Here is a 57,504-nt window from a genome sequence, read left to right as displayed (position 1 = left end):
TCTCACAAATTCTCCTCCGATAAAATTATTATTATTTTATTATTATTTTCTCACTTGCGAAGCATTTTATCCTAAACTACTCCTTTCGTCTTTTATCACTTCTAAACATTTTAATTGACCTCAATTTGCATTCGATCAACTTTATTTATCACCATATCAAAGTATGGGGTATTTCATGGGTGGCTGAAGATTTGACAAATCATAAAAATGAAGAAACAAATATTTCAATTGCAAGATTTTAGATCGTCTTATTCTCTTTTCGAGTTTCTTACTTCATCACTATAAAAGGGGTTCTTGTGATAGGAAGAGAAAGTGTTGCAAACAAGTGAAAAGATGCGTCGTCGGCAAAGAGGAAGATTGGAGCATTTCCTGAAGTACTGAGTGTCGTGGCAAGTGAAAAAGAATAAGAATAGAATTAGAGAGAAGCTCTAAAGGAGAATGTATTAGGTTTAAGGGTGAGAGAGAGCCCCTCTAAATGAATTGTGAGGCTCTATATATAGTGCTAAAAGTGATAATTACTCAAGAATAGGCTCTGATGCGCCTAATGAATGACATTATTATGAAAAACTTTAATGTGAGTAATCGTTACTGTAATTAGATATAATAAGACATGTTCTCGAGTAAAAGGTAATAGAGAAGAGGTATACGTGAAAAGGTATAAGAGAAGAAGCTATATGAGCATAGGTACAAGAGAAGAAGTTGTACATGAATAGGTACAAGAAAAGAAGGTGTATGTGAGCAGATATACGAGAATAAGGTAGAAGGGTGAAACACTTGTACTTTAGAAAAAGGTTAAGAGGAAGACCTCTTAACTACCTCTATATCTAAGCCACCAAGTCAAACTCTCCAAAACATCCTAAGATGAAAATAACCCATGAACTCTGCCACTTATTATGAGTTGCTTTTTCTGTCATCCGTGTGAAATAGTTATTCTACTTATATTTGTTGTTTCTCATGGAGTAGTGCTTCATTTATTCTAGTTGTTTTGTATGAAGTAGAACTTCACTTGCTCTAATTGTTCTACATGAAGTAACGTTTCACTTGCTCTAGTTGTTCTGTGTACAATAATATGTTGTAAAAATAATTCTTTAGAGAATAGGTATTAAACAAAATCAAGTATCTACAATCACAAGTCTTTTTTATTTAATTGGCTCTTGATTATGATATTTAGAGTAAGGTATGTAATATTTAAACTTATAAATGTTTATAATTAATTTGAAAATTATATGAAAAATTACAAATATTAATCTTATGAGATTTGACTGTTTTTTTGATTAAATGCTTATTTTATTTTTTAGTTACATTATATTTTTAATTTTTTAATTATTTTCATATTTGAGCATGTGGTCAAATCTTAACAGTTTCTACGTTTGAAAGCAATAGTGGATAAAAGAATTTTATGTTTAGAGAAAAAGTTTTCAATTCGTAAAACTTAGCCAAAGGAGAATTAGCAAGATTTTTGTTATATTTGCTTTTGCTTTGAAGATATTGATGGAATGAAATCAATATTTGAAGTCTGCATTGGAATTGTTAAAAAAAAATATTTTTAACTGAGTAGCATTTAAAGCACGTTACTTTTTCAAAGTTGCATTTTTTTAACAGTACTCAAAGTTACATTTTGTTTTATTTTTTTTGTCTAAGACTTGTTGTTTTAGTAAAAAAATAGAGGTAATGGAAAAGAAAGAATTTTGATTTAAAAATTTTTATAATCCTTAGGTTGATCCAAGCAATTGCCTTTAGTTTTGTTCTAGTTTTAAGAGGTTTAGGAAAGAAGTAGAGAACTTTGAATCTAATTGTATTTCTTTTCTGTATAAAATACTCAATTGATTTGTTGGGTAAAAATGATTTTTATTTTTTACTGTTAAAAGAAAAAAAAATTTTAGTGCACATGATCATCAATTTTTTTTCTCCTTTTTGTTATATATTTTTCCTAATCTCAAGTAAGCGTGTGGAAAAGGTTTAAAGTTCAAATGCAAAAAATTAAATAAGGCTTTAGATACAAGAGTTTCCTTGTCTTTTTAGTCAAAATTACAAAGATTTTATTGTCTTTTGTGTAAAATTTTAACATCGTTATCCCTTATGGGAATAGTGACAAAATACAAGATTTTATGTGAAAAACAAAAATCTCAAAGTGCTATGTGAGAAAATGACCTACCATATTAACTCTTAAAATTGATATCAACAACGACCAAAATAATGTTCTTCAAGAATATTCTAAAACCCTTATGCTTAAGTTTTGGTTTATCAAGCTTTCATAGTAAATTAAAGCATAAAAATATATTCCACCAATGATATACAAATGCTAGCTACTTTATGATAATTTTTATTTCACATGTGTATTTTAAGACACTGGTATTTGAGTATTTGACTCATAGGTTTATTATTGATTCCTTATCCAAAGAGTCAAGTCAATTCTCTAAATTAAAAAAAATTAAGGTTAAAAGCTCGTTATAAAAAAATTGAGTTTTAATCACACTTTTTTAATTGACATATTTTTTGGTATAGTAAAATTTTAAAAAGTGCAACTATTTAAATTTTTAACTTCACTTTTTTCACATTTAGTAGCAATATAAAAAAGTGCAACTTTTGTTAGTGTATGTAATTTCTATCATTACATTTTATTCATAATATATCTAAAAATTTATATAGTAAAGTTAGATCTATAAAAATGTTCTAAAAAACATAAAAAAAGTGTTATTAAAAAATTTTTTGTAGCACATTTTAAAAATGTGCTATCTTAATTCAAATTTGTTGTAGTGGCTATAAAAACATCTTTCAAAAAAATAATATAAAGACTAATCAACGATAAAACCACTTTAATATACTAGTAAGCCAGAGTTGTACTCGAGAATTTTTTTTATTTTGTAAAAGGGAAATTCAATTAATCAAACATTAACTTACACCATTTTAGTCCGTTATATGCCTAGTTTATCTGCTAATAAAATAGAGGAAATATTTGGAGGTGGAACATTAAAGATGTGTAAACCTATCTCCAAGTTTTCATAGTTTGTAGCCATCCAATCGGCTCCTCGGTTGGCCTCATGATATATGTGAGTAATAGTGCAGTCCCAATCTTGCTGTAACAGCTCCTTAATCTGCCTTAGTAAATTTGCACAGGGATCCAGTGAAGAGTTCGAGTTTGAGATCTTCTGAATAGCCACCATTGAATCCGTTTCTACTTACACCTTGTTAAAACCTTTCTCCCAACATAATTTAAGGCCTTGAAGAATGGCCTAAAGTTCTACGACAAGTGGGTATGTTACACCCACCTCATGAACAAAACCAAAAAGCCAATTCCCTTCATCATCTCTTACCAATCCCCCTACAGTAGATTCTCCAAAAGTACCTTCTGAGCCGCCATCCACATTAAGCTTTACATGTGAGCGATTTGGTCTTGTCCAAGATATTGGAGTTGCTATTTTGGATTTATGCTCTGCTTTCCCCAAAATATCCCAAGCTTCTTTGGCCTTACACCATATATACTGTGCCGCATTATCTGGCCAACGAAAAGAACAATCAAACATATTTTTATTTCTCCAATGCCACAACATCCATATTGCATGAGAGAAGATGATTCCCCATGGAACTCCATCCCAAAGCTTTGATACAGATATGTTCTCTTAGATCCATTGTTGTAAGTCCATACTAAAGAAAGTATTTGAGCTCAAATCAGGTCACATATTAAGCCACATATTTCTTGAGCAGCTGCAGTCTCTTAAAGCATGTATTAAACTCTCAATAGCATTATCGCATCTAAAATACAGACTCGAAGAAACCGTATTCCTTTTAAGCAACCAGTCCGCTGTAGGTAAGGATTCATGTAAAGCTCTCCAAAGAAAAACTTTAACTTTCCTAGGACTTGTAATCTTCCAAATCTTCTCCCAATGTATAGGTGTCAATAATGAAACATCACTTTGACAGTCATATCTTGACTTTACAGAGAAGACACCATTATTTGTCAAGGTCCAATACCCTTCATCAGTTGCATTACTATTGGGATCAACAAATATAGCTGTTATCATCCCTATTATCCGAGCAGGAAGTAGGTGTTGTAATGAATAAAAGTCCCAATTTCCATATTCATCACAATAGCTTGCCACAGGTAGAGCGCTTTCCACTATAGAAATTTCTCTATTGGCAAATTTCAATATAGGTCCACAGGCTAGCTAGGAGTCCGTCCAGAATAAAGTAGAGTGTCCATTATTTGGGATCATACCCAGGTCTTTAACCAAAATTTCTCTACTCTTCAGTATGCTTTGCCAAGTATAGGAGTCTGTAGTCTTAGCTTTAACTGATAAAAAGTCTTATTTTTTAAATATTTGCTTTTCAGAATATCAACCCAAAGGGAGTCCTTATTTATCCATAACTGCCACCCTAACTTAGCTAGTAAAGCCAAATTAAACTTCTTAGTCTCCCTTATCTGTAGCCCAGCTAGTTCCTTTGAAAGACAAATTATTTTCCAACTGAGTGCATGGAGCTTCTGCATCCCACCCAAATGACCCCAAATAAAGTCCTTATTAAGTTTATCAATTTCCAATGCTACATTATCTGGGATGAGAGTAGTTTGCATTATATATGATATCATTGAACTAGTGACAGATTGAACTAAAGAAATCTTTCTCGCCATCAACAGATGTTTATTGCTCCAGCTCTCTAATTTTTTTTTTTAATTCTGCTGCATAGCTCCTGATAAGTGGCTTTTGACACTCTTCCATGAATCATCGGAGTCCTTAAGTACTTCCCAAAATCCTTAACTAAAGGAACTTTAGCTAACTGGCTCAAAACTTTCGACTTTGTGGAGTTAATATTAGCAGAAACTAACATGGAGGATTTTTCTAAGCTTACCTTTTGACCAGATGCTTGGCAAAATTTATCAAGAGTCCTTAACATCACTTTAACTTGGTGTGAAGCTGCCACTCCAAACAACATGAGGTCATCTACAAAACAGACATGTGATATGTTGGGTCCCTTTCTTGTGAAAGAAAGTGGCTTCCAATTTCCTTGTCTAACTTCTTGATTAATTAAGTGAGACAGCTTTTCTAGGCATAATACAAATAGATAGGGTGATAGAGGGTCTCCGTGTCTGATACCTCTTGATGGAGAGAAAGATGTTGACGAATTTCCATTCCAAATAATGGCGAAAGTAGGGGATTGCACAATGTTCATAATTAAGGAAATCCAATTAAAAGGAATTCCTATTTCCATCATTACTTCACGAATAAAACTCCACTTAACTTGATCATAGGCTTTCTCCAAATCCACTTTAAGCGCCAAGGCTCCTTCTCTTCGTTTCATGGTCCTCATTGTATGAATAGCCTCCTGCACTACAATAACATTGTCTATAGCTTGCCTTCCCGGAATAAAGCTACTTTGTGATATTCCAATTAATGCCTCAAGCATTGGTCTCAACCGATCAACTAATATTTTACTAATCAATTTAAGAGGAACAGAACACAAGCTAATAGGCCTAAATTGAGTGATTATCTCTGGACTTTCAACTTTGGGGATAAGGGTAATTAATTTATGATTCAAAGCTGGTGGAACCGAACCTGTAGCATAAGCCATCTGGACAAAATTAACCAAATCAACATTGATATATTGCCAGTTCTGTTGAAAAAAGCTCGCTGGGAAACCATCATAGCCCGAACTTTTCCTTGGGTTCATGTCAAATAAAGCATGTTGGATTTCTTCATTAGATAATGCCTTTGCAAAATCTGAAATTTGATCCTCATTTAACCTTCAATTTAGCGATACCGGTAATGGGACCCGAACCCCATCATCCTTATACAAATTTTGATAAAAGTTGACAACCATCTGCTCTAGTTCTTTAGGATCCGTACACCATGATCCATCATCTGTATGAAGTGCAGTTATCTTCTTCTTCCTTTGTCTGCTTTTCACAAAAGCATGATAAAACTTTGAGTTGCTATCCCCATACCTGAGCCAGTCCAAACTAACCTTTTGTTGCCAAATCAACTCTTCCTGATAGAGAGCAACATTATACTCCTCAATCAAAGTAATTTCTAAATGTTGAAGGTAATCATTAGGTTCCGCATCAAGTTTCTTTTGTATTCCCTTGAGGCGCGCTAATAACCTCGTTTTTTTTTTATATATATATCTCCAAATGTCTCTAAGCTCCATTGCTACAAATTTTCAGCTAATCCTCTCAAAGTAATAGACATGTCTTTTTCTGCAAAGCTCCATTTTGTTTTGAGAAAATCAATAAAATTTGGGTGAGTCATCCATGCTTCTTCAAATCTGAACTTCTTTGTAGCTTGTACTAAAAGTGAGAAATCCGCACACCGTACAAGGATCAGATGATGGTCAGAATATGTTCTTGGCAAAACAAAGGCTTCAGCATGAGGGTAAATTCTTCTCCATTCCTCATTAGCTAATCCTCGATCCAAATGGACCCTGGTGCAATCAAAGCCATGTCTTTTCTTCCACCATCTGTATTTGGGACCCCCAGTTTCTAATTCTGATAAATTGCAATAACTCATGCAATCTAGCATAAGATTACAATGAGCTAAGTTAACTCCAGTCCCTTTTTTTTATTGTTAAAAGAAAAAAAATTTCAACGCACATGATCATCGATTTTTTTTCTCCTTTCTGTTATATATTTTTCCTAATCTCAAGTAAGTGTGTGGAGAAGGTTTAAAGTTCAAATGCAAAAAATTAAATATGGCTTTAAATATAAGAGTTTCCTTATCTTTTTACTCAAAATTACAAAGATTTTATTATCTTTTTTGTAAAATTTTAACATCGTTATCCCTTGTGGGAATAGTGACAAAATACAAGATTTTATGTGAAAAACAAAAATCTCAAAATGCTATGTGAGAAAATGACCTACCATATTAACTCTTAAAATTGATATTAACAACGATCAAAATAATGTTCGTATGGTTCAAATCTCATTTCTCTAAATTCAAAAAAAAAATATATATATATATATATTAATAAACTTATCCTACCATAGTTGTCAATCACAATAGTAAAATCAAAATAGAATTTTTATAAATGAAAATGTCACATGATAATTAAGTCATACTAATACAGATTAATTAACTTACCCTAAAAATGCACCGGAAAGAAGAAAGATTGACGAAAGTAGCCCAAGAATTAACCACACAACAAATTTACACGGTAAAATCAGTGGACACCAAAGGCGGAGACGTGAAACGCTGATTCCCTCAACATTTCTACACAAACAAAAGCAAGATCGAATATTGAAATTGGTTTGCCTATCGTTGCACCACAAACCATTTTTTTAGCGCAACCCAGAATAGCAAGGAAATCTGGTTTACAATCACAGCAACTCCCCGCCTTATTTAAGTTTCTTTCTCCCCTTCCTCCTCAACACTCTAAAACCTGTCCTGATCAGGTTTCCTTTCTCCCAAACAACTTCTGGTCTATTCTTGATTTGGATCTTGTTCAACTTGGATTCAGGTAAGAAAAAATAATACTCAACTGAAAATCAGAATAATTTTCATGATAAAAGGATTGACCTGAGAAATGGATAGAGCTATTAGTCTAGATTAATACTTCTACACCTATGGTTCGATTTAAAGATTTGCTTATAAATCCCATCTCATTGATCGATAACATGGATTTTGATGCCGGGTGTCTTTGATCATTTCTTTATAAGTATTCGATGTGATATTGGTATATTCTTCTTCCATTGATATTTAGAGTGGCATGGAAATCTTCCAAAAAGCAACTTCTGTTCGTCTACGTAGCCACCATGACAAATACCTACTGGCAGAAGATGATCAGGAAACTGTTTGCCAAGAAAGAGATGGCACGGTTAGGAATGCAAAATGGACGGTGGAGATTTTGGAATCAAATGCAAGTTGTATACGTCTCAAAAGTTGTTACGGAAAATACCTGACAGCTTCCAACATGCCATTCCTTCTAGGAATGACAGGGAAAAAAGTGCTGCAAACTCTACCAAGAAGATTGGATTCTTCTCTAGAATGGGAGCCTATTAGAGATGGTGTTCAGGTTAGGCTCAGGACTCGTTATGGACAATATCTGCGTGCAAATGGAGGATTACCACCTTGGAGGAATCACATTACACATGATGTTCCTCATAGAACCGCAACGCAAGATTGGATTCTTTGGAATGTTGATGTTGTAGCATTTCGAAAACAAGCTCCACCTCCTCTTCCTGCTCCTCGTGTACCACCATCTCAGCCTGCAGTTAATCCAATTGATAGTGCACCTTCTGCTCCCGCTTCACCTACAGAAATTTCACTTAAGGGCCCTAGAATGTCTAGACTTGAGGTATGGCATATAAGACTTTTGTTTGAGAAATGAAATTATGTTTATGGTACGACAATTAATCTTGAGGTTGGTTTCTGATGGTTTGACTTTTTTTTTTTTTTTAATGCAGTCTGATGACTCATTTCATGGTTCACCAGTGGTATTTGAAGGAAGGGTTATCAATTATGAGGTATTTGATGATAATGGGAATGTTGATAAGGCAATTGGAGAACGTACCTTCACTTTTAAGGGTAGTGGGGTTGAGGAATTGAAGCAAATGTTGAAGGAAGAGGCAGGGGTCAGTGAGGACGTTTGCATTTGTTCTCGTAATCCTTTAAATGGCAAGCTTTATCGCCTTCGGCTGCATCTTCCTCCTAACAATACAGCCATGCATGTCATTGTGGTTCCTCTATCATCTAAAGGTTATTTCTACTATGTAACTGGATTCATTGAGTTTGATTTTGAGTTTTGATCTTCGTGTTGAGCGCTTGAACGCTCAAGAATTTCACCAACATGGAAATGCTATCCAAGAAGGAATTGAAGAAAGTCTTACAGTCATATATATATCCTTCTATTTTTGGTTCTAGCATTTGGAACATTATTTTTTGTTTCATTGATTGGTTTATCTGTTACTAGATTCATAATGCTATGAACAATCAATCATATTCTCTTTATCTTTTTTTTTTCAAAAAAATTTTCATGTTAATTTATATGATCTATATTATATTCATGGTTTCCATTTCTTCACTGTTTTTGCTCAAAAGAAATTTTGAAACTGTAAAAGTGCTTTGCCATTTGTTTCGACATTTTCTATCCCTGATTACTCTGTCCAGCAAAATGAATTATCAGGATTAGGAAGGAAGAGAATTGAAGAAGATATAACAGTCAGCTCTTTGTTCTAATAATCTTCTTTTAATACTATGTGGATTTTGGAGTTCTGTTATTATAAAGACAATTTAAGAGTGGCCTAATTGACCAGTTAGGAAAGCTTAGATCATGGAATGTTTACTTAAATTCTGGACTTGCAGTTTTATTAACCTTGTAGAGATGATTTTGTCCATATAGGATGGAGGTGAACAAAGAGAATGAAGCATTAATTGCTTTGTGCAAACTCATATTTTGGACAAATAGCTTATTAGGAGTTCAGTCACAAATAATCTGCTCTTTTCTCCCCATCTCACACATAGTTTGTTGAAGTACATGTTATGACAGAATCTTAATTGAACTTAAAACGTTTTTCATTCAAGTTGACAATTACAAATTGCAACTGTTAGACAAAGGAAAGAACTGCAGTTTAATCACAATTGTACTTTAGACTGTCATAGGTACCTTAGACCCTGTCTGTATGCTTTCTTGTCTTTTGTTTTCCCCTTTTTTTTTGCATGCTTAGATTTTGATTACATGTCCAAAAATAATAAAACATGCTCAAGAAAGGGAACAATGAAACAGATTTTCTGATAAAATATTTCTTCAGTTTTTATTAGCAATTATTTGCTGTCTGTTGCTTCCTATTGCTACCTCAAGTGTGCATATAGGCATGCTTGTGTTGAACCATGCATATAGTTCATACTTCTGACACACTGAAAGTTTCTGTTTTTCTGGAAATTTTACCAGTCGCACGAGATCTTGAGATTCATTGAACCCCAATGCCAATTTAATCCGACTGCACCACATTGAATCAAATGAAGCACCTAATTTTAATGTACATTCTACTCCAACCCTGGTACAGACTGCTAATAGCATTGGAATGAGACAAGCCAAATTTTGTCACGCACAAGAAAGCTAAAGGAGTGTTCTTGTATTAGCTCTGGCACTTAATCATCTGCTGAACTCAACAACAAAAGATATATCTTTATACAGTTAGCAGATGTATGGTAATCGGAATGCTTGGAAGTTGAATTCTTTTTGCCCTTTTGCTGTGAGATTTCATATGAAGGAAATCAACTTGCTGGCAATGGCTTTCTTGCAGAATTATATCTCTTCCTCCATGGGAAATAAAAAACAGTTAAAAGTATTCCTTTTCCTTTTTTTCTTTGACAGCAGAGATTTTCACAAATGCAGCACAAATCAGACAAACTAACGTGATGGTTGCATAAACAATGTAAAAATCTGTCACAGTGTTGAATGTAAGTTCAATAAGAGCATGAATATACTTATTTATCTATCCAATTGCCAATGAGCACCGTGGTTGTATGGTTGGTAGAGTGAAGAATGAGACAATGAATGCAAGTTCTTACCGATTATTTCTTAACAGGCAATAAAAGCAACTTCTACAAGCAACTGTGCTCAATTTGCAACACTATTTGGCTGGTGACTAACATAAGCACTTGCAGGATTTGGTATTTTCTTAATACAAGAATCTTGAGGAGCAATAATTAAGGTCTACTTACAATAACAAATACAGTAAAAATCTGTAAATCTCGGACTACAATGAAATTACAGTGGTCCTACATACAGGCTTCATTCTACTATTCCTAGTATAAAATCTATAAATATATCATGTCCAAAATCTACAAGGCAAACTATTAGGAAGCATTCTAAACCTATTCTGGTTAAGGGTTTAAGAGCAGCCTAATTAAACTAATCCTATACATAAATATTTACATCCTTTTGTTTACATGTTCTTAAAGTAATCTTTCTAATAATAATTGGAAAGCATTATCTTCTCTAGTTATTGGAATACAGTTTTCTACTATATTCTCCTTGCATAATCTATGTTTAACACAAAGATTCCTTTCTTATATATTTTACAGTTGGTGCATTTGGAATATTCTAATTAATTTTTCTACATCTCTTATTATTATTTCTCTAAAATTCTCCTTATTCTATTTTTTTTTTTTGAACGGGATTCTCCTTATTCTACTTAGCCTGAAGATATCATTGCTACCATTGTCATAACTAAATTGAGATCGAGATAAGCTTTTAAAAATTTATGCCATCTTGTGAACTCTAATTACCTTTGAGTCTTTTACATTTCAACTTAAGTTGCTATCTGTCAACACTTACTCCTCTAAAGAGACATACTGAGATACAAGACTTGGGTGATAATCAGATTCTCTAAGACCTTAACTGATTTTTGTTTCCTTGACAACAAAAAAATTCCAAAGATTTAGCTATTTCTTTTCTCTAGGGACTTAAATGAAAAGCCTAGAATCATTTTGGGCTATAATGTAATTCCATTAAACTAAGTGCAAATGAGGAGTCCGTGTAGGCTTCTCCTTTTTATAAAGTTCTATCTTTCACTTCGGTTTAAGCCAAGTCCAAATCACTGAAAGCATCCTGATTAACTGAAGGCAATATGCAAATGTGGTCTCAATCTGTTGGAGTTTGAGTGTTTGACTTTACATTTTATGTCTCCTACTCTCTTTTCTCATTCAAGTGTATCCATGATCAAATCAAACCCCACTTATTATATGTTTCTGGTTTTTATTATACAATATTCTAAGGTCAACTTGATTTTCTGTTCCCATTTCCTTCTTCCCATTCCACTGATTTCAACATTTTAGATTCAAGCAAACAAGGAAAGTCAACCATGACAGACAGAAAATAATCAGATGCTGCATTGCTATAATATAATATAATAAGAATGTTGAAATTGATTGGCAGAGAGAGACAGAAATATTAATCTTTAATAAGCCTTCCACTGTGTTTGAACTGAGTAGAGGGTTGTTCTTGAGTTTATATAAAGTTAGAACACCCTAAGAAAAGTATTTGTAGTATTCAGTATCATTTTGAGGAAGATCAGAAGCTTATGATTGTTCAAAGTCGCTTTGTGGTTCTTCTCAGTTACTCTCTAAGAGATGGCTGGTGTTCTTACTGTAATCTTCATCTTTTCTTGCCAGCTTCTTCTTACCCATCATTCTTCTCCACATCCATTATGTACAAACCTCAGTAGGTTTCTTTCTCTCTGTTATAGTGATCCACTTTCTGCATGCTCTATTTGATTTCTGATAGCCACAGAAAGTATACATGAATTGAAAGTTGTTTTGGACTGAAATATCTGTTCCATTGTATTGGTTCTGCGCAACTATATTGAAATTTGATCAATTTTTATTGAAACAGGAGCACCAATTACCTCTAAGACCCCTCTATCCTTTTGTCAGTACAATGGAAGTGTTTGTTGCAACTCCACCGAGGATCTGCAATTGAGAAATCAGTTCAAGTCAATGAATGTATCTGATTCTGGTTGCGCTTCTCTCCTTAAATCAATACTCTGTTCGGTAAGAGTGCCAATTAAGTCTTAGCAATACAATGTTACCTCTGAAGTTTTATTGCTTAAATTAACATGAACCGGCTGAAAGACGGATTGGATTATGGGTATGAAATAAACTGTTTGGTCAGATTCATCAACATGTCTGCAAATTGTCATATTGCTCGGAAGAACTTTGATTTTTATGCCTAAACATTTTTCAAACTCATGAAAATAACACCCTTATTTTCCTGTTAGCAAAGGCTCAAAAAGATGCAGAAATTGTCAAGTTTTATTTGCACTAGGTATTATAGATTTTCGTTCATTTGCCAACAGGTTAAAATGATCTAAAGATTATGTGATTGCAGAGATGTGACCAATTTTCAGCGGAGCTCTATCAATTTGAATCAATACCTAGACCAGTTCCTGTTCTTTGCAACTCTTCCCTTTCAACAAACTCAAGCCTGTCCCAACTTGCCACAATTGACTTCTGTTCAAAAGTTTGGGATGAATGCCATAATGTATCCATCACAAGTTCGCCTTTTGCATTGCAAGGTAAAGGTGGCATTCTGATTAATTCCACTTCCAAGCTGACTGATCTATGGCAATCTACGGGTGCTTTCTGTGATGAATTTGGTGGAGCTTCTTATGATGGTGCAACATGTTTTGCTGGAGGTCCAGTTATGCTAAACAGTTCTGAAAGTCCTACTCCTCCTAGTGGTATTTGCCTTGAAAAAATTGGGAATGCACCCTACCTTAATATGGTGGCTCATCCTGATGGTTCAAGCCGAGTCATTTTATCCAACCAAGAAGGAAAAATTTGGTTGGCAACTGTTCCTGAGGAGGGATCAGGAGAAATATTGGGCATTGTTGAATCAAATCCTTTACTAGATTTGACTGATGAAGTACATTCTGACTCTGAGCTTGGATTCATGGGAATGGCATTTCATCCAAACTTCCAAAAAAATGGCCGCCTCTTTGGTTCATTTAACTGTGACAAGGTTCAATGGGCAGGGTGTTTAGGAAGATGTTCATGTAACACTGATGTGGGATGTGATCCTTCAAAATTAAGTTCTGACAATGGGGCTCAACCATGCCAATATCATAGCGTCATAGCAGAGTTCACAACTAATGGTACCACATCAGATATTTCCTCGGTAAAAATTTGAATATACTCTGCTTGTAACACTTATTTATCATGATTCACTCAAGTTTCGTTCTCATCCAATCTGACTTGAATTTTAGGTTACTAGAATTAGACCAGTAGAAGTCAGAAGAATTCTTACTATAGGACTGCCATTCACCTCCCATCATGGTGGTCAGATTCTCTTTGGACCTGAAGATGGATATTTATATTTTATGATGGGAGATGGAGGAGGTATAGGCGATCCTTACAGCTTTTCACAAAACAAGAGATCCTTGCTTGGAAAGATTTTGAGGCTTGACATAGATAGCATACCAAGTAAGTATTGGCGTCGAGTTCTTCTTAGAATCTGAATTAAGTGTTGTCTGATGTTCTAACTCTTTCAACTTAGCAGGTGCAAAAGCTACCAGGGACCTTGGTCTATGGGGAAATTATTCTATTCCTAAAGATAATCCATTTTCTGAAGATAAGGAATTGCTGCCAGAAATTTGGGCCTTGGGATTTAGAAATCCTTGGCGATGTAGTTTTGACTCTGAGAGGCCTTCCTACTTCCTATGTGCAGATGTTGGTCAGGTTAAGATTACTTTTTTGGCTATATGCTATCGTCAATTAATCTAGGGGTTTTTGTTAAATGCAGTTCAAATGCATCTGTTCATTGAATATTTAGACTACTAAATTATTGTTAATTAAAGAAAGTGAGTGAATATTAGACATTCTTGTATATTTCTGTCTATCAGCACTTACACAACCTTGCTACTGATAAATAGATCTTTGATCTTATAGGATCAATATGAGGAAGTAGATATAGTCACCAAAGGAGGAAACTATGGCTGGCGATTTTATGAGGGCCCATTCTTATACAATTCCTCAAACTCTTCTGTGGCTAATAAATCTGCCAGCCCCATAAATGCAATCTTCCCAGTAATGGGATACAAGCATTCTGATGTAAACCAAGTTGAAGGATCTGCATCAATTACAGGCGGCTATTTTTATCGATCCAGGACTGATCCATGCTTGTATGGAAGGTGCGAACTTGAATCTGCCTTCCCTTCTGACAGGGAAGCCCTTAACAGTGTAACAAAGATCCTTATAGAACAAGAACTTAGTTTCTAGTACTATATATTTTGTTTCAAGTTTCAAAACATAATCGGATTGAAAGTAGCTTATTAGCAGGGCATATTCAATCTTGATGGAGTTCTTTAGTTACAAACTACCGACTTTGAGGTGCTTATTTCTCATAAACAATTCCAATTACCATGATCTAATCACTTCTGAATCATGGTTGCAGATACCTCTATGCAGATTTGTATGCCGATGCCATATGGGCAGGTACAGAAAGCCCAAAAGGCAGTGGGAACTTCACTACCTCTGAGCTTCCTATCAAATGCGCTCATGACTCTCCTATACCGTGTACCACTCAGCCAGATTCAACAACTCCTGCATTGGGGTTTGTGTTCTCCTTTGGCCAGGATAATAGGAAAGACATCTTCATTTTAGCCAGCAGCGGTGTATATAGAATAGTTCGTCCTAGTCGCTGCAACTACACTTGTTCCAGGGAAAATGTTACAGATCTTTCTGGTCCTGAAACTGTTGTGCCTCCTTCCACTTCCCCTTCAACTGGGAGCAAATTGACTAATCCTCTAAGGTTGCTGCAAGTCTTTCCTTGTGCTTCGTTGTTTCTTTTGTTAAGCTTTTTCTTGTAGTCTAAACTAGGGAGTAGGGAGTTGCTGTTGAAGAAAAAGAGAATGTCGGCTGTCATATATAATCTCTTTTCCCACTCATTTCCATTCCATGATTTCTTATTCTTACTTATTTCTCAATATAGTCAAAGATGATACAAATAGACTACATTTAAGCTTACATCATTTTTTTCTTGATTAATTTTTTTGAATAGGGGGAATGAGATTCGAATCTTACTTTTTAAATAGGAGTTCATGCATTAACCAATGAGTCAAATATTCTAATGTTATTTTTTTCTTAACTAATTGATCTCAATATAGTCATATAAAATGTTTTATACTCCTCTTATTTACTTCGACATTTTTTTTATTTCAACTTTGACTATATATATATATATGTTATATGTCATTATCTAAGTTTAGATTATTAATATAAAAATTCTTTTATTTTTATGAATTCTTATCATTATCATTACTATATATAATTTATATGCACGAACTTCAAAACAAAAAAAGTGAACATATACACTTGATAATTATTAAATCAACTATTTTATCCTTAATTAATGATTTTTTATTAATTCAAAATATTGACTAAATTTTATTTATTTTCTTATTTAGGTATAATGTATATGATATATGTAGACAAGGAGTTGTTACCTAACTGATCTAGGAGTTATATAAGATACAATTGGTAAGCTAAGTTACCTACCTAATTAGTTTCATTATGGCTTGTTAAGTCACTCAAGGTCATGGTGAGATGAAAAGGGTCCTAGCTCAATAAGAAGTTTAAAAGTTAAATTTCTCGAAATATTAAAAGAGGGCTATTATTTTGATAAAATATTGAGAATGATCATATAAGATTCTAAAACCTTATCCTTATGATCACATAATTTGTGTTAATGACTAAGCTTTATATATGTTGGTTTATAAATGATATAAATCGACAATGGCGAACAGTTTGTCACTTAAAAGCATACTTGTTGCAAACAAGTTGACAGACCCAAATTTCATTAACTAGTTTCGAAATATCAAGATTATGTTGAAACTAGAGAAAAAGGCTTATGTCTTAGATGATTCTGTTCATGAGGAACCTAGCAATGATGCTAAAAATAAGGAAAATAAGGCTTATAAAGCTTATATGGATCATCTCAATCAAGCCACATGTGTGATATTGGCTAGTATGGCTCTAAATCTTCAAAAGCAACATGAAGCTATGAATGCCATAGATATTATCCTAAACCTTAGAGAAATGTTCGATAAGAAAAGTCGCACAGAGAGATTCGACATTTCAAGGGAATTGTTTCGATATAAGATGTCTGAAAAAAGCCCAGTAAGGCCTCATGTGCTTAAGATGATAGGATATATCACTCGACTTGAGCAATTAGATTGGGTCATGGATCATGAATTGAGTATAGACCTAGTACTTTATTCGCTGCCAAAGAGCTATTCATAGTTTGTGTTGAACTTCAACGTGAAAAAGATTGAGGTAACCCTATCAGGTTTATTGAATATGCTTACACAAGTTGAGAAAACTACTACGAAAGAGAAGCCTTTAGTTCATCTTGTCTCTTTTAAGAAAAATAAAAATAAGAAAAGAAATTTTTTAAGAAAGATAAAGGTGAAAAGGCATCAACTTCGAAAGGTATAAAGGCTATTAGAAGAGTGAAGAAGGAAAAAGACAATGACAAATGCCATTTCTGCGGCGAACTAAGGCATAAGAAGCGTAATTGCAAGGATTATCTTAATCCATCAAAAAGAACAAACAAAAAGAAACTTCCACTTCAGGTATGAATCATATGATGATTTATTTTTCACTGCTTAGTATATGATACCTTACTCTTTATTAATGTTCTGATAGGCATGACATATTGTAAGACCTAATGACAAGGAGTAGTGAAGAATAAGACCATGAAAACAACAACCTCAATTGATGGTGATCAAGCTTATCAGTCTAGATTAGATTGAGGAACAATAAATAATTTTAAAACATTGAATGTTTTTATGGCATGATTGCCAAGATGAGATGTTTTGATTTTAGGCTTTTGGCCGAATATTTTATTTTATGTTTGGGAAACATAGATTTATATTTTGCTAGCACGAGATGCTTAGCTTATATATTTATATTTACATTACATCTCATTTTATTTTGAAATTGTTCTAAATTATTTATCCTTAAGTATAGCCATGCATACATGATAATCAATACTAAGTCCTAACATCTTTTTTTCTTTATTATAAATCAAAAGGAAATTAATGAGATGACTTAAATAACATTGAGTCCTAACTCAATGAATTCATAATAGGATTATGAAAACATTTAGTTAAGGAGCATTCTTATTGAGATAAAAGATCTAAATTAAGATTGCTTAGAACTAAATAACAATTGAGTATCATATTGAATTCATAAGAGATGAATCACAAAGCATTGCAAACTCAATTAATCGCATAAACTAACCTTTGAGAGGATTTTATCTCATAATCAATGATGAACGACTTATGATATGTAAGTATACATAAAAGTTATGGTTAAAACGCATGAAAGGAAAGTAAATAAGTTTACTTGGTAAGATTTCTACACATGATAGAAATAGTGGGAGCCAATGACACTTTAAAGATCAAGGGTCATGAAATTATGAAATCCAATAGATAAGATTTATATATAAAGATTGATTTAATGGGATGTATAAAGATGCTAAATTCATCCGTTAGATACAAACCATTAGTAGGATGCATATTGATGCCCTACTCATATAAAATGAGTCTACTAAATGATCAAACATGAATGATTGGATAACAATCTCTATTCAATGGAATAAAGTTAAAGTAATTGAATACATTATATAAGATAAACATATTTTGTACACATCATAAGGTTAGTAGGAGTAAGATAAATTACTCATTAAAAATGTATAAGATACATTTGCTAGGTTAAAAAAATAAAATAAAATAAGACTAAACAGTTAAAGCCTAAAAAGGGACTCAACAAAAGAATTTAGGATGACATATTAAAGGAGTTTAACATAAAAAGAATCCTAAGTGTTAAAAGTGATATAATGTCATGATTGGGCAGTTGTATTGGAATGATTCCAAAACAAAGGCTAACTGTACAATTATGTCTATAATCGGATACAAATCTTTTTGTATAGACTGCAAAAGGAGAGAGTTTTGGATCTTTGGTTAACAAACCAATAAATGATTCTAAGTTGTTAAAGTAACAATAAGAGTTATAATAAAGGAATTAAGGTCTTGTTATGATCTAAATGAGTACTTTGATTATGACAATGGAGATTGTCAAGCATATAAATTAACATATTCCCAAATTTGCAATTTGAGTTGTCATAGTAGAAATATAGTCACTAAGCGAAAGACTTTGATATTGGATATGTTAGCAATTGACTTAAGTGCAAGTGTGAGATTGTTGGTATATGCCCTTAAGCCAATTGGATTGATCAAGGAATATATGCTGCCATTTAATGCATACTTAATCACATAACTATATGTGACAAAGGTTTTCCTTCATGTTAGTGTAATAATAAGGAGTTATTAAGTACTGATTAGATGGAGCCATGGAACATAAAGGCCTTGCAAGAGAATTATAAAGTTGTTGCAATTATGAGATCATTATGCATCAAAGCCATGTTCCTAAAATTGTTCCTGGTCATTGTATTGTCAAGACAGGGCATTGACAATACTTAAAGACTGCTACATTATAAGTCGCCTTACTTGAGAAGTAAGCAATCGAACTCATAGATTGAAGTATATGAGATACTTGAGGATGGCAGATGGGTGCTTGTTAGAGAACAAGTTCACTGAACATGACCCATTATGAGAACTCCACTTGGTATTTCACTTAAGTGTCTATGGAATATGTTTTCATGTGATAGTCGTACAACTAGTTCTTGAACTTGAGACACCAGGTCATCTTATATAGGGAATGACATATTTTGATTTCACCTCTTATGGGTCTGGAGGCAACCAGATGCCTAAATATGGTGTTTTTTGGTATGACATGAAGCATACAAAGGTGGATGAGTGGTTAAGAGAGAATTCGTCACCCCAAGCGATATAAAGGTATGTATCTCATTTGTTCTTAATTTTAAATTAACTTATATAAAGTATTTGGCCAAAGCATGATGAATTTAAGAAAAGTTAGTTTCATAAATATATAAGGTTAGTCACGAATTGTGAGAACTAATATAGAATGTTATAAGTAGGCACTGAGCCATGCTTTATGACATATCCAGGATAATTGATGAAAGGACTGTGTTGCATTAAGAAGCTTATTATTGAAGGGTTTTGTCAAATTCTTTAATTGACTCTTTAACGTTTATGTGGTCATAATATGTTGCTAGATACTGCTCATAATCTATAAATATAAATCAATTATCAATTGATATTTGATTATCCTTTATATATATTATCAACATGTTAGAAGCCTAATGGATCACGCATATTAAGAGACGTGATTGAGATTAAATAAGAATAATCAATTAAGTTGAACTTAATTGAAATAAACCTAAATAAAGTTATAAAATTAATTAAGTTCACAAGGATTTAATTCAATAAAAATACAAATATTGTATCTAGGGTTACAATTTAGTTTGGCTATATAAATATGTTATGTTAGCCAACTAAAAATCTAAGCCTTCAACCACTTTTTAGTTGTTTCATAAAAATAAGAAAAGAAAAATAGTTTTCTTTGTCTGATAAAAATAAGATTCAGCAAGAACTTTTGGTCTTTTTGTTTTCGAAACAAAACTTTCTAGCATAAGTAAAATCCTATATTTGAGAAGGTCTTATTTAGTCATTGTATGGATTATTGTTAAAGTCCAAACACTTAGGTGGTTGAAATTTTGACGAATCCTAAAGGTGAAAAAATAAAGATTTTAGCTGCAGGATTTCCAACTAACTTATTCTATTTTGGGTTTCTTGCTTCATTTCAAACCCTTTTAGATTTAATTGGCTTTTGATTATGCTATCTAGAGCAAGGTATGTAATATTTAAACTTATGAATGTTCATAATTAATTTGACAATTATATGAAAAACATAAACATTGGTCATTTGGGATTCGACTATTTCTTTGATTAAATGCATATTTTATTTTTTTTCGTTGCGTTATGTTTTCTAATTTCGTGATTAATTTCATACTTGAGTATGAGGTCAAATCTCAGTAGACGTGCCATTTGGATAATGTCACTATCACGTGACAGATGATGTGACATTAAAAATTATTACCTAAAAATTATGTATTTACTTTTTTACCCCACCACGTGTCATAAAATTATTTTATTTTTTTTAATTGGGAGAGGGGGGATTTGAACCCTACTCTTGAGGCAGGAGGTTTATGTACCAACTAATGAGTCAAATGCTTGGATGTAATTATTTGGTTAATGATTATAAAAATTAAAAAAAATCAAACTAATTACTTTATTCCTTTAGCCATTCCAAAAAAATGGCTATTCCCTAAAAACTCTATATACCATTACCTTCCACCCTAGTATTAAGTATTCCATTCTCAGTGGAATAGGTATCAAAAAGTAAAAGACTAAAATACCCTTGTCTATTTTAAAAAATTACTAACCTAGACATTTAAATATTTTCTTTTTATGTCATTTTTCTCTTTTCTTTCTCTTTCTTCTTGATCTACCTTTCTCATTCTCTTTCTAAATTTCCTTCACCAACAAAGAGAGGTGGAAACGATGATAGCGCAACCAGATTTGGCTATGGAAAGCGTGATTTGACACTTCTCAACTAGATCTGATTGAGAAGTACTAATCAAGCGCTCCTTAACTAGAACCCTACAATCAAATTTTGGCAACTCATGATTAGATCCAATCACAGAAAGCACTGATCTGGTGTCCTAATAGCCAGATCTTGCCACAAGGAGTGCCAGATTAGTGTTCCATTACATTGGCCACATCTCTAGTGACTAACCAACAAAGAAGAAAGAAAAAGGAAAAACAAAAGAAAACCAAAAATGAATTTAAAATAAAAAAGTTTAAAATTTTAATTATAAATTATAAAAATTAATATTTTAAATTTAAAAATTAAATTAAAATTTTATTAAATTATAAATTATTAATCTTTTAAATAACTATAAATTATTTATATTTTAAAAAATAAAATAAATAAATAAATAATCATGTTAAAGTTTCAAATAAAATATTTTTAATATTATACATTATAAAAAATAATTTTTTAAATTAAAAAAAAATTATACCATATCTGTGTTGTGCCATGTCAACATTTGTCCTACATCAACACGACTATGTCACATCAACATATAGTTAATGCCATGTCAACGTACTTGACAGTATTAAAGTTAAGGATTGTAATTATCAAATTCACGAAATATAAAAATTTAATTTACATAAATTATTACATAAAAACTAAATTTATTCCTCTTGTAAAATATGGAGATTAATTGTATAATTTAATATTTTTAAAACAATTCATCTGTTACGGTGGATTGCACGAGAAGATAAAACATGTTTTGTTTGAAATATTTCATAAGTGGGGCATAAGTGGGGCATAATATTAACATGTCCGAACCTTAAACGCAAGTCTAAGCCCACCTAAAAGACAAGTTGGGTTTCGGAAGACTTGGCCTATACAGCCAAAAAATTCAAGAGAAAATTGTGGAAAATGACATTTCTTGATAAAAATATTTTAAAAGTAACTATCAAAATAAATTTAACTGTTTTTAGTCATATTTAATCATGACTTGATAGAAATACCCTTTAAACTATTTCAAATAAATTAAACCATTCATCACAATTTCTCCCAATTTCTCCCCATTTGTGCTTCGTATTTCTCTCTCACCATCCAAGTCTCTCAAATTTTATCGATTTTTTTGTTCGACATTCGTCTGCTATGCTTTCGATTTCTCTCTCTCACGTTTTCAAATTTCTCTTTCTTATGCTTTCAAAACACCAAACAATGATTTTGACATGCTTGGATGAGTGGCTGTTTGGAAAATTCGATTTTTAGGTATTTTGGATAAAACTAAAACGGTAAAAATAATCACAAATGCATGAAATAGCTTTTAATTGAATCAATTCATGACCCAGATATCAATAAACTCAAAATTTTGAAATTTATAAATCTAGGTTTTCAAAAGATTTTTTTTTTAGTCAAAGTGGGTGCTTTAGATAAAAAAAATATTTGTATTTTGATTTATAAAAACATGTTAGAAACACTTTAATTTATGCCAAATTGTCAAAAAAAAGAACAAAAAAAAAAAGAAAAAAGTTGAGAAGATTTGAAGTTTCACAGGTTTTTGTACATGGCTTGTCATAGGCTTTTGTATATGACGTATCACACGCTAACCATGACTTGTCACAGGCTTTTGTACATGGCGTGTAACACGCTAACCATGGCTTGTCGCAGGCTTTTGTACATGGTGTGTCACACGCTAACCATGACTTATCACAGATTTTCGTACATGATGTGTCACATGTTTTTGTACATGAGTGTCACACGTTAACTATGACTTGTCACAGATTTTTATACATGACGTGTCATATGTTTTTGTACATGGCGTGTCATATGTTTTTATACATAGCGAGTCACACGCTAACCATAGCTTGTCACATGTTTTTGTACATGAAGTGTCAAAGATTTTTGTACATGACGTGTTACACGCTAACTATGACTTGTTACAGATTTTTGTACATGACGTGTAACATCATAGCGTGTAACTTCATTAAAAGTAATTTTGTCTAACTTAATTAAAAATAATTAAAATTATAAAAATAATTATTTTTAAAAATATCTTTTCTTTAAGTACTACTTTTTAAAATGTTCCAAAATTCAAACCTTTTTAACCGTCTAACCCATCACTGATCCAAAAATCCTCCTCTCACTCTTCAGACGATGATTTCATCTTTCTCTCCCATGCAAACAGAAACCGTAACTTTTGCATCTTCTTCCTTTTGTTTTTCCTTTCTACCCCTCCTCAAACATCAAATTTACACTACCACACCCTTCACAACAAAAGGCAGAAACCATCTCACCCTCCAGGCACTTTCTTCTTCTTCTTCTTCTCCAACCAAAGACATATGGAGACGATCCAAGACGGCACCGTTTTACCGCCCAAAACCCTCCCAAAACTCCACTTTTTTAGACCACAGCATCGACATGGAAGAGCTTTTCGCTTCAATATCCAAAACCCAAAACGGAAAAGACCTTTTTACCCTTCTATCCCCATACAAGACCCGCCAACTCTCAATCCGTTTCATGGTATCCCTCCTTTCCCGCGAAACAGACTGGCAAAGATCGTTAGCTTTGCTCGACTGGGTCAACGAAGAAGCCCGTTACTCGCCTTCACTCTTCGCTTACAACGTTGTTATTCGAAACGTGGTGAAAGCCAAACAATGGGCCATTGCCCATGGCCTGTTTGAAGAAATGCGTGAAAAAGGGTTAACACCCGACAGGTTTACTTATTCGACATTGATAACGTATTTTGGGAAAGAGGGCATGTTTGATTCGGCTTTGTCTTGGCTTCAAAAGATGGAAAATGATGGTGTTTCGGGCGATCTTGTTCTTTTTAGCAATTTGATTGAGTTATCGAGGAAGCTACGAGATTATTCCAAAGCTATTTCAATTTTTAATAAGTTGAAGAGGTCAGGAATCGTGCCTGATCTTGTTTGTTATAATTCGATGATTAATGTGTTTGGGAAGGCTAAGTTGTTTAGAGAAGCAAGGCTGTTGGTTAAGGAAATGAGGGATGTTGGGGTCATGCCGGATACAGTTAGTTATTCAACAGTTTTAAATATGTATGTGGAGAATCACAAGTTTGTTGAGGCATTATCGGTGTTTGCTGAGATGAACGAAGTGAAGTGTCCACTTGATCTTACCACTTGTAATATTATGATTGATGTTTATGGTCAGCTTGATATGGCGAAGGAGGCGGATAGGTTGTTTTGGGGTATGAGGAAGATGGGGATTGAGCCGAATGTTGTTAGCTATAATACCCTTTTAAAGGTTTATGGTGAGGCTGAGCTTTACGGGGAAGCAATTCATCTTTTTAGGTTGATGCATAGGAAGGATATTGAGCAGAATGTTGTTACATATAATACGATGATTAAGATTTATGGGAAGTCTCTTGAGCATGAAAAGGCGTATAATCTTGTGCAAGAAATGCAAAATAGGGGGATTGAACCTAACGCCATTACATATTCAACCATAATATCTATATGGGGTAAGGCAGGGAAGTTGGATAGGGCTGCAATGTTATTTCAGAAGTTGAGGAGCTCTGGGGTTGAGATTGATCAGGTGCTTTATCAAACAATGATTGTGGCTTATGAAAGAGCTGGTTTGGTTGCTCATGCTAAGCGCTTGCTTCATGAGCTTAAGCAACCGGATAATCTCCCTAGGGATACAGCGATTATGATTCTTGCCCGTGCTGGTCGGATTGAAGAGGCTACGTGGGTTTTTCGACAGGCATGTGATGCTGGTGAGGTGAAGGATATATCTGTGTTTGGATTGATGATTGATCTTTTCTCACGGAATAAGAAGCATGCAAATGTCATTGAGGTGTTTGAGAAGATGAGGAGTGCTGGATATTTTCCTGATTCTAATGTGATTGCCCTGGTGCTGAATGCCTACGGGAAGTTGCGAGAGTTTGAGAAAGCAGATGCTGTATATAAGGAGATGCAGGAAGAAGGATGTGTTTTTCCTGATGAAGTTCACTTCCAAATGCTGAGTCTTTGTGGTGCTAGAAAAGACTTTAAGATGGTAGAATCACTGTTTGAAAAGCTTGATTCTGATCCTAACATCAATAAAAAGGAGCTGCATCTTGTTGTTGCCAGCATTTATGAAAGAGGAAACAGACTAAATGACGCCTCGCAAATCATGAACAGAATGAGTGAAAGAGGAATTTTGAAGTCGTGATCGTTTCTTAATCAACTCATAGTTAACAAATCTCTCTACTGGTGTAAATGGAATTTTATTGTTCTCTTGGTATTGTTGTAAATCACATTCTCCTGAGCTGATTATGCTGTGCACGTATTGTATTCTCCCTCCTTTCTAATGCATACCTATAATTCTAGCAAATTATAATTTTGTTTTCTTGGGTTAATACCAAGCGCCTTTTGCTTATTCTATTTCATTTGCAGCACGCTCTTCAACTTTAAGGGTGTGTTTGGTATAAGAGATGTAAAGTTATATTCTCTGTAATGTGTTCAAGTAAATTACATTACAGTATTTATTTTGTAACAGATTACTGTAATATAAGATTGTAATGCAATCACATTATATTGCACTATCTTTAAAGATATTTTTATCCATCATCTTTTAAAAAAATTACTCACAATTCAAAGTAAACAAAATTCATCGTCATTTTTGGGGTTTAGGGTCTACTACTTCTTCTCCATTTGCTAAAGTTGCTCCTCCTTCTTCTAGTTCTGTTTTTTCATCATCTGAAATTATGAGTTAAAATCTCTCATTTTTCTTTTTCTTTCTCTTTTTTTTTATCTTCTTTTGGTATTTTTTAATCTGATTTTTTTTTATTAATTTAGGTTTTCTTTATATTTATATTTTAAGATTTATAAGTGAAACAATTTTGTCCTTCATCAATAAGAGAGGTTGGTTTTTGGGGCTAATCTTCAAGAGGCACAGGTAATTTCTAACTTCAACTCTGCAATCATTCTTTGAAGAAAGATTAGAGAAATGGAGAAAAATGTTTTCGTGATATTGAAAACTAATGGCACACACACAGACACAGAGCCCACCCCACACTACTGTTAGTCTGTTTCTCAAACTCTCTTTATCAAATGACGGAAACAAAGGGGCTTACCCTTTTGACCCACGTACTCTGCATTCATTTTCAATAAAAACATTCCCTGCCTTCACAAGCTACTGCAGCCATGCTGTTTCCCTCCTGCTTTGCTTATTAATTAATACTTCTGCTACTTAGATGGATATGTGTGGATGAAAAATCAAAAATCAGTATTCTTTTTGACAAGAAAGTGGGGTTACAAAGCAATTTCGTGTCGCAAAGAAAGGGCAGTCAAGAAAAGTGGTGGGAAATTGGCAGTGCAGGGGCAACGACAACCGCGCGCAACACGAACAGGGAAAGAGGAAAAATACTTTTGAAGCAAAAAAAGGCGTGTTCATGACCAAAGCCATGGCCAAACACTCGTTGACTGTAATATTTTTTAAATATATTTTTAGTGATATTATGCTTGATATTTTGTTTTATCTTGATAACAAGTTATTTTGAATTTATGATATTTAAAAAAAAATTAATTGGAGATTGAAAATTATGGATATTTTATTGTCAATTTGTTATTGGTTACAAGAGAGGAAGCTATCACATTAATGTATACATATAAAACGTATTAAGAAATAAAAATAAAATATTATCTTTTAAAAAAAAATTAAAATAAAATATATAATATAAGAAATTATATTAAAAATAAAAAATAAAATATATACTTGTAATAAGAAATGAAAAATAAAATATATTTAATTAAAAATATATTTAAAAAATGACATTATATAAAAATTAACAATAAAAAATACATGTTAAACTTGTATTTTAATATATAAAGGTAGTTTTGGAAATTAACATTACATAACTTGTAAAGTACATATAAAACAAACACTGTAATGTTATCTTCTTTGTATTTTAATCATTACATTACTTATATACCAAACACTGTAATGTTATCTTTCCTACAATTATATTGCTTGTAATCACATTATTTGCAATCACATTATATTGTAAAGTATCAAACGCTATTTAAAAGTGAGCAGAGATCATGCAATGAGACAAGGAAATTAACATATATTGTAAGAGTTTTTTTTTTTTTTTACAAAAAAAAAATGCACAAAGAAAGAAAAAGAACAGGCAAGATTATCTCCTCAAGTAATTTATTTTAATTTTTGGTTAGCTTGATATTTTTGTAATGATTTTCACGTTACATACCAAAGAAATAAAAAAAGAATTCTCTATTGCATTCTTTTGAATAGAGTGTTTTATGGTTATAAAAAAAAATAACAAATTGTTAACTCTATGTTGATTTTAATGATAACGAAATATTCCAAATTTGATATTTAATATGCGTGTTTAAGTGTACAAGTGTTGAATTAATAAAAATCTTTCTTTAAGAATAGAGCAAGTTGAAGATGATATAAGTAAAGGCTGAAGACATATTTGTTGATGGATTGCCTAAACAGGATAGTTGATTAACATGGCAAAGCTTGGATCTAGACAACAGCCGTACAAAGGTTATTGGACTATAACAAAAATTGAACCTTGTTATTAACCAAGATTGGGAGATTACAAGGAGGGAAATATGGTTACTTAACTATTTTTGGAACCTACGAAGTTCAAATTCTTCATTTTTTTTAGTAGGGCCAGCCACCTCCGCATCAACAGCAAACTGATTCATTTGCCATTTACTCATCAGCCCATACTTTATACTTAAAATGTAGAAAAAAAAGAAGTAAATTATGTATTAATTTTGGATAAGAGCAGGCCAATTTGGTTTGGTAGGTTTATTAGTTTCAAGTTAAAAAGTCACTCTGTCTCAATCAATGAGAATATGAATTTCACTGGTGACAAACTCAGTTAGGTCAACAGGCTTTTTAGTTTCTTCATGCCATGCCATTCTTTCTCTGGTCAATTATCCTTTGGTCCCCTCAAAGGGAAATGGTTATGAATCCCAATTTCCAAGTATATGGTTAAATTAGTTGAAGTAATCTTTGACACTTTAATCAAATTATTCCTCAAACATCTCACCAAATTATGACTGATGTACATTTAATAAATTTGCATTTTGCATAAACTACTTCATTACAACAATTACGAAGGATCTGATTTAAATGGGTTCCAAGTCAAACAAGGAAAAAACGAGTATTTAACTTCTTTAATTACTCTCATTAAGAGTTTCACTCTGACCTGTTAAGAACCAAATGACATAAATTGTTTTGTCCTTTAACTTATTTTTCTCTTCCCCTTAATTTCTGGATTAACTTTACCTAATCAAAATTCGTAAAACTTTTATTTTTGTATATATAAATTGAGAAAAAAAAAATTCAAAGAATGAATACGTGCTGTGCTAAGATCATAACTTTGATGATAATTCAAATTGATTCTCTCGTATATTTCCAGCGTTGCTGTTGCTTATGCCATTTGTTCTATCATTTGTCCTTTACTTTCAACTAAAATCATCAATGTCTCCAATAAAATGTATAATTTCAATTGGAATTTTCTCATGACTTGACTTGTAGAGGAGTAATTCATCATTTATTTCTCAGCTTGTTTAGGTCTCTCCAAAGTCAACCGACTTATTGGAGAAATGCCTAATAGAAAGACCATCTTTATCATCTTTTCTGGTTTAGCATTAACATAATTTTATAAAGAAAATTTTGCATATATGTGAAATTATGGCCTAGAACAAAACATTAATTCATTGCACAATTAATTTAGTGATAGCTTTATCTTATTCTNTTAGTTAAGTAAGAGAGAGAGAGAGAGAGAGAGAGAGAATAAAAAAAAAAACACTTTACCCTTGGTCTTGATAATACTATTATTATTATTATTATTATTATTATTATTGATTTAAAATTGTAGGACATGAATTTATTAAAAGGGGGGAAAAAAGATCCATAGGACTTTAATTTATTCATTTATTTATTTTATACATGTGTGGGGTTATCGATCACTTCAAAAAATCTAATTAAAAATTGTAAACCAAAAATCTACTAATTAATTAACAATTGAGAATGTGGGTTGCCTTGCCTCTTTAGTAAGATCTTTGACATAAATGCCTAACTTTGAAATGAAATTAGTTGTATATTTAAGTATGTCTTAAATAATAAAAAATATTATAACAAAATTTAAATTATTTGGAACATTTGAGTTTTGATTGTGGAAATCTTCATTCTTGACATAGCTGGCCTCTGAACTCAATCATATAAATCGAGATTCAAAATAAAGGCTGTTAACTTAATTGTCACATATAGTTAAGATTTAGAGAGGTTTTAAGTTTAACTGATAGCCAAAAAAAACTATTCATTAATAGTTAAGCAATAAGATTTTGATTTTGAAGTTTAGAAACCCTTTTTTTATTTATTTCTTGGACTAATAAAATTTAATTTTTTTATTTTAAGAAAAATAATTCCAACATTAATTTTTTAACAAAAATATCATACACCAATCATTAAGAAAAATACAAATTCTTAATATTATATTATTGCTAGTACAGTAAAAGCTCGATAAATTAATACTCGATAAATTAATAATCTTGATTAAATAGTATTTTTGACTGATCTCGATTTGACAACAACATGGTAAATTAATAATTGATTAAATTTATAAAATAATACAGTTAAAAAAAACATAGATCTCACTTGATATATAAATTAATAATCTTCTTATATATCAAAATTATACATATGCATGATTTAATTAGAAAATCTTTGTAAAATATGACTCAAATGCTACTTATTCCCTCTTGAAACTGTTGTCTCCTTGAATCTCATTTCTAACTTTTCTTAATACTTTAAGAAGTTTTGGTGTAGTATTGTCATATTAGAAAAGAAAATTATGCAATGTGAATGTCATTTTGAGTGTATTTTTGTGGGAGATAGGTTCTAATACAGAATTATTCTCTTCAATTTCATCTTCTTTGTCATTGAATGTAATTTTAATTTGTTATAAAAATAGATAGATTCATGATTTCTGTTTAATGAAACTAATTACATTCATGAACTTGTTTTAGTTAAATAAATATATTGAATAACAATAATTCATAATTCGGTAATTAGGTAATATTCTTATAATCACAATATACAATATATGTATTAACTTCAATATTTGGAAAAAAAATAAAGAATACATTGATAAATTAATTTTTTTATTAATTAATGTATAAATTATTAATTTATCAATTAAATAATATTTTGATTAATTAATAAATTTTTACAATCCCAAGGACAATAATTTATAAAAATTTTAATGTACATTCTTACAAGATCATATAATTACTTAGCATTTTTCCAATTTTTTTAAGCTCTCTCTCATATATATATATATATATATTGAATTACAAAAAATAAAATTGTTAGTTCCATTAAAATATTATCGATCTAAATTGAAGGCATCTCTTTATAATAAAATATATGTAATTATTCTTCTTTATACTAATATTTATTATGATAATTAGACCTAAAAATTTTAAAAAACAAAGAAGAAATAAAACGAGTCAAGATATTTTATTTGTAAAAGTCATCATGGTTCCCCACATTAAGTCCTAATTAATCCAAAAATGAAGCCTTAATTAATCTCTCCTAAACTCCCCCACATTCACGGCGAAATACTTTCCTTCGCCGTATCTAACACGTACCAGAAAAAGAAAGCTCAAAAGATAAGTTAAATTCACTCCCAAAGCAGCAAATTTAACTCTCTCGGATCAGCTCACAACCTTTCTCCCTCTCCTTTTCTCTCCCAAGCTTTCCAATCTGAGCAAGGGGAAAACGAGAGACAACAAAAAAAGAACAAGAAATGAAGAGATTAAAATCCTATTACATGCAAATTCGTCACAATAATAATCAAGCAATGGAGCGCAGATGGATCTTCCCTTTAGCTGTTGGCTCCATTGTTTCCTTATTTTTACTCTTTTTAACAACCTTAACCTCTTTTGACGGCTCCCCATTTCTTTTCTTCTACCGTTCCTCCACCGTAATCGGCGGCTCCTCCACTTTCGTGGAGAACCAGCTAAAACCCATCCCCATCTCCACCCTCCCTCCCCCTCCCCGCTTTGCATACCTCGTTTCCGGCTCAGCCGGCGACGGTCGCATGCTGAAAAGGACCCTCTTAGCCCTTTACCATCCCTTAAACCAATACGTAGTCCATCTTGACAGGGAAGCTAGCTCTGAAGAGAGACTCGATCTGGAGAAGTTTGTGAAAAATCATCAAGTGTTTAATAAAGTTGGGAATGTTAGGATGATTGTGAAAGCTAATTTGGTTACTTATAGGGGACCTACTATGGTTGCTAATACGCTTCATGCTGCTGCAATTTTGTTGAAAGAAGGAGGAGATTGGGATTGGTTTATTAATCTTAGTGCTTCTGATTATCCCCTTGTTACCCAAGATGGTGAGTTGGATCTTCCAAAAAGATGATTTTTTCCTTTTTTTTTATTTTGCGTGAAAGTCCATTCTTTTTCTTTGATTTTTGGAATTGGGTATTGGAAAAAACCGTTTCCTTTGTGTTTTTAGCTTTGTTTTTTTGGACATTTGACTTTGGTTTTCGATATGCGATTTTGGGTTTTTTTCAGATCTGTTGCACACATTTTCATACTTGCCAAGGGATCTGAATTTCATTGATCATACAAGCAATATTGGGTGGAAAGAGTGAGTACTTCTTTTAATGCTTTTAATTGTTACTTTTCTTTAGAGTTTCCTTTTTTGGTTATCTTTATATTTCTGGAAACTGAGTGATCATTGGGTTTTGCTGTTGTAATTGGCAGGTTTCAGCGGGCTAAGCCAATTATTATAGATCCAGGGTTGTATAGTGTGAAAAAAGCTGATGTTTTTTGGGTGACACAGAGGAGAAGTGTTCCAACTGCATTCAAACTCTTTACAGGTAAAGATGCTGAAAGCCTCAATATTTTTTCAAGTGTATTTAGTTGTGGGAATTTTGGTGGTGCTGTTATTTGCCAATTTTAGATTAGTTCTGTTTAGAGATACAGTCTATATAGTCTTTTCTGTGCATCGGTTGAATCTGTTTCATTTTTTTGGCATAGTTGGTAGTCATATAATGATTTCCGGGAGATCTGAAAAATTCTTTTAGATAATATTTTCACTGAATAAATTTGGTTATATTGTTAGGATAGTGAAATTGAGGTTGAAATAGGAATCTAGTTTTCAATTGATGATCTTTCATAAGCAAATTAAAGGTCAAAAGTTAAGACTTTTGAAATCTGAACGTAATGTTCTCTGGTTCTGGGTTTTCAGAGAACAACAGATTTAATTGAACTAAAATTTGGATTGAGGTCAATTGGGTGGACTGTGGAGAACATGCAACTTCCCCTTTCATGTTCTCTTCTGCTTTCTGATTGCGTGAAAGCAGCTTATTCATGCAACTATCTAGAAGATAATGATTTTGTTTTTAATGCCTCTCATAGCATTACAAGATTTTGGAATTTCTGATCCAAAGGAAGTGGACAAATATGTAGAACTTGTAGAATGGCATGTCTACACTGCTTCACTCATTTAAATGACTAGTTGCAGTGTCATATTAATGCACTGTTGCACACTAAGAATGCTTTGCTGCTGGGCACAAGGGATTGTTGGTGATAAACATTCAGGAAAATTGGTGCAAGGCAGAAATATCTTGTTAATAAACTAAATTTTTTTACTTATATCTTCTCTTTGTTCCTCAGTAGCCATGGAAACGTTTTGAATTGATCTGGGAGTTTTTGATAATGCCCCTGTCAATTATGCAGTGAATTCATGGTTATAAATTCACTCTCTCACTTACCCTTAAAACATTGAAATTGAAAGGTTTTTCAAGAGAGATATGCGTCTTGTGCATTCGCATATTCATTTACTATTGGTTTTATAATATTGCCAAAGCGTTTATGGAAACTTGGATGTGCTAGAAAGATAATTTTATCTGTACTTGTCAGCATTCATTTTCCCCTGTGTTCCCTTTTTCTAGAGAAGAAGTTAAAAGTCCTGAGATCACTCAAGTTTCCTTTGAACCCTGCCTAGTTCCTCTCTGACATTACCTATCCTTAGTATAGCCTATTATTTTTTAGTGTTTTTTTTAAAACAAAATTAAATGTTACATTGGATGGTTAATTGGATGACACAAAGTGCAGCAGGTCCTTGAATTTTGTAATCTCTTCGATGAGAACACAGAAGTCAAAACTGCTTCTTAGTATAAAATAAACCTTACATAACTCTCATATCTAAGGCTTTATAGGATGATGAAGTTATTGCCATAAGGAAATGCTTATTTTAAGCAATAACAGGGACTTAATTAACCAAATATAGCCTTATTCTTGTTCTATTCTGTGTTGCTAGGAGTGATGTGATCATTTAGTTTTGGCTTCCAAGTTCAGCTGACAACATTTCTTTATTTCTTTTCTTTTTTTTTTCCCAATCTTTCTGAATTCATTTTCTGATTTAAGTCAGTGTGATTCTGCATTGCTACATGCCAATTAATTAACCAAATATAGCCTTATTTTTGTTCCGTTCTGTGTTGCTGGGACTGATGTGATCATTTAGATTTGGCTTCCAAGTTTAGCTGACATCATTTCTTTATTACTTTTCTTTTTGTTTTTCTTTTATTTTCTACCTTTCCAAATTCATTTTCTGATTTAAGTCAGTGTGATTCTGCATTGCTACATACCATGTCATTTGATTTCCTTTATGTGTAGGATTGTTATATATTTGATATATGTGGATGAAGGTAACTAAAGTAAAATGAAGGCTCAAAATAGTTCTGTTCTTTAAAACTTCATAAATTAACAATTTAAGGCAAAACAGTATAGATTTAGTGTTCCAATTAACTCAGATATCTAAATGATGAACCATATGCATGTATGTTATGTTAAGTTTGTAACTTGTAAGTTTGTAATTTCATTGAAATTTCATGATAACTGTGAGTCTGTGACTACTTGTGCTTTTGCATAAGTTTCATGATTATGCATTGAATAATCTAATCTTGTGATCAATTATTTGTTTTTACTGAGTCTCATTAGAGAAAATATATTCTAATTTAGTGTACTTAATGAGAAGAAACATTAGTATGCTACTGGAACATTCTCATGAAGTAGTATGCTTTTAAGTCCGGATATTGGAAGCTCCTCACGAAGTGGTTGATTACATCTGGAATTGGCTGTTGTATCATGTATGCTACTCTGATTGGAAAATATGATCATTTGTTCCTTGGCAAAATGTTCTTTGAACTACCTTGTTGGAAGAATCTATTAGACAGCCATGTATATGTGTAGTATTATCTGCATTAGGCATCACTAACAAGTACATCTTTTTATGTAATAGGTTCTGCGTGGATGGCACTTTCTCGGCCTTTTATTGATTATTGCATCTGGGGATGGGACAACCTACCTCGAACAGTCCTCATGTACTATGCAAACTTTTTATCTTCTCCAGAAGGTTACTTCCACACAGTCGTTTGTAATGCTCAAGAGTTCCGTAACACTACTGTAAACAGTGATCTCCATTTTATATCATGGGATAACCCTCCTAAGCAGCATCCGCATCACCTCAAGCTTGATGACATGCAACGAATGATAAACAGCAATGCTCCTTTTGGGAGAAAGTTCCCTCAGGAAGACCCAGTGCTTGACAAAATTGACTCTGAGCTGTTGTCTCGGGGTCCAGGAATGTTAACTCCTGGTGGTTGGTGTGTAGGAAGTGTGAAAAATGGGACTGATCCTTGTTCTGTTGTTGGTAATACAACAGTCCTCAGGCCTGGCCCTGGAGCGAAAAGGTTGGAAACTTTGATCAGCTCTCTTCTATCCAATGACAATTTTAGGCCGCGGCAATGCAAATAATAACAATGGAAACTGGCTAAGGGAGGCACTCATTCCAATGGGTTGGGTTATGCTCATATCAGAAGATGGAGATGATGCAATGCGGTAGTAACTGATCCTTCTGGTAAGGGGTAAAAGGAATGATAGAAGTATACATGATCTCTCTGGTTTATATAGTACCTCGATTAAGATGGATATCAATTATAGAGCCGTGATCGGAGATGGATTTACAGTGGTGGAAATGGGGGCAGTTGCCCCCACTGAAATCTTAAAATCTTTTTTGTAGTGTTATGTAACTATCACAATTGTTGAAGAAAAAATTTAATTTTACTAGTCACCATTGAAATATAATATTGTCCCATTTTAAATATGACTAGTTACTTGTTCATGCCCTGGATTACAGGGTTTTATTTCAAATTAAATCGATTATAAAATATACATCATTTATGAAAATACGACCGTTGTTTTTTTGTAAAAAGGTGAATTTTATTAGCATAAACCCGATATGTCATTGTTAATTTCAAGCTGAAGCTGTCAGAGACTCCAAATAAGTCCAGATTATTTATGAAACCAATACTAATGACTTGGGAACCAGTGACGGATTTACTATTATTATTATGCGTAATGAATTACTTTTACAGTTAATGATATTTTCTTATATAATATAGATTTTGTGTTTTGAGTGAGAATAAAACCTAGTAGAAAATTTTTTGTTAAAGTTTTAACTATTAGAATGAGACTGAATTTGGATTCATAAATTGGATCAACTTATTCAAATGGACTCTAGATTGGTTTTAATCTTTAATGACTATCTGATTCATATGTAAACTAATGTAATAGTATTAAGAAATTACTCAACCTAAAAATTAGCCAAAAATCAAAGTAATTGAGAGAGAATAATTAAAAAGTCTACTTTTTGTTTTTGAAGGAAAAAAATTGTTTGGGCGGATGTAAGTAAAAAGTAGAAGAATTTTGTATGGAATTAATGATTTTTTTCTTTTACAAAGTGAAAAAAAGGCAGTCAGCCAATTGCTACAGATGATCTCCATTACACTAATCAGGCTTAGCATCAATAAAAAACTCGTGGCTTTGCAACTGCAGTCTTTGATGCTGAACCGCGTGAGCCAAAAGGAAAAACCTTCTTCTGCTTTCACAATTTCGTCTGCTCTGTTTTCTCCTGTAAATACTGCAAAATTGATGGCTTGATTTGGGGTGTTAAACCCCGTTTTCAGTTGCCAACTTACCGTCTGAATGAACCCCTTTTCCTGCTCCTTTTGTTAGTCTTGCAATGGACATATTCCTTCCTTTTGGCGGATATTTGGTTTAACGTCTGTAACGAGTTAGAGAAAATAGAGTATAGCAGACCAATTAATGAGTTTCTTCCGATAAATGAAGAGTAAATTACCACAACATTCTCTTCTGATTAGTAGTTTATCTATCCTCATGAAAATCGTGGTTTCCTTGTTCGTTATCCATTACATTTAGGCACCAATATTATCTCCAATTTGCAAGTACATGAGTCCTTTCTCATTGCATGCAACAAGAATGTGTAACAACCGAAAGCATTTAGCCAATTAGTGGAAGAGGAGCTGAGCTGAGACGGGCAAAATCCGACCCATTTTCAATTTCACAATATGTAAGATCTGATGCATATAGATATATATATATATCTTACGGGATATATAAGCAATTAGAAGTAGTACGATCTGATATACACTTCACCTGGCTGGTAAAATAAACAGAAAGGAGGTGCTCACCTCTGTTCAAGTTCGAAGTATTGTGAGTAACTAGGTATAAAATATACACATTTGGAAGAAATTGAAAGGGGCTTCAGTCGAGGAGAGATGAAGCTTACTGCTCAAATTGAAAAGGGTTGCATGCCTCTTATATGGCAGAAGGCGTCATCCCTCCTGCGACAGGAGTCCCTCTTCATCTCTTGCTGTAACATCTTGGTTTTCTGCACCGCTCCTTATCTTCTGCAGCTTCTCGAGTAATATATACGTAGTTCCCTGTTTCTTCTGATATCCAGGACTAGTAGGAATATGTATGGCTAGTAGCAATCGAACGGCTGATTCTTGGTTTTTGGATTCTCATTTTTGACAGAGTTGTTATGTTATCGTGCGTGGTTTTTGTTCAATTGTTTTAGGAATTCATCAAAACATCCAAGTTTAAACTAAAAAGGATGTGCCTCTCTATCTTTTTTCCTAAAAGAAAGACACCCATCAAATGATTATAAGAAGATGGCTCCAGGGTAAGGAAGCAAAAGAAAACTCATAGGACAGATATAAAGTAATAAACTACAATAAAAGCCTGCAAATCCAGGACAAATATTGTAGTATTAATGATTGGTTTATCCATTGTCAACGAACCATGATTACAGTAATCAAATCAGCTTAATTATCTCATAAAGTGATGTCATGTTGGATGATAAAGATATCAATTAGTTTTGATGTTGTACACAAGTCTAGCAGGTGAAGCATCAATTCTGTAATCCCTCCTTGCTATCGTATCCAATAAATAACTTGGAAAATGGACCATATTTTAATACTACTAGCTAAGATATATGATGCCACTGTTTTTAATTCGCTTCTTTTAACTATGCATTCCTTTGACAAAGTCACAAGATGATAAAAGGGTATAGACAAAATGTAGTATCTAATCCTAGGATAGATGAAATTCTAGCCCCCACAACCCGACCCCGCAAACAAAAAGTAAAACAACTGCAAACCCTAGAGCATATATATGCATGCCTAGATGATCATAAAGAGAGTGATGAGAAGCCATTTGCGCAAAATAAGGGAGAATCTTGCCATGCACAGGCCGCCGGCGCTTGCTGCCTTGCTGCAGTACTCTTCAGTCTTCCACACCCCAGCAGCCGGCAGCGCCTATAATTTACAGCAGCCTCTCCATTTTTCTTCCCATAAAAAATTAGTTCCCGAGATGAAGAAAATTTTTATCACAGACAGTAGTAGTGCTTTGCAAGAGTGAGAAATCATCTTGCAGGAGACTGCATGTTCAACGATGTTGAATGGCTGTTTTCTAATTAAGAAACATTGTCATTTTCTACTAATCAGTTTGCAAGTGGTTGATTAAACAAATACCAAAACAGGACCACCTAGCTTATGCTAAATCATATGCTTCACCGCCTAATCCTAGTCCAAATAATGTTGGAGAAAGAATTAATTAATTACTTATTAAATTACTTAATTAGCTGGAGAAGGATTAATGGGGGGGTTGGGATGCCAGAACAAACAATTAGCTGGGTGCTTGTTTGAGCCCCATCCATGGTTGAGCTTTAAAAATTTTTTATCCCATGTTGTCTAAATATATACTATGTTTGAGCCCACACTTAGTAGCTTTTTTCATTTACTTAATTGATAAATTTGAACGCTTTATATAACATAATTAATGAAGATTTGGCCAAACCGTACTCCAAATTATGCAGCTGTAGCTCGGCCTCCCCACAGGGGATATCAGGCAGAAAATGTAAACAAAACTGACAAAACAGGCTTTCTCTTAAACGAAGCCAAGACTCACAAGAAGGCACGATGGAGATTAGATTTTCAAGTACTTTCCACTTGTAATTAAATGGATGAAGGTTTTTCAGAGAACGAAGACTGCAAAAGAATGCTCTGTTCAGGGAATAAGCAGTAGAGAGAGAGAGAAAGAATGAACTTTCAGAATTTCTCAACTTTTTGGACTTTTTGAAATGATCGTTTGCTCTTTTTCCTTGCAAAATGACATCTTTTTATAGGTATTTATAGTGCCTTGCGATTTTTGCTCGTTTGAGTAAGTTAAGAGTCAAAATTTTGACCGTTGGGACCACTTGAATTGCATCATTCGTTCTTCAAGGATCGATCCTTTATAGTCTAGGATCGACACTTACTTCAGTCTGGAGCTTTTGGGGATTGACCTGCAGATGTGTGAGGGGTCAATCCTTTTTGTCTGATTTTCATTCAGAACCATTTTGTTCTGTTGAGAATTGACCTTTGCTTCTTGAGGTGATGAATCTTCTTGTCCCATTCCAAAGTCAGGAGCTTTTTGTTTTCCTGAGGATCGACACTTACTTCTTCAGGGGTCAATCCTATTTCCACGTTAGGTGCCAAAATTGAATTTCAAACTTGTTTTGGGACGCTTCAACCTTATCATTTACACCATGGCTTCCTTTTCCCCCTAGTCTTGATTTTTTTTTTTCTTTTTGCAGCTTCAAGGATCGACACTTGATGTTTGAGGGGTCGATCCAAATCCTCAGATTTGTTCTCTTTGGTTCTTCACTTGTTTGGATTCAACCTTGCTTCTTTGGGGGGTCCATTTTCTCATTCAGAGTATGCTTCTGTGTACCCTTTGCGATCCTAGAATTGACACTTGCTTCACCTGGTGTCAATTTTTGTTCTTCTAAAGGTTTTTTAGAATGCTTTTGTTTGCTCTAGAATCCACTTTTCCTTTTCAAGGGTCGATTCTTTCTACTCTAGAAGGGAAATCTTGCTTTTTATTTTACTCAGAATCGATCCTTCACTTTCAAAGTGTTAATCCTAGTAGTTGGAACTTGAGAGATTAATTGATTTAAAGCTTTCTCTTTGCACAACCAACTTCAAAATTCTTTTAGGATTGTTCGTCAAGTTCAAAAACATTTTCATTTAGTTTCAAAGTATATATTTAGATCATTTAATTTTGTCATATCAAAACTAGGGTCAATTTTAAAACTAACAGTCTCTCCCTTTTTGATATGACAAATTAAAAGCTAAATTTGCTCATGAGGAACTCCCCTTGAATTTATGCTCACCTTTCAAATTATTTGAAATAATTTAAAAGCATTTTCAGAACATATCCAGCCACGGAATTCAAGGAAAGCTAGCAAATTTACTCTATATATTCTCCCCCTTTTTGTTATATAAAAAAGAAGTGGAAAACAGAGTATAAAGACAATTTTGAAGCTCAAGGAAACATAAGAAGATTAATAGCACAAGTGGATAAACAAAATAAGAACTTCATTAAATAGTAAAGAATGATGTAAAAAGATTCATAACTGCAAAAACATAAATACAAAATGTGATGAAAATGTATGAAAATGTTATGCTTGTGGTGATTGGAGGTGTGCTAGTCAATCTGAGTTAGAGCTTTCGGTCTCAATGTTGATGGTTGATGTAGAACGTTGTTTGGTTAGCTTGTCATTCAAGATCTTTTCGTTTTCAGAAAGCTACCTTTGATTCTCTGCAAGCTTTAACATTCCTTCTTGAAGCTTGAGTATAGTGGCATTCATTTTGTTGATGGAGTAGCAACAATGATCAAACATGTTTTGATACTTGCAAGCATATGCAGCCACTACTTCCTCAATTGTTTTCTCAACTGTAGTGAAATGTTCATCAAACAACCTTTCCTGATTGTCCATCCGAGTACATAAAAATTAATATGCACCTTCTGGCATATACATTATGAAAGGCAATCCAAATGGCCCTGGACCAGTTGGTAGAGGTGGAACATATGCTGCTGGAGGATTGACTGATGGCGAAGCAGGCATGTTGGATGCATAAGGAGGTGGAGCTGCTGCCTATGGAGGTAGATCACCTTTCTTGATGTACCCATTGGTTGCAACATCATACTCAAATCCCATCCTACTAAGGGTGCCTTTATTTAAAAAGTTAACCTTATTGGACATAACTGGTTTATCAATTGAGCTATTGACCTTTTAGTTATCCAGCATTTCAGAGATTGCCATTCCATATACCAAGTTGTTTCTCGCACCTTTAGCCAAAGACTCCATGTTTCTGTATATGAAGTGTGCCAGGTCAATAGATGTCCTCCTCTTGGTGTGTACATGAACCACATACCCTCTATTGAAACAGTTGAGTGCTTAGAGCCAAAAGGTCTGAGTGTGTGGCTTACAATCAGGTGCAGGATTTTATCATTCAAACTAAGTCTTGAAGCACTATTTAGAAACTTTGGTGCAGTGATAGGACCAACCAAGAACTCAACATAAGTAAAATAATTACATTATGCATTTTATAAATTTTACCTAACAAATAAGTAAAATAAATACATCATGTATTTTATAAATTTTACCTAACAAATAAGTAAAATAATTACGTAGCATTTTACAACATATGTAAAATAATTGCATTAACAAACATTTGCTTAATTCATATATATGTTTTAGAAGAAAAATAATTTCTAATATACAACATATATATAAAAAAAATTAGATAATTAACATATTAATTAATTATATTTATAACACATGTGGATTTAATAAAATAGTAACATGCTAAAAGTATAAATAATGTTATTGAAATTTTTTTTGGGCATTTTGTAAAAACAAAAACTTGTGGGGTAAAAATGCAATTATGAAAAAATATATCCTTTGGTGCTATGTGGTTGCCACATCAAGCCCTTTATGGCAATGTCTAGATCCTTTTGGTCTTTATTATTTGCCACACTCTTATCTTAAGGATGCTTCCTTGGTGCAGTTGTTGAAGGATATTTTTAAAGTCTTAATGACCTTCTTAATGTAGGTTCGAATCTTGCTAGTTGCATTTTCTTTTCTCTTTTTTTTTTCGTTGCCATCCATAAGGCACAATGTGGCCTTAGACCAATGCACCTTTTTGCACTAGATTAAAGTCTTACCTTTTCAACAATTTCAAAAACAATCAGTATCAATAATCATAATCAAAATATACACAAAATTAAAAGGAAGAAAGCAAGCCAAAACCTGCTCTGATACCACTGTAGGGATGTGGGCTTACCTTTTGAACAAAATATACCACTCCCTTTCTGATTGAAGAAGCTTGCCTTACAAATCCTCCTTCGTGTACACAATAATTTCTATACTCTCGTTGTTATGGAGTGGTTACTAGAGTCCTCCGTAAGGAACTACACATTCCAAAACCCTCTAGCCTTTAATGGTGCGTCAAGAATGAAGAGAAAGAAAAAGGGAGAAAAGAGCTTTTTGGTTTTTTTGATTTACAGAAGAACTCACGTTCACTCTTTTTGCTGTATCTTGAAACCAATACGTCTATTCACTATTTATAGATATATTAAGAATATAGAGATAAGATATTTTAAATTTAAACAAATTAAATTTAAAAAATAAATAATCTTTATTTAAATTAAATTTAAATACAATGAATAGATAATTTAAATTTAAATAAATTAAATTTAAATTTATCTTATCTCAAATATTTATTATTAATTATTTAATTAAAATATATCAAAATAATATCTAATATTAATTAATTATTTATAAATAATTAATGATATTATATGCCATGTGGATGCACCACATTTAAATGCAATAAAAAAAATCCCTGTTTAAGGTACAAATTAGCCTGTACACTTCATTATTTCTGTAATTAAAAAATATGTCCCATCGCCCATTTGAGGCCCCACTCTAGAAAAATTTCTCTGAATCCTTGACCCTACTTGGAAAGAATAGATTTTGTCAAAGTGACGATACCACATATAGGCAAAAATTTCGCTTTCCAAGTTGTGAGTCTTTGCTCAAAACTTTTAAGCACGAACTTCCAAAATCATAAGGAATTTGAATTGGCCTCAAGAGGAAGGCCCGTATAGGTAATAGGTAGCTCCCATGCGTTGCACATCTATCTAGCCCATGCCACATCTTGTTCCTCTACTGTGCCCCCGTATACTTCTTTTTGGAAAATTGATCTTCAAACTAGGGATTACTTGAAAGTATTTGAGAATTCTCTTAATATTATAGAGTCAAAATTTGACTGATTCAAGATCATGGTGTTGTCAACGTAATGGATATACGAAATGCTGAACCCGTTCCTCCCAAACCCATAACCATTAATCAACCCATTGCAGACTACTCAATCATTGAGATGTAACAATGGGATTTAGGCAAGACTCAGCCGTGAATAATCCCTTGGCAGCACCGCTTGACTCGGCGAAAGCTCTTCTAACCTTGCATTACCCATTAAATTGCTATACAAATTATATATATATATATATATAATTTTCATTGAAGCAAATTTCATACCTGAACTATTTGATTTTCATAAGTTTAAATTCAAATTGTCAATTGTAAATAATTTAAATCTTAAACAAGAATCATCAATTACATTTCTATCGAATTTGAGATGGGTTATCACAATATTAATCAATGACATTTTATATATTTCTTGTATGCTTGTGCATATTTGCACACAAATCATGGAAAATGATGTATGTTTTTCACACTACAGAGGTCAATTTATTTTGTGCATTGAAACGATGCATCTGGCCCAATTCACTTTTGAAGATACACTAAATGATTAATGTGTTTTTCAAACTTTCATTATATGGTCGGTTATAATTAATGGGAAATATGATGATCATTAGTGCATGCATCTCTTGTCTGCCCGATTTTTAGTTTTAGGAGACAAGAGAGTAAACATTCATGATATATATATATATATATATNATATATATATATATATATATATATATATATATATATATATATGTGAACACGAGAAGCACACTAATGTTTGAAATGTCATCATGTTTGAATTCGACGCATAACATTGTTATGCGTGAGTTTAGTTTAACTTTTTATTTTTGTTCTATGAAACAATGAGAAATTACTTAGGCATTTCTAATTCATGTCATGTTATATATATGGCTTTGGTGCATCGAATGTTACTTTGTATTCGATAAAAAAAATAAATATAGTAATTGAGTATTTGATTTAATGATATATATATATATATTAAAATGTGGGTTTGTTTTTTTTCAAAATAAAAAAAAGTGGTGGATGCATCAAATGTAACAATAAGAAGAAAGCACAGGTTTAAGATTTTTAGGTAAAAATTGCTCGACAATAGCATGTCAACGTTGCTTGAAATGATTTAGTGGAGTGGGGAAAAATTCAGTCATCCAGCTCTTTTGAAAGTTACCGTAGTTAAGATGCCAAATTCGAATTGGGTAGGCTATAAATCAGATTCTTGAACACACAAATATATATATCTCATTTATGAAATCCATTTCAGTCACTTGGCCAGGTGAGGTGGTCATATTAGCTGAGAACAATCGTTTTGGCCCTTTTTTTTTCAATTAGTTGATTAATATTAGAGCTAAGCTTGATGGGTTAGGATAATGTTCATATTCTTATCTTACAAATATGTCTAAGATACCCATAAATTATAAAGGTTGTTCGAGGCCAGGACAAATTTAAGAATATTTATCGTCATTAATTAATTAATTGGTTAATAAACGAGATATAAGTACTCCTCTTTCTCTATCTATGTCTATTTGGAGTCTAGGTCTCTTTGCACATCCCCGGACATGAGCTGTCACCTTACAACCCATCAAAGACCGTTGACAGAAGATTGTCCATTAATTCTTTCTTGGAAATTTCCATATTCCAAACTTTTTTGGTAGAAAAATGAATTGTTTGGCAGAACATCAAAAACTATTTGCCAAAGGTCTGTCATATCAAAAAATAGAAAAAATATCGTGCGCATGTGGTAGAATAGAAGGCCGGTATCACAACTTCAGCCTATTAGCATCTCAGTTTTTATGTTCTTGCTCTTCCTTTGAATAGTTATATTTTTCTTTGATCTCTTCAAGTATTCTATTTGAAAATCCAGGCTTAAAGTCCAACCTCTCTAACTCTGAACATATAATTAAATAAACATATGTATACAAATTTGTGCTTGTTCAAATTAATGTAGTCCACTAGCTAGATTAGCTCAATAGGGAGGCTACTAATTTAGGTATTTTGCAATTCCAAGGTTTTATCCTCCATTCATCGTAGAAAAAAAAAAGAAATTATGAACGCACCAAATTTATTATGTCTTGTTTACATAAGAGTCGATGCAGATATGGCTGGAGAGAATTTTTATTTGATCTATTGTATATTATAGTTTTCTGAATTCTGAGTTATGATACCTTTTTCACAGGTTAAGTTGGAAGAGAAATTAGTTTCTAATATATAGCTAATAGCTAATTAGATCATTTTCATTTCATTTGCAGTCTGAGATACCCATGCATATATTGAAAATGAAAAGTGGAAAAAGAAGGTAAGAGTTTGAGGACTAAGTGATATATATGTAACAAAGTTACATCATAAGCTACATACCTTCATGCACGAAGAAGAAAATTTAGGTAGCAAAGAAGTTGCAAGGTTTCGTGTCGCTAAAGGGTGACACTGGGCTTTAATTAAATTACCAAGAGACAAGGGAAAAAGCCAGTGTCAACCCTCCTGCGACAAGAGACCTCCAGCTCCTCTTATCTTATCTCTCTTGTTCTGCTCTTCTCCATCTCCATGATTTGCATTAATCTAATTGCGCTCCCCCCACATCTATATATAGTGCAAAACACTTGACTTGTTTGCTTTCTAGCTAGTATTTTAGTACTTTACTCCATATGCATATGGCCGGTTAATTCCGACAGTTTAAAGTAGAGTATAACTAGTTTCCATGAAAAATCTAAGAAGGTGCTGTGTGATGGGAAAAAAACCTAAACGTTCCATCCTCAACTATTCAACAAATTTGAGCATCTCACTCCCCATAGGAAGCTTGCAAGTAACTTACATGCATAACTGTCCCATTTTGACTAAATTTGCTTGTAACATAAATCTTATCACGACTAGCTAGCTACAAATTTTGTGGTTCATTTCATAAAAGCAAACAAGAAAAATGAAAACGAAAGAATCGGTTTTCTATCTTTTGCACCATTTCTTTGGAAATTAGGAGCCCTTAGTCAAGAGAATGGAAATTTGAACCAATAATTATTAATAGGAGGGATCGTGTTAAGTGGTGGGATATTAACTAATTCAATCACGTGGGCGTCTATGCACAATTATTACCTTGCAAAATCTAGATAGTTTGTTTTCATAGATTATAAATATTAGGTTAGGTCAAACTTATGGTTAATAAATTGTTGCTATAAGGTATAATTAACCATACCTCTTTCATTTAGTATGAGCAACGAATATGAAGTGATTAATGTTATTGTGTTTGACCAAAAGCTTAAAAAATAAACATCATCTCCATTGATGGTTTTTTGTTTTTTTATTGGCTTGCCTTTTAACAAAAGCGGCATCGTTTTTGTACTCCATCTTGACAAATAGACGTGGCTGGGTTCCTAAATTAAGAAAAAAAGAAAGAAAGCAGGGATGGATGGGGAGAGAGAAAATTAGGTGAATGAGTGAAATTTGAGAAGAATCGGGGAGGGAGGGGAAAAAATGGAAAAAAAGGAGGTTTTGAAGAAAAAATCCTAAAGAATGAGCGAGAAGGAAAGACCTGGCCAAAACATTAATTTTGAAATATTGAGGAAAGAGCAAGGAACAAGAGATAAGTTTTGAAAAAAAAATTCTAAAGAATGAGAGGAGAGATACGGTCAAAAAAGTGTTGGGAAAAGCCATGCAACTCAATATACATGCATAACGAAAATTTAAAATTTTTTTTGAAGTCATACGTCGTCTATAGACGTCAAGACTTCGAGTTTGAGATAGGAAATCACGTGTTTTTTAGAGTTTCACTAGCTAAGGAAGTACAAGATTCAACAAGAAGGGCAAGTTGAACTCAATGTATATTGGACCGTTTGAGATCCATGAGAGAGTTGGCGTAGTGGCATACTAGTTAGCACTTCCACCGGATCTCTCTAGTGTGCATCCAGTGTTTCATGTTTTCGTACTTTTGAAGTACAACCTCGATCCATCTAACGTGATCTAGCACAACGCCTTACAGTTGATAGATGACTTGAGCTACAAGGATGAATTGATAGCCATATTGGATAGGCAAGTGAAGAAATTACACTCCAAGTAGGTAGCCTTGGTTAAAGTAGAATGGTGAAATCCTTCAAGCAATGAGGTGACATGGGAAGCTAAGGATAACATGAGAGCGAAATACCCACCTATTCAGTAATGAAGGTTAGTACGATTATTAAAAAAATTCGAGGACGGATTTTCTTAAGGGAGAAGAATGTGAAACCCCTCACTTTAGATGAAGGATAGGAAAGTAAATCTTACTTGGTGAGCATTTAAAATGTGCTTCTAGTTCAAAGATTTTGAAAACTTTCTTTAGAAAAGCCTAAATTTTCAAGTTACTAAGTGAATATGTTTATAGGAAGAGATATGGGCTAAATGGATGTGTTTTCAAATGAAATTTTACATTCTGGAACAAAAATATCAATACTTGAAAAGAAGTATTGACAATTGCTGCCCAGAAAGCTTTTAAAAAGGATTTGAAGATCGAGTATCGATACTTGATGAACAAGTATCGATACTTGAAACCCTGAAACACAAATATCGATACCCTAAACACAAAAATAAAAAGCAAAACAATATTTTCTCACCTAAAAATTTCCTATTTAGGTATTTTTCTCTTTTTCCTCAACTTTGATCGCCTCTCCCTCTCTTTTCTCTCAACTTCCAACAACTCTTTTACTCTCTCTGTCTCTCACTAAACGACCCCATTTTTTAAGATTTCAAGCTTGTTTTGAGTTTTGAACCAACTAAGGTAATGTTTTTCAACTTTTAAACTCTTAAATCCTTGATTTTCAGCACAAATTTTAATCCTTTCAACATATTTCATTTTGTTTCAAAGAAGCTAAGGTTTTTCTCACTACTAGCTCACCAAGGTAAGGGAGAAATAAAGATTTAAATGCTTATATCATTAATTAGTTGAAGAAAAATGGATTTTAAGCTAGAAAATTAGTATTAGACAAACTCGAGTAAGTTAATAAGCTTAGTTGAGTACTACGAGATTTTATAGCTTAAGTAACAATTATGATGATTATTGAATGCTTAACATGCTGTTGAAACTCCAAGGAATTCCTTGGAATGAAATGCTAATTGGTTTACATGTTGGTAAAGGTTGAGTTTTCAAGGTGAATGGATACACCATTTTAAGTATTTTAATATGTAAAGTTAAGCATGGTTTCTATGAACTTTGTTTGGCTTGCATGATTTAAATGTTATCCTTATAATAGTAAATCCTTTTTATCTAAATTCGATGTTTTACAAAGAGGTTTACGAATCAATAAATGTATGTAAATATCTCTACTATATATTAGTTTTTAACAAGAGGAGACAAGTCTTTTTAAATAGTTTCCTTCAAAATGATTCCAAGATATAATGTTGAGTATGAAATGAATGTATGTTTGGATAAGATTGCCTAGGTGGATGTATGTATTCCCACTTGTATGATTATGAATGATTATGTGATATCTACATGAAAATGTCAAGAATGTATGTCAAGAATACTTATGAATTTGGTATGTGAAGTAGTACCACATGCAAGATGAGATAGTTCGATCATGAACATGAGCTATAGTGAAATGTGATTATGAGTTTTATGTTGCTACAAGTTATGAAAATGTCAAATTCTATATGATTATGAGAGTCTTAATGTGGGACATATACCACACATACAGTTATACATAGCCATGAGTTGAGGCAGAATACCACTCAAAGAATGTCCTAGATATTTGGGACTGAACAATTATCCTCAGTGGTTCTAAATAGCAGGGATTGTACCACTATCCCTGGTTATCCTCGACAATAGGAACCGTACATTGTCTTTGGTAGGTTTTAGAATTAGATTACTATGAATAGTTTTAGCTTTGAAATTGACCCAAGTTTTGGAATGACAAAATTCAGTGTTCTAAATATGTGTTGGAACTAAATGCAAATGATTTTCAAATGGAAGAATTTTTTTCCCTAAGTGTTTTAAAGTTGTTTCTAAAAAGAAAGATTCATTTGAATGCTTTAAAAACAAAGTTCTAGCAATAAGAATTAACTTTTGAAAGTGAAGCATCGACTCTTGCAAAACAGAAAGCAATATATCTTCTTTGTAACAGGAAGGAATCGACTTACCAACAGAGGAATAATTGATTCTAAAGAAACAGAAAGCCACTAGATTGCTAGCATAAGTTTTTGAAGGAGACACAGATTGATTCCTACGAAGGCAAAAGCAAAATGAAGAGCTATCGGACAGAGAGGATCAACTTCTTAAGTTACCAATGATCAATTCCTAAGCAACGATGAAGAAAATTGGGAAACTTATTGAAGAAGCAAAGGAAGAGAAAAGGAGAAGATTTGAGCAGGAAAATCAAATTTTGAGATTTCAACTTGCCACCCAAAAAAGAAGAAAAATCAATCTCTAGAGAGAGCATAAACTGATTCCTACGAAACAAAGTACCCTAGACTTGATATGAGAAGAAAAGATTCCACTATTCAAAAGCTCAATAATTAATTTTTCATAAACAAAGAGCATTAGGCTCAAAATTGAGACAAGAGGAATTAACACCTAAAAAGTAGAAAGATTGATTCTATAGAAACAGAATGTCGTAGACTGCAAAAGAATCAACTTCTCAGAAGATCACAAATTGATTCCTAAAGGATGGCTGACACGATTCAAATGCGCTTAACTTTGAAATTTGAATATTTTTTTCTCTCTAGTGGGTAGAATTCTAGGGTGACAATAAATACCCTCCAAGAACTTCATTTTAAGAGAGAGAAGAACACCAAGAAAGAAAAGAGAGAAAATCTTCATTGCAAGAGGAGAAAAAGCTTTCATTCTTAAGTTTACATCTTTTTCACTCTATATATCTCCACAAAACAAATCAGTCATTCTTGAGCTTACATTCTTTGATTCAGTTCCATTCTCTTGTATTTACACTTTGTTGATTAGCCTATCTAGAGGCAACAAATCATGTAATCCTCTGGTGAAAGGTTATACCTCCTTGAAAAGGTAGAAAAGTTATACTTGAGCTAGTGAAAAAGTAGTTTGGTTATAACTACATTAAAAGGTATAGAGGTTATGCTTAAACCTTGAAAAGGTAGTGACTTTGTGATAGGTTGTACTTGATCTTTAAAAGGTAGTTGGTTATGAAGGTTATGCATAAACCTAGTTGAAAAAGACAACTAATAGTGGATTCAAACTCCTTGTGATGTCAAAGGAGAAGATGTAGGCTTTATGAGGCTGAACCTTTAAAAAAATCATAGCTGTGCTTTTATTCTCTTTCCTTTCACTTTACCAATTACATATCTTACTTATTTGTGCTTATATTGTTCGATCTTCAACATTTGTGCTTAAAGTTTTTGGCTCCATTAGTTTTTGATGATAATAAAATATTCCCATTCATTTGTGTCTAATATCTTTACTGGAGTGTGCATGACAAAAATTGTATGCAAATAATTAATAAATCATTCAAATGCACATATCAAAGAGAAAAAGAATAAGGAAGTCACAATTGATCAACAAGACAGAAGCCCCTTAGTCGATTAATGAGGAGTTAGTCAACTAAAATTCAAATCAGAAGTTGACGGGCTGAAGAGTATTGAGAGACAGAACCAACTTAGTCTACCAAGAAGTAAGTTAGTCGACTAAGTGCACACTGCTAGAAATTAGGATCGGAAGACAGAGATGACTTAATCAACTAAGATATCGGTTAGTCAACTAAAGAGCATTCTGCTAGAAAATTTGAATTGTGCACTAGAAGACAGATTAACTGCCAGAATTGCAACAAAACTATTTTCAACGGTCAAAAACTGTCTAACTCACTTCAGAGCTGATATTCATAGTATAAAAAAGGGTTCTAATGGCTAGAAATGCATTGAAGCCTTCTAAGAACACAAGAAAACTCAAAAAACCCAACAAATACTCTTTGCTCATTTACTGCACTCAACTCATATCTTTGTAATTGTGATCTGCACTTCACTTTGTACCACTTAGATCAACCATGTGATGATAGGTACACTCTTATCACTTCTCTTCTTGTATTCTTAGAGTGAGCGAGTCACTCTAAGGGATTGATTCAAGCTAGGATTGCTTGATTGAGGATAGGTTCTAACTTAGCCTTAAAAAGTTAGGTGTTGGGTTTTAGTTGATCCCAGTAAAAACTATTATGAAAGGTTTTAGCTGAGCATGGTAAAAGCCATTGTAAAAGCTTGATGAAAGCTAGTGAATTGCATTGTTCATAGTGGATTAGTTTGAAAATCCTTGGTTGAATAATCAAGGTAGTGGATATAGGTCTTGGACCGAACCACTCTAAATTCCTGCGTATTGTCTACTCTGTTTATTTTTATTGCTTTTCATATTAGTTCCTCATCTTGCCAAGAGCCAAAAAGTGCTATTCACCCCCCCTCTAGCACATTTACTTGGGACCAACAAAAGTTTTAATCTTTAACTAGTTCTTCATAGAAGGTGAAATTTTTATTTAAAAACCAATTCACCCTTTTCTTGGTTTATACCTCAAAGCTTTTTCAACTAACAAATAGAATGTAGATTTATGAAAAGGTTAAGTTCTTGATGTGAATGTGAGTTATGTATTAAGTAGTTGAGAAAATGATGTTATATGGCTGAGTCCAAGTTAGAATCTTAGGCTACATAATTGTCCTTAAGTATAAGAAGTGAAGTAGAAATGGAAAGACAGAAAAGTACCTTGAAATCTAGGTTTTATAAGTACAGTATCAATACCTAACAAACAGAATGCCCCAAGAAGCATTCTTTGTAAAAAGTATCGATACTTTTTGGGAAAGTATCGACACTTATAGTCCCGAAAGCATTTTGGAGTAAAAGTATCAATACCTCACAAAGAAGTATTGATACCGTAGGTACAGAACAATTTTTTCACTTCTTTTTCACAAGGTTTTCAATTTCCATTTAACTCCAAATTTTTATGCAACTTCATATTTGACTAGAATCTCATGAAAAGACTTTGAACAACATTATTTCAAGGATTTGAAAGAAACCTATGAAATTCATAATTATCATGATTATGCAAAAGCTCTTCACATTGACTTGTCCCCTTCCCGTATTTACTCATGGAGTCTTTGTAACTCCCTTGTCAGTTGCCTTTTTTTTTTTGTAGATTAATGATTAGCTTGCTACCTTTGTCATGGAGATGAGCTCCTGATCTTTCTTTGGTAAGTGTTTTAACAATTCATTTGAAGCCTAAAGGTTTGGTTCATGTTCCGTTGACGAGTTAGTCTTTATGTTTATGTTTAAATGCTATTGGATGTTTTCATGGTTATGTAGCCACTAGATGGCATTATGTTCTACATGTTTTTAATAGATGAATGGTTATGATGGCTCAAGAGCCTAGTTAAGCACCTAGAGTGACCATGCATGTTATGATAAGATATTACAAGAGTAAAGCTATAGATACATTGATTTATATAGTTTATAGCGTTCCCACATGTTATGATGTAGAATTCCATTGTGTTGTGATGGCGCACAAGAAAGCATGAATAAATTATTATATGATTATGTGAATGTGTGATACGAATGAATAAGGTATGTATGATAAGTGTTAATAATGTTAGCTCAAAGAATAAAGGCCAAGAATATCCAAAAGGGGTTGAATTAGATTTTAAAAATTGTTTTGAACTTGAGATGGTAGAAAGTACTTGTTGTATTCGACTATGATTGTGAAGAACTCATTTTAAAGCAATTTGAAAACCTTGTAGTTGACTATATAGTTAATTACAAGGGTCGACAATATAGTCACCCTTGACCAAAAAATCATTTTCAAAATATGGGAAATAATTTTTAAAGAGGGTTTTGATGCATATGTAAATCTTTTTGCAAAACTACTCAATCAAGCACAAGCAAGTGATTACCTTTGAATTACTTCAAATATTTTTTAAGTGAAATTTAACAAGTGTAACTCAAGAAGAACATTTCAAGAAGTCTCTTTAATAAAAATTAGGCAAGAGTGATGCTTGAAAAAGATTTAGCCAAGAAACAAATCAATATGTGAAGAGCATAAATCGAAACATATGAAACTTATGAAATGAGTTTTCTTGAAATGTAATGCAATTAGTTAAAGTAAACAATAAAAATGAAGACACAGGAATGTTATAGTGGTTCGGCTTTCTCAAGTGCCTACATCCACTCCCTTGGAACACCAAGGAATTTCAAATGCACACAAGGAAATGTACTTTTTACGTGATCAAGCATTAAACCCTCATAACAACTTTTCACATGATCAACCAACAACCTTTACAAATGCCTTTTAATGAGAGCAAGCACAACACATGGTTTTTAACAAGCTCCACTACAAACTTTACAAATGCCTTTTAACAAGAACAAGCACAACCCTTATAATGCCTTTTACTAAGAGCAAGCACAACCTATGGTTTTTAACGGGCTCAACCGCAAACCCACACTCACTTTTCAAGGATGAGTTAGAACCTTTACAAGGAATAGCAAGAATGCTTTTAAGAAATGGATTTTGCTAGTTTTGTACAAAGGAGGAAGAATGTCTAACAATGGTTATAAATATTGGATATAAATATAAGAGTGTAAACACAAAAAAGGTTTAGCTCAAGTAGGTTTGGTTTTTCTCATTTTCTTTCAAGGCTTTGATCTTCAAGAGTTTGGCCGTTTTCTTTCATCTTCCTCACATTGAAATGCTTTCAAATGGTCCTTTTTATAGTTAAAGAAATCGTGGAGCCTGGACGTGATTAAAGCAAGAATTTAGTCATTTTCCTTTTAAATTTTATGTCTAACGGTCATCTTTAGTCAAGTATAAAAGTTCTCTAGTTGATCCACTTCCAGAAAGCTTGTATTTTTTACATCAGAGCTTGGAAGGTAGACTATAACTTTGTCAAGGTCGACTATGGCTTCATTTCTTCATGATTTTTCATTAGTCTTTCCATAAGGTCAACCATAGAATTTATGGGGTCGACTATGGCTGTGTATTTTTCAAGTTTCCTTGTCTGTTTTACCATAGGATCGACTTGCCTTGCTCTAGGTTCGATTCAAGCTTTGTATTTTCAAGATTCCTTGACATTTTAGCATGTAACTTTGGCTATATCTTCCTCGTGATCCAATGTTGAGTGATGATTGAGTTTCTTGACTTGAAGCAAGCTTGGGGTAGTGTAAATTGATGATCTTTGAATGCTTTGATATAAACTCCAACAATTGTGAACCAAACTTGCAATTTTAAAATCTCAAGGATAAATGCTAGAAGGATCATAAACTCATACAACTACATCATACAAGTTTATTGATATAGTTCAATATCTTCAAGAGTCAAGCTTGTAATTATGTAAGAACAAATGTATGAAAGTTAAATCATTTCAAAATCTTGTCAAGAATCAATCAAATAACGTTCAAGCAAATTTAATCATTTTGTCATAATCAAAGCTATAATCATTTTAAAGCTAACAATCTCCCCCTTTTTGATGTGACAAAACAATGAGCATAATTTTTATTTGAAATGATTCAAGATTAAATTCTCACCCTCAACTTATGCATCAAATTTGCTTATAAGCCTTCTCTTCTTTTTCGTTATATCAAAAAGGTTAAGAAGTGTGAGCATTAAACATGTAAGCTCAAGAACTAATAGTTAACGAAAATCATAAAAAATATAGACATTAAGACCAAGGATATGTAACCATTAAGCCACCAAGTAATCATATATATGCACTTAATATCCTCAACCAAATCATCAAAAGATGCATAAAGTCATTTAAGTATTCATTATGACCAAGTATTGAGACATTAAAAAATATGCCACATATATATAAATGTGTGAGGTCAAAATGTGAGCATACCATTCACGAAGTTCAAGAAAATAAGCATAAAGATATCCAATAAACACATAGATTATCATGTCACAGAGGTTCAACTTTAATACCAAATGTTTAAAGATCAATATAAAGCTAAAAAATACCAATTGATAGATATAAGTAAAATTTCCCCCTTTCTAAAAGCAAATAAGCATAAAAACAATTTCAATGGATAAAATCTTTTAAAGCTCATTGTATCAATTAGTAAAACTCTGGTAAAGGCTCCCCATTTTGAAAAGATATCAAGTATTTCAAGTATATTTTTAAAAAATACAATCAATTTAAAGTTCAAGTAAGAAAAGGCAATATAAGTCTTGATGGAACTTAAAGCTAGATGCAAATTGAGTTTCAAGATTTTTCGGTTACTACCAAACAATTGGATTTAATCACAGTGAATAAATGGCCTTAAATTTTAAAGCAATCATTCCATACTAACACCAATTTGATGAACTTTCAAAGTATTATTAGTTCATCAAATGTAAAAGCTTTTTAGATGGGAAACAAGAACTATTTATATACAGATTAACAAGTTTATTTAAGGAAAAATTAATTGTCAGAATATTTCTAGGTTACTGTCAAACATGATGATCTAATCACAATAAAAAGACTATCCTAAATTTTAAATAGATCATTCCATACCAACACCACCTTGATGAATTTTCAAAATCTTATAAGGTCATCAAATTTAAAGGAACATTTGGTTAGGGGCAATGGTGATGCAAGCCAAGTTGCTGATAAAAGATTAGAGAATTGTAAAAAATAGTAAAGACAAGTGCAAGGGAAATAAGAAGGATATTTCAGGATGGTGCTTAACTAAAAGGTGACAAAAGCCACTCAACAGCACTAATCATGGATGCTAGTCAATGCGACCAAGCCTCCTCTTCATTTGTAAGAGGAATTACTCATCTTCAAGCAAGAACACTTACAATTCAAGTTTTTATATTTTTTTTTCAAGTCAGCCTTTGTCATTTCATAGATCACATATATATGATCTCATGGTCAAAATTATTTTGATGGGAAAGACATTTTCCAAGAATCTAAGGTGATTTCCCAAAAGTTTCTATAAATCATAATTTTATTAATTACCTCAATAATTTAACTTCTAAAAGGCTTCTTTAATATTGACTATAAATAACTAGTTTGATTGATGGTTAACTATGCTTCTACATCATTCTCCCCAACTTGGTAAGAAACTAAGTCACTCTAAAGAGCGTCGTCAAGCTGTTTGAGTTCATCAGTTGAAATCCAAGTATCTTCACTACTAGGTTTTCCTTCTTAATGGACTAAATATTGAGTGTAAGTTCCTTTTCTTGTTGTAATGCTACAAATATCCAAGACATCAATCTTCACTCGATTAAGACATGTAGAATTAGTCTCTAGTTCATTGAGTTATGGAGTACCTCAGTCTTCACTCTTATAGAATAGGTACAACTCGATACTAACATTGAACAAAGGGTTGATGGCAAATCCTTTTGGTAATCTTAAATGATAAGCCTTAGGACCAAGCTTTTTAATAATACGACATGGACCAAGAAAATTTTCCTTTCTCAAATAAACCATTACCAGATCACCTCCGTCAAACTCTTTGCTTCTTTTGGGGGCATCAATTTTAGATTTGTAACGTTGAGACTTCTTCAAGTGCTCATGATCTTAATCATGAATTTTCTTATTGTGAACAACAAACTACTCTACTTCAATACTCACTCTGGCTTGAATAGATAAAGAAATAATATCAATAACATGTCGAGGATTACTCCGATAATTAATTTTAAAGAAAGTCTTCTTTGTAGAATGATTATGAGAGCTATTGTAAGCAAATTTAGCTTTAGGGATGACAAATTCCCATTTTCTAGGATGATCATTGACTAGACTTCGTTGTATGCTACTTAGAGATCAATTCACACTTCGGTCTACCCATCTATTTGAGGATGGGAAACACCGGATCTATTTTCCATGGCCAGATTTGATCATCGAAAGCTTTGGATATGACACTCCCCGACCAGATCCCTATGTTAGATCTGACACTCCAAGGCCATATCTAACTGCAGGAATTGTCGATTTAACGCCCTAATGACCAAATCCAGCCACAAGAAACGCTAGATCGGTGTTCCATTACATTTGCCACATCTCTAGTGGCTTACTAATGAAAAAAACAAACAAGGAAAAAAGAATTTAAAATAAAATGATAAAAAATTAATATTTTAAATTGGAAAATTAATTTTTAATATTTTAATAATAAAAATTTTCAAATATTAATATTTAAATTATAAATAAATTATAAATATTTTAATCATAATAATGTTTAAATTATAAATAAATAACAATTAAATAAAATAATCCTATTTATGTTTAAATCATACATCGTCAATATTTTAAAAAAATAAACAGAATTAAAATGAATAACCATATTAGAGTTTTAAATTGACATTTCTTAAATTTTTTTATAAATTATAAAAAATAAATATTTTATTAAAAATAAAATATTATAATAAACGTTTTCATTTTTGTGTTTTTATGGCCTATCCTTTGTTTTTTCAAAACTATTTTTATTGATCATACATTGGAATGAGTCATAATAGCAATTCGTGTCTTATTCTATTTCACGAACCAAACTATATAATAACTATTTTGTTTTATTCATATTTTATTTTATTTTTCTACATAATAATTATTCCGTTCTCCGTTTATTTCATTCCGTGAATCAAATGAGGTGTAAAAACTTTCAAGACAGCAAACGATATATATATATATACACACACACGTGCGCGCGATTATTTATTTCAAAATTATTAGTCAAAACCCCAAAATTTTAGTTCAGTAGAAGAATATTTTTGCACTAGCATATAAGTAGAAGATTAACCATGATCCGTTTAATTAATTAATGATGGTTACTATAAGTTATAACATCTTTTTTGTATTTGGCCAGCAATAGATTCTACTGGGGAGCCAGAGATCGTTGAATATAATATTAACTACAAAATTTGTTGTCACAAAAGACATGGATCCTTCAAGAAAACTAGACCTGGCAATTTTGGACATGACACGTTAACACAACACGAGAAGACATGGGTTAAATAGGTTTTGGATTTACCCTTAACGTGTTTCGTGTCTAATCGTGTCTGACACGTTAAGATACGAAAATTTTTGTGTCTTAACGTGTTAGACACGACAAACACATTTAAAACA

General features: G+C 32.7%; 3 protein-coding genes across 4 annotated transcripts; all 3 read left to right on the top strand.

Annotated features, from left to right (window-relative positions):
* Positions 7,358-10,415, top strand: LOC18601429. Its single transcript, XM_018119281.1, has 4 exons — positions 7,358-7,446; positions 7,690-8,283; positions 8,393-8,684; positions 9,877-10,415. The coding sequence occupies exons 2-4, from the start codon at positions 7,696-7,698 to the stop codon at positions 9,900-9,902; spliced, it is 906 nt and encodes a 301-aa protein (XP_017974770.1). The 5' UTR covers positions 7,358-7,446; positions 7,690-7,695; the 3' UTR covers positions 9,903-10,415.
* Positions 12,063-15,382, top strand: LOC18601428 (HIPL1 protein). Of its 2 annotated transcripts, none has more exons than XM_018119343.1 (7): positions 12,063-12,114; positions 12,313-12,482; positions 12,820-13,608; positions 13,697-13,913; positions 13,990-14,168; positions 14,379-14,620; positions 14,884-15,382. In XM_018119343.1, the coding sequence occupies exons 1-7, from the start codon at positions 12,063-12,065 to the stop codon at positions 15,296-15,298; spliced, it is 2,064 nt and encodes a 687-aa protein (XP_017974832.1). In that variant the 3' UTR covers positions 15,299-15,382. The 2 variants fall into 2 exon arrangements, with proteins under 2 accessions (XP_017974832.1, XP_007032421.2); XM_007032359.2 differs by having other exon boundaries at positions 12,063-12,153; positions 12,325-12,482.
* On the top strand, positions 23,126-34,814 carry LOC18601426 (pentatricopeptide repeat-containing protein At5g39980, chloroplastic). Its single transcript, XM_007032357.2, has 5 exons — positions 23,126-25,170; positions 30,755-31,384; positions 31,566-31,641; positions 31,758-31,873; positions 34,300-34,814. The coding sequence occupies exons 1-5, from the start codon at positions 23,154-23,156 to the stop codon at positions 34,812-34,814; spliced, it is 3,354 nt and encodes a 1,117-aa protein (XP_007032419.2). The 5' UTR covers positions 23,126-23,153.

This window comes from Theobroma cacao, chromosome 4, assembly GCF_000208745.1.
Source record: "Theobroma cacao cultivar B97-61/B2 chromosome 4, Criollo_cocoa_genome_V2, whole genome shotgun sequence".
Lineage (NCBI taxonomy): Eukaryota > Viridiplantae > Streptophyta > Magnoliopsida > Malvales > Malvaceae > Theobroma > Theobroma cacao.
The sequence above is the reverse complement of the archived record's forward strand: the minus strand, read 5'-3'. Positions and strand labels throughout refer to the sequence as shown.

Excerpts from the sequence above, each read along its gene's own strand:
- LOC18601429 (XM_018119281.1), top strand. The coding sequence starts at position 7,696 with ATGGAAATCTTCCAAAAAGCAACTTCTGTTCGTCTACGTAGCCACCAT. Across the intron at positions 8,284-8,392 it reads CTAGAATGTCTAGACTTGAG|TCTGATGACTCATTTCATGG; the intron begins GTATGGCATATA and ends TTTTTAATGCAG. Across the intron at positions 8,685-9,876 it reads GGTTCCTCTATCATCTAAAG|TCGCACGAGATCTTGAGATT; the intron begins GTTATTTCTACT and ends AAATTTTACCAG.
- LOC18601428 (XM_007032359.2), top strand. The coding sequence starts at position 12,063 with ATGGCTGGTGTTCTTACTGTAATCTTCATCTTTTCTTGCCAGCTTCTT. Across the intron at positions 12,483-12,819 it reads TTAAATCAATACTCTGTTCG|AGATGTGACCAATTTTCAGC; the intron begins GTAAGAGTGCCA and ends ATGTGATTGCAG. Across the intron at positions 14,621-14,883 it reads GATCCATGCTTGTATGGAAG|ATACCTCTATGCAGATTTGT; the intron begins GTGCGAACTTGA and ends TCATGGTTGCAG.
- LOC18601426 (XM_007032357.2), top strand. The coding sequence starts at position 23,154 with ATGATTTCATCTTTCTCTCCCATGCAAACAGAAACCGTAACTTTTGCA. Across the intron at positions 25,171-30,754 it reads AAGAGGAATTTTGAAGTCGT|CAAGGGGAAAACGAGAGACA; the intron begins GATCGTTTCTTA and ends TTCCAATCTGAG. Across the intron at positions 31,874-34,299 it reads TGCATTCAAACTCTTTACAG|GTTCTGCGTGGATGGCACTT; the intron begins GTAAAGATGCTG and ends TTTATGTAATAG.